Source organism: Silurus meridionalis, chromosome 22, assembly GCF_014805685.1.
Source record: "Silurus meridionalis isolate SWU-2019-XX chromosome 22, ASM1480568v1, whole genome shotgun sequence".
NCBI lineage: Eukaryota > Metazoa > Chordata > Actinopteri > Siluriformes > Siluridae > Silurus > Silurus meridionalis.
The window spans coordinates 3,138,860-3,209,990 of record NC_060905.1 but is presented as its reverse complement, the minus strand read 5'-3'; the positions used below and the strand labels follow the sequence as shown (position 1 = coordinate 3,209,990).

The following is a 71,131-nucleotide window of genomic DNA, read 5'->3' as shown; positions in this document are numbered from 1 at the left end:
AATATATCGATAGGACATTATGTTAGTGCGTAAACATGCTTAATTAATTATGTATTCAAATGACTCGTGTACGTTAGATAAAAAAGCCACTTCATTACGCCACTGTTCAACTCTACGTGCTACAAGTTCAACGTTGTGAGTAGCAACCGAAAGCCGTGCAACGTTACTGGAACAAACCATGTTCATGTTAGCTGACCCTTGAAATTATTTCTTGATTTTCTGAGCATGGCAAAAATTTGGTACACCCATGCAAAAAACTATTTCGGCAACAAGATCCATATCTGAACTATTGTAACTACCATTAAAGTAAAATAAATGACGATCCCAATCCTTAATAAACCCACAGAGAGCATCAGGACCCACTTTGCTGATGCTAGTGGTTCCCTTTAATGCCCCATCAAACCACTTGATTTACAAACAACATCCTGAAACATTCCATACCAAACTCATAGGTTTAGGCTGACTTTACAGGGTCACCTTAGTCCAAGTGCTCTGTTGACCGTTTCTCAAAACTAGGATTGATAAATGTGTTGAAAGAGCAAATGTAGGATAGACTTTACTACAGCATAATGAAATTTTTACATATCCTAGCTTGCTTGTAAACTGGGGTCAGAGCGCAGGGTCAGCCACGAAACGGTGCCCCTGAAGCACAGGGGGTTAAAGGCCTTGCTCAAAGGCCCAAGAGTGGCAGCTTGGTGGTACCAAGAGCCCTTCAGCAAGGACATTAGTCCAAATATGAACGAAAGAGCGAACCGCTCTATCACAAATAAAGAAAGAAGCCAAGTCAATTGTTTTCCTACATCTATACAGTCAGGCTCTTGATCAGTGGAACCCCACTGGTCCTTCACGCCTCCATGTGAAAATATATTTCCAACCACTGTTGGAACTTTCAAAAGAGTTCAAGAGTGTTTGTTTGAAATCCTCAGAACAGCATTTTTACATTTGTCTCAGTTGGTATAAGCACTGCAAGGAGTTAGTTCAGGTTTAAGGTGAACTCCAGACTACAAATATCAGTACTAACCTCCAGCACACACTCACAAACTAAAAAAAAAAAAACAAGAGCTGTAGTATGCAAGCTGATAGATTCACAGGTGTACACGTATGTGAGAATTGTTAAATATCTTTAAGCATTAGTTAGAGATTAGTCACAAGAACATTTCTACACCTTTCTATCTTTGTCTTTCTACCCAAGACTGTAGCCTTCTGATATGCAATATTCTGCACGTACCCCCTTGGGTGGTTCCTGTTTTTTGTGGCTTCTTCTAACATGACTCTATATGGAGTTATCACGCTCACCGGTTTCTTATGTTCCGCACGTACATCTGTCAGCCCTTCCCCTCTTATCATATAGTATATATTCATGTATGACACAATAAAGCTTTGGAAGAGATCGAGAGGAAAAACTGAATTCGAGTGAATCCTGTCTAGACGACAGAAGGGAATCCTGTCCAGGGGGCAGAGGATAAAACAATTCCTTACAATGTCGTTGGGGAATCCGATGAAGTCATCATGGTTGGTGTTGATGTATGACAGCTCGATGTCGATCAGCAACAGAACCTGAAAACAAGAGATTTGTAATGACGAGACAGCAGGGAGATTTTTCAATGAGGGGGTGGAGATTGGAATTCTTTTGGGATTTAGACTGTTAAGCATGTTGTGTGGAGGGACAGGTCTTTGTAGGGATTGGGTAGAGAAGACTTTGAGGAGAAAGTTCTTTGAGAAGAGAATTATTTAGGTAGTGTGTTCTTTGAAAGGGATCCTTTGGGGCGAGAGTTCTTTGCCGTGGCATCCTTTCGGTAAGAGTTCTTTAGGGAGAGAGTTCTTTAGGGGGATTCTTTGGTAAAAAAAAAGGTCTATGGAAGCCTTTGAAGGAGAAGATACCTTGATGAAGAGTTTTCTGAGAGTTCTTCAGGGAGAGAGCTTATTGGGAAGAGAGCTCATTAGGGAGCGTTTTTTTGAAGGCATTATCTGGGAAGAATGTTCTTTAGGGAGGGTTCTTTGGGAGAATGGGGTCTTTGGGGGAGAGAGGGGTCTTTGGGGGAGAGAGGTCTTTAAAGACATCATTTGGGAAAAAATTTCTTCAGGGAGAGAGTTCTTTGGAGGCAACCTGTGGGGTGAGAGTTCTTTCTGGGGCTCTTTTGGGTAAATCATTCTTTGGGTGGAAAATCATTGAGGGGGAGGGTTATTTGTGTAGGTTGAGTTATTTGTAGGGAAAAGAATCCTTTGAAGGAGAGGATACCTTGATGAGTTCTCTGAGAGTTCATTGGGGAGAGAGCTTATTGGGAAGAGAGCTCATTAGGGAGAGTTTTTGAAGGCATTATCTGGGAAGAAAGTTCTTTTGGCTAAAAGTTCTTTGGGGAGAGAGTTTTTTGAAGGTATCCTTTGGGGAGAGAGTTCTTCAGGGGGTTATTTATGGAGAGTTTGGATGATGGTGCTTTGGGGTTGTGATCAAGAAAACAGGCCGTATAGGGGACAGTAGTTTGTGCAAATTTAAACTTTCAAGAAGATTTAAGATAGAAGATTTTTTGGGACTGATCCTTTCTTTCAGAATAATTCTAAAGTTAAACTTATTAATACATTTTAGTTTCAAATATGTTACATGCTTTATTTTTTTAAATATTCTTATGTAAGAGAAAGTGTGTGTGTTACCTGGCTCTTTGTCTTGCCCTCTTGCTCTTTCACGTATGTAGTGACAATTCTCTCAGTCTCCTCCCTCAGCCGAGGGTACGAATTCAGCTGCAGACACAAACATCACAACACTGCAAAATACAGTGTTTACTGTATATTCACACACACACACACACACACACACACACACACACATACACACACACAGACACACAAAAGCGCCTGCAGCGACGAAGTGTTGAAGCTGCCCGCAACCAAAACCTACCACCAGCATTATCTAGATCATACAAATGAAAACTGCAAGCGGCAAACACACAAAACCAATCAGAACAAAGCTTTTACCATCAGCTGGGTATTTATATTCATTTATAAATCTTTATTAGAGCTGCACTAATCATCACATTTATTAATTTCTTTTACTTATTTAAACACAGTATGCAAAAGTCCAAAATAAATATTTAAATAAGCAAAAAAATATCAAATAAATACAGCCATATAATGTAGAAAACTGAGGAATAAACAATTCAGTTCAATGTAACCATTAAACCGTTCTGGGTTTTGCCCTCCCCAAAAACATGAAACTGCTTGTCGTTTAATTTAACGCAGTTTATTATTGTTAGCATTTGTGAATAACATTATATTTTTTAAACGATTTTAAATTAAATGGATGCTTGGTAAAATAATTGAGAAAAAAATATTTAGTAAAAATAAAATAAAATAAATAATTTATAAAATAAATTAATTAATGCTTTTTTTATCATATTGATTGCATTGAGTATTCAATTAAATTGGCAAAAATGAAATAGATTATATAAATGTAAATAACTGGAAAAATTAATTTGTTAGATTTGTGTGTGCATTTTTACAATAAATATTCAGTTTTCTAAAGATTTTACTTAAAAGGTTCTACTTTACTGTTCCACTTATTTCAGGACTTTATCAAATGTCTTCATTGCTTAACTATCTTACACTCTTACATTATATTACATTATATTACACTATACTGTGAGAGAAAGGAGCAGATGGAGAAGATCCTGGAGAGGTGAAGGTACACGCTGGAGAGAAGGGAAATGAAAATCAGTAGTAGTTAAACAGAGTACATGTGTGTGAATGAGAGGGAGGGCAGTGGAGTGGTGCAGGAGTTCAGGTACCTGGGGTCAACAGTGTAAAGTGATGGAGAGTGTGTTAGAGAAGTGAAGAAAAGAGTGCAGGCAGGGTGGAGTGGGTGGAGAAGAGTGATAGCAGGAGTGATTTGTGATAGAATAGTATCTGTGAGAGTGAAAGGGAAAGTTTATAGGACTGTGGTGAGACCTGAGATGTTGTATGGTTTAGAGACAGTGGCATTGAGTAAAAGACAGGAGGTGGAGCTGGAGGTAGCAGAGCTGAAGATGTTGAGGTTTTTCATTGGGAGTGAAGACGATGGACAGGATTAGAAATGAGTTCATTAGAGGGACAGCACATGTAGGACGTTTCGGAGACAAGGTGAGGGAGGTGAGATTGAGATGGTTTGGACATGTGCAGAGGAGGGACATGGGGTATATCAGTAGGAGAATGCTGAGGATGGAGACACCAGGAAGGAGGAAAAGAGGAAGACCAAGCAGGAGGTTTATGGATGTGGTGAGGGAAGACATGCAGGAAGTTGGTTTGAAAGAGGCAGAAATACAGGACAGGGGGGTATGGAGACGGATGAGCCGCGGTGGCACCCCCTAATGGGAGCAGCTGAAAGAAGAAGACTGCACTATATGACATATTACATTATTACATTATATTTGGTGGTCTAGTGGTTAGGATGTGGCGCTCTCACTGGTGCGGCCCGGGTTCGATCCCTGGTCAGGGAACCAACCCCAGCCATTAGGGTTACACAAGCCTTAGTGCCGGTCCCAAGCCTGGATAAATGTGGAGGGTTGCGTTAGGAAGGGCATCCAGCGTAAAAACATGTGCCAAATCAAACATGCGGATGATCCGCTGTGGCGCAGCCGCTGTGGCGCACGAACAGGAGGCAAAAAAAAAATGGTGCTCCCTAGAACTAAGCAGGAGTCATAGACCACATGATGGACAGATACAGTGTAAACATGGAGGACAGGGCGTGGGCAAGCGGGATGTGAAGGGCTGATCTCAGACAAACAGGTGCTGGATGGCTGACAGGGTGGAGGACCCAAGCGTGGAGGAACATCAACATGACCAGGAAGAACAGGATTAGGGAACAAGGAACCGAGGGATCGAGATCCTGTTCTGTTTTTATTTGTTGTTGTTTTGCTCCTTTTCCTGGTTTACCTTGTTGGAACACTTCCTGATGAGAGAGGTGACCTCTGTCACCACCATGTCCACGCATTTCAGACTCGGCGCTTTCAGTTTGAGGATCTGCTTTTTTTTTATGATGGCCTGAAAGGCCAGGTCAGGAGTGAACAGTCCCGATCTGAGAGCACGATCGGGAGGGGAAAAGAAGAGGTGTTTTGCGTAGTAGGGGTGAGAAGAAGTGGGGATAGGCAGAGAATAGAGCAGAATAAAAGAAAATTTCATTAGTTATTAAATCACTCATCTACAGCCAGACACTTAGACCAGTCCAAAAAGAGGCAGGCGGTGTGTAGGGGCCCGGCAGCAGCGAGGTACCTTGTTGGAGCACTGCCTGACTGTGTTGATGAGCTCCTGAATCACCAGATCGATACATTGGAGACAGGGCTTTTTCAGCTTTATGATCTGCTTTTTCACGATGACTTTGAACGCCGGGTCGGGGGAGAACAGGACAGATCTGAGAACATACAGGGGTGTTGGGGGGGGGGATCAGACAATCAGACAGACAGACAAACAAACAGCAGGACAGGTAACAGTACTGAAGTCATGTTTTTTTGTGGCATGTGGTTGTGTTTCCCGGAACTGCTGTCTGTCTACATGATTAGTGTGTGAGCGTGTGTGTTAAAAGGATTAGATGGTGTCCTGTCTGCAGGAGGTCCACTTGCCTGACTCCGTGGATGTTCTTTATGGCGTGACTGATCTCTCGCCGCAGCTCCTTCTCATCAAACACAATCTGACAAGCACACAAGTGAAACAGAAGAATCATCATGATACTGTGTAGGGACATGAGGAAGAATGTGTGTGTGTGTGTGTGTGTGTGTGTGTGTGTGTGTGTCACCTTGTTCAGCTCGAAAGGAAAGCGCTCGTGGAAGATGCGGTTGATCCTGGCACCACCGGACAGTGGTCCCTCGAAACACTTCTCGAAGTCCACACCAAACTGCTGCACCATCCTGATGACCACACACACACACACACACACACACACACACACACACACACACACACACACATAGATATACGAATTAAAACGAGAGTATTATACATATGGTGTGCAACACTTCCTGGACCTTTTAAAATCAGTAAGGGCATTTGTGAGAAATTACATACGAATTAAATACAAATTCTGGTGATGCCCGATACAAGAGGTGAGTTTCCACTAAGAGATGTTTGGAAAGGAGTTGAAGGGAAAGACGACTCACTGCAGCAGAGCCTTGGTCTTGTATGTTGGGTCGTCAGGACGGAAGTTCTTGTACTCCTCCAACTGTTTCTCCAGAGACAGGAGCTGTGACTGTAACTTACTGCGCAAACCAGGCAGCGTGTCCTGGATGTGGTTAGTCAATTGCTATGAGAGACAAGACACAGAAAGACATAAAATTATAAGCTGACTATGAACTAAGTAGATAAATGCTGATAAATAAATAAATATATATGTGTGTGTGTGTGTGTGTGTGTGTGTGTGTGTGTGTGTGTGTGTGTGTGTGTAGACAAAGGCTGGCATATATGTGAGTGTCTATGAGGACAAACATTGGTATAAAGTGTGCAAATGTCAGCGCGAGTGTCTATGAAGAAAGAGGCTGGTATAAAGTGTGCAAATGTCAGCGTCAGTGTCTGAGGACAGAGGCTGGTATAAAGTGCGAATGTCAGCGTCACGAATGTCTATGAAGAAAGAGGCTGGTATAAAGTGTGCGAATGTCAGCGTGCGAGTGTCTGAGGACAGAGGCTGGTATAAAGTGTGCGAATGTCAGCGTGCAAGTGTCTATAAAGACAGAGGCTGGTATTAAGTGTGCGAATGTCAGCGTGCAGTGTCTATGAAGACAGAGGCTGGTATAAAGTGTCTGCGAATGTCAGCGCAGTGTCTATGAGGACAGAGGCTGGAATAAATTGTGCGAATGTCAGCGTGAGTGTCTGAGGACAGAGGCTGGTATAAAGTGTGCGAATGTCAGTGTGCTAGTGTCTATGAGGACAGAGGCTGGTATGAAGTGTGCGAATGTCAGTGCGAGTGTCTATAAAGAGAGGCTGGTATAAAGTGCGAATGTCAGCGAGTGTCTATGAGGACAGAGGCTGGAATAAATTGTGCGAATGTCAGTGTGCGAGTGTCTGAGGACAGAGGCTGGTATAAATTGTGCGAATGTCAGCGTGCGAGTGTCTATGAGGACAGAGGCTGGAATAAATTGTGCGAATGTCAGTGTGCGAGTGTCTGAGGACAGAGGCTGGTATAAGTGTGCGAATGTCAGCGAGTGTCTATGAGGACAGAGGCTGGAATAAATTGTGCGAATGTCAGTGTGCGAGTGTCTGAGGACAGAGGCTGGTATAAATTGTGCGAATGTCAGCGTGCGAGTGTCTGAGGACAGAGGCTGGTATAAAGTGTGCGAATGTCAGCGTGCGAGTGTCTGAGGACAGAGGCTGGTATAAAGTGTGCGAATGTCAGCGCAGTGTCTGAGGACAGAGGCTGGTATAAAGTGTGCGAATGTCAGCGTGCGAGTGTCTATGAAGACAGAGGCTGGTATAAAGTGTGCGAATGTCAGCGTGCGAGTGTCTATGTGGACAGAGGCTGGTTTAAAGTGTGCGAATGTCAGCGCAAGTGTCTATGAAGACAGAGGCTGGTAATAAGTGTGCGAATGTCAGTGTGCGAGAGTCTATGAGGACAAACGTTGAAATAAAGTGTGCGAATGTCAGCGTGCAAGAGTCTATGAGGACAAACGTTGAAATAAAGTGTGCGAATGTCAGTGTGCAAGTGTCTATGAAGACAGAGGCTGGTATAAAGTGTGCGAATGTCAGCGTGCGAGTGTCTATGAAGACAGAGGCTGGTATAAAGTGTGCGAATGTCAGCGTGCGAGTGTCTATGAAGACAGAGGCTGGTATAAAGTGTGCGAATGTCAGCGTGCGAGTGTCTATGAAGACAGAGGCTGGTATAAAGTGTGCGAATGTCTATAAGGACAGAGGCTGGTATAAAGTGTTCGAACTTCAGTGTGCGAGTGTCTGAGGACAGAGACTGGTATAAAGTCTGCGAATGTCAGCGTGCGAGTGTCTATGAGGACAGAGGCTGGTATAAAGTGTGTGAATGTCTGCGTGTGGGTGTTTATGTTATGCCGGATCCGGGTTGTGTCTCCTAGTTCAGACACGTCCTATACAACTGTGTGTTTCAACTTTGTGCTAACAATTTGAGGAAGAACCAAAAATTACTGAAAAAATCAAGTGTCCCAATACTTTTGTCCTTATTGTGTATTTCTGGATGCATAATTAAGCCACATAATATATTTTAGTAGATTAGTATTGGAGTGGACAGGGTGTCTTCGGTGGGCGGAGTCTAAAAGGACGTAGTGAACCTGGTTGAGGGTCTTCTGCAGGTGCCGCGTTCCCATTTTCTCTGCCATGTGTCTGTAAGCGGGGTGAGACAAGAAGAACTTCCTCTCTGCAGCCAGAGTGACGCGGATGTCCTTCCTGCAATCAATGTCTTTCTGACAACAGTTCACTACACCGATGTAGCCTGAATCACACACACACACACACACACACACACACACACACACACACACACACGCTTTGTTAAACCACGGCTGTATTTTTAGGTGTAATTGATGGACACGTCCCCGAGCCCCACCCACCTCTGCGCAGTGGGAGCAGTTTGTTATCCAGAATGTCTTGTGCGTCCGTTTCTTCGTCCATCAGATCCAGCTTGGTGATCACACCAATGGTGCGGAGACCTGCAACAACAACAACACACACATACACACACTCATGGTCTGTATTATGACACTAGGTCATGGTTGATTGTGTTTTCTAGAAGGAAACCACGGAGTACCCTGAGGATCCACTTCCTTGGCTATCTTCAGAGTGTCCGAGTTGGCCAGGTCAGTGTTGGCCGGTGTGACTGCCAGGATCAGACAGCTGTCATTAGTGATGAACTGCAAAAGCATGTCTCGGATCTGGTGCTCGATGTCCACCAGCTGGTCGCCAACGGCAACCTTGGTCATCTCTGGTAGGTCGATGAGAGTCAGGTTCAACACTGAGGAACCAAAAGAGAGATTGATGTTTCCTACAACACAGAAGTTTTCTGTAAAGATTTTACAATTCTGTGTGTGTGTGTGTGTGTGTGTGTGTGTGTGTGTGTGTGTGTGTGTGTGTGTGTGTGTGTGTGTGTGTATGTGTGTGTGTGTGTGTGTGTGTGTGTGTGTGTGTGTGTGTGTGTGTGTGTGTGTGTGTGTGTATGTTTGTCTGTGTGCGCGATACCGTTAGGCGAGTAGACTCTCAGGTTGATGGGAATGGGGAGATTCCTTATTCGAACCCGTGATCCTGTCCGTCTCGGCCTCGATCTCTGTCCGGACTTCTTGAAGTCCACAAACTTCTTCCCTTTACAGTGCAAGAACTCAGCATACTCTAAACACAGACACAGAATCGTTAGACTCTGGGTTGTGTGTGTGTGTGTGTGTGTGTGTGTGTGTGTGTGTGTGTGTGTGTGTGTGTGTCTGTGTCTGTGTCTGTGTGAGTGTGTGTGTGTGTGAGTGGGTGTTTTATCCAAGGAAACGCACTCACCTGCTTTGTTGTTGATTAGCTGCAGAACCAGAGGCCTGCAGTGACGATCCCTGAGCCACGAGGGAGAAAATCCCTGCAGAGAACGAGAGAATTTCATTATGCAATAAAGCAATGATCAGATGAACTGGAAAAGGGAGAGGGCAGAGAAAAACAGATAGACAGGTCATCGACAGGCGAATAGACATATAGGTTAAAGCAGGTAAACTAACAAATAAGAAGACAGACAGGCCGAGACTGGAGAAGACAGAAAGAGAAAGACATACAGACAGACAGACAGGTGGACAGACAGACAGACTAGAACAGACAAACTAAATGACAAGAATATATATAGACAAAGAAGCAGAGACAGACAGACAGAAAGGAAAGAACAGGCAAACACAGAAACAGACAGATAGACAGAGAGGTTGAAGATGCTAAGACAAACAGGCAGACAGATAGTTAGACAGAGCGACTAAAACAGATAGATAGACAAAGAGGGTGAGACAGACAGTCAGTCAGACAGAGTGACCGAGACAGACAGAGAGGGTGAGACAGACAGCTCGATAGGGTGAGAGATAGACAAAGAGGGTGAGACAGACAGACAAAGACAGAGAGACACAGACAGTTAGAGAGGGTGAGATTGACAGACAAAAAGGATGAGGCAGACAGACAGACATAGACAGACAGACAGACAGACAGACAGACAGACAGACAGACAGACAGACTGATAGAAAGGCGGACACAGACAGAGCAGCTGAGACAGACAAAAGATAGAGAAACACAGAAAGAAATAGACAAGAAAGACACACACACACACACACACACACACACACACACACATACACACACTCATGGTCTGTATTATGACACTAGGTCATGGTTGATTGTGTTTTCTAGAAGGAAACCACGGAGTACCCTGAGGATCCACTTCCTTGGCTATCTTCAGAGTGTCCGAGTTGGCCAGGTCAGTGTTGGCCGGTGTGACTGCCAGGATCAGACAGCTGTCATTAGTGATGAACTGCAAAAGCATGTCTCGGATCTGGTGCTCGATGTCCACCAGCTGGTCGCCAACGGCAACCTTGGTCATCTCTGGTAGGTCGATGAGAGTCAGGTTCAACACTGAGGAACCAAAAGAGATTGATGTTTCCTACAACACAGAAGTTTTCTGTAAAGATTTTACAATTCTGTGTGTGTGTGTGTGTGTGTGTGTGTGTGTGTGTGTGTGTGTGTGTGTGTGTGCGTGTATGTGTGTGTGTGTGTGTGTGTGTGTGTGTGTGTGTGTGTGTGTGTGTGTATGTTTGTCTGTGTGCGCGATACCGTTAGGCGAGTAGACTCTCAGGTTGATGGGAATGGGGAGATTCCTTATTCGAACCCGTGATCCTGTCCGTCTCGGCCTCGATCTCTGTCCGGACTTCTTGAAGTCCACAAACTTCTTCCCTTTACAGTGCAAGAACTCAGCATACTCTAAACACAGACACAGAATCGTTAGACTCTGGGTTGTGTGTGTGTGTGTGTGTGTGTGTGTGTGTGTGTGTGTGTGTGTGTGTGTGTGTCTGTGTCTGTGTCTGTGTGAGTGTGTGTGTGTGTGAGTGGGTGTTTTATCCAAGGAAACGCACTCACCTGCTTTGTTGTTGATTAGCTGCAGAACCAGAGGCCTGCAGTGACGATCCCTGAGCCACGAGGGAGAAAATCCCTGCAGAGAACGAGAGAATTTCATTATGCAATAAAGCAATGATCAGATGAACTGGAAAAGGGAGAGGCAGAGAAAACAGATAGACAGGTCATCGACAGGCGAATAGACATATAGGTTAAAGCAGGTAAACTAACAAATAAGAAGACAGACAGGCCGAGACTGGAGAAGACAGAAAGAGAAAGACATACAGACAGACAGACAGGTGGACAGACAGACAGACTAGAACAGACAAACTAAATGACAAGAATATATATAGACAAAGAAGCAGAGACAGACAGACAGAAAGGAAAGAACAGGCAAACACAGAAACAGACAGATAGACAGAGAGGTTGAAGATGCTAAGACAAACAGGCAGACAGATAGTTAGACAGAGCGACTAAAACAGATAGATAGACAAAGAGGGTGAGACAGACAGTCAGTCAGACAGAGTGACCGAGACAGACAGAGAGGGTGAGACAGACAGCTCGATAGGGTGAGAGATAGACAAAGAGGGTGAGACAGACAGACAAAGACAGAGAGACACAGACAGTTAGAGAGGGTGAGATTGACAGACAAAAAGGATGAGGCAGACAGACAGACATAGACAGACAGACAGACAGACAGACAGACAGACAGACAGACAGACAGACTGATAGAAAGGCGGACACAGACAGAGCAGCTGAGACAGACAAAAAGATAGAGAAACACAGAAAGAAATAGACAAGAAAGACACACACACACACACACACACACACACACACACACACACAGAGACCCAAACACACACACACACACACACACACAGAAGGGGAAAAAGAAAGGGTGGGTTGGTGTTCATTATTGATGGTGTGTAAATAAGAGACGAGGCTGAGCCTTCAGCAGGTTGTTCATCTCATGTATTATGAACGCACAGACAGAAAAGCAGTGCAGGAACAGACGGGGAGACGGAGAGAGAGACGGACTGACGCTGAAAAACACGACGAGCACTCTATCGCTGCTTTCATCTTTCATCCACAAACCCGTGTCTCTGACACGCTCCAATACACAGATTATCTTTCACCATCACAGGGACACCTCTGTCCACTGTCCCACCCACTAGACCACACCCAGACCAGGCTGCAGAGTGAGATATGAAAATGAGACTGCAACTGTCTCAGGAACAATGACATCTTACTGGTCATAAAAACACAGACGGGTTTGTCTCACTTTGATCAGCAGAGCCAGAAGGTCATTAAGAAGTGGACCAGGGGACATTAACAACCTAAAGAGAAACCAACAGAGAGAGAGAGAGAGAGAGAGAGAGAGAGAGAGGGAACAGAAACACACAGAAACAGAAACACACAGGGACATTCACACAACAAAACAGACACAGAGTCACACACAGACAGAGAAAGAGACACACACACACACACACACACACACACACACAGAAAAGTCACATATGCACCCACAAATGCACACAGAAACAGAGACACAGAGACATTCACAAAAAAACAGACACAGACAGAGAGACACAGAGAGACATACACAACAGAGAGAAAATTACACACAAACAGATAGACGTCCAAACACAGAGACAATCACATACAGAGCCACAAACAAAAAGACACACACACAGAAAAAAAATAAAATTCTGAGCAGTTAAGGACATTTTCCTGTCAGACATCATGTGAAGTTGGTTGATCTTCACCAGCTGGTTAACGTTAGTGATAAAGATTATAAACTTTTATGAATGGGGAGAAAAATCCTCTTAAAAATCCTGTCAGATTTCATGCTAGCAGTAAAAAAAACTGGAACAGCTCTGAGCCTGCTTGTTTTTAGGGAAAAACTCATGCTAACCATTTCAAGACGTCTTCTACCATCATGTACCTTCGATTATGTGATAAGAACTTGAGGAAGAACCACGTAACGGGTGGAAAAGTCCAGTGTCCCAATACTTTTGGCTTGTTTTTTGGACGGTGATGGAAAAGGTAAAACTTGTGTTTGGTTCTACACTTCACCATCACCTAAACCAGCAGCACAGCGTGAGGAAAGTGAATGCTGTGTGTGTGTGTGTGTGTGTGTGTGTGTGTGTGTGTGTGTGTGTGTGTGTGTGTGTGTCTGTGTGTGTGTGTGTGTGTGTGTGTGTCAAGAGAGATCTTGTGAGTTTTCATGCTTGATAGTGAACTTCTTGGAAATCCTGCCATGATCGTTAATATTAGCCGGCAATAAAACTATTAATATTACGAGCAGTAATATACACATTTTGTGTGTGATTAACATGTACAATTATGAAGAAGATGTAGATCTCAGAAATGTTGTTAGTTAGCTGGAGAGAACTAGCAACAAAAAACAAAAACAAAAAAGGATTGGAAATCCTGTCAGAAATCCTGTCGTGTTAGCTAATAGTAGCTAGCAACATACCAAAATGATGTTGGCTAGTAAGATTATTAGCATTTATGGACATTTTCCTTTTAGAAATCCTGTCAAGATAGTTCATCTTAGCCTTGTGAAGGAAACAGGAGACTATTGCTGGGAAAAAAAAAAGAAAAGACAAAAAAAGAAAAGAAAAGAACCCTTTTGTAACCCTGCACCTTCAGGACCACTTCTCTAATTCATGTCTTTATCTTTATTTATCACATTATTCTATTATTTACCTACTTTTTATTTGCCTATATTTATAGCGGCAGCACACTATGACAAATTTTATGAAACTTGGCAATAAAAATGGTTCTGAGCTCTGATTGGTCCAAAGCCTTACAGCTCATTTAACAGAGCTTTTGTATTTGCAAAAGTATTGGGACACCTGCCTTTTCCACCCATATGAGGTTCCAAACTGTAACCACAAAGTTACTTTAAAGCATACTTTAAATGCATCAGCATGAAATTTTCCCTTCACCCGAACTACGAGATTAAAAACCTGTTCCTCCATGAAGATCTGCTTTCCATGGGTACAATGGAAGATCTCCTGCTATAGAGCTACAACCCTATTGTGATGAATTGTTCATGCCGAATCTACACAAAATTTTGTGGAACACCTCCCCAGAAGAGTGGAGCTGATTATAATAGCGAATTGGAAATAAATGTGGAATGAGAAGTTCAAATAGAAGCACACACTATTCCTATGGTCGGGTGTCCACAAACCTTTGGACATATATAGTATGATGAATGATGCACTTCATTCGTGAGAGGTTTGAGGATTTATTTATTTTTTATTGCCTATAATAATAAAAACGTATTTATCGAGGAATTTAGAAGGATAACAGCAAAGACCCCACATATAAAATGCATGACTGCTGAAGGGTTTCCATACATTTCACTCTTGCAGCTTCCTGCAAATCAAAAGCACACAGTTTAACTGACTCATAGGAGTCGACCCTTTTGCCTCAAAACATCTGCTAAATTGCATCTTTTTAGGAGTTGACTCTTTTTTGGTGTGCAAAATTTAAACCTTATATTCCAACAGAATTACCGTATTTTCCGGACTATAAGCCACTACTTTTTTCCCATGCTTTGAACCGCGGCTTAAACAACGAAGTGGCTAATTTACGGATTTTTTCTGGGTTTTTCCCGGTTTCAGAAACTTCAAACCAAAAAACTGAGCCCCATAACATTAGACCAATGATATTGCCAAACGGGTTCAGGTGAACCAATGAAACTCTTTATATTAAATTAGATGCGCTCCCACTGAATCGGGCCGCACCACATCATATATATGGATGAGGTTCCTTTGACCTTTGACCTGCCGTTCACTCGGACTGTCTACAGGAAATGCGAATCATTCGTCATGCTGAAAACAACACACTTCACCTGTGTTCTGAGCTGCACGGCATCAGGAGAAAATGGCAAGAAAAAAAACTCCAGAGAAAAATAGTTGTAAAAGGAAGAAGGAAGACAGTGAACAATGACTTTCTTGGTAGGCTACTGTTTAGATACAAGCTGTGTAACAGCGTTAAATCCTGTGTAAAGTTCATTAGTTTCAGTGTAGACACCTGCGGCTTATAGACAGGTGCGGCGTATTTATGTTCAAAATAAAAGTCTTTGTAAAATTCAGTAGGTGTGGCTTATATTTGAGTGTGCTTAATAATCCGGAAATTACGGTAATATAATATTTGGTATATTGGGATCTTAAAAAATAAATTTAACACTGGATTCTTTCGATTGTCATGGACTCCACCATGACAATCGAATGGCCTAAAAATCTCAATGTAACAAACTATTTGGGCAAAACAAAACAGAAAAACACACACGACTACGCGCACAGAAAACAAAAACGCACAAACACACACACCCCCCGGACATGAGAGACAGAACGAAACCGACCTGACGACTAAATTTTCCAGAACCGAGCTCTTTCCGGAGCTCTGTTCTCCCACCACGGCGATCTGCGGCAGATCAAAGGAGCAGCACCGCCCTGTGGAACTGAACACGTCTTGGAGTCTGTTAATCAGGGGGATCAATTCCTCCATTCCCAGGGTCCCCATGATTCTGGCTGGGTTTGGTTCGGCTAGGCTGGGCTCCATTTTGTTAGGAGGTTTTCCTATCTGGCTCGAAGGACCATATAAGGGAGATTCACTATCTAGTGTGCTCTGATCAGGGGCTTGTACTCGCTCCAGCGTCAGTGTCAGTAAAAACACGGAAGAGGATTCTGAACACTCAAACTTTACTGTGTATAGAATTGAATGTTTGTGATTCTTGCGGTCAATTGCTATGTGTTGCACGATGCCGAGTGATCACTGCTAAATAGATGATGAAAGGCCCTTTATACTCCTGATGGAGAACGGTGAACTGTGATGTCATAGATAACTTGTTATGATCGGTAAACTGTAAGTCTGCCTCTAGTGGTGAAGCGTGGAAATACAACTGAATGGGAATCCTCTCTAACACCATTACACATTTTTAATTAATTTCAGTTTTTGGTCTGTCAGTGAAAACACGTCGCTTTAAATGATTTAAATGGAAATGTAAAGTTGTAAGTAAGAAAATGTGAGGTTTAGTCGCAGTCAGTCGGCAGGAAGCTGCGACCATCCGGTCAGGCGACATTCGACTCTCACTGCCGGTTACTTGAAGCCCCGCCCCCTGTCAAAGATAACCTCCAAACACCAATAGTCTTTGAAATCTCTCCGAAACATTAAATACTAATAATATACATATATCAGAAACATGTTCCTGAAGGCGGCCCATTGCCATGCCCACACACTCCAGGAGCTCCGCCTGGAACCACACACCTAAAACCTTTCCCAATTTACAGAAGCCTAAAGGTCACGGACAGAACTACAGTTCTCTCCTCAGTGCGGAAGCAGTTCTCCACACGAATCGCTTGACCGCTCTATCCGACTGCGAGCTGTGGGTCACATCAGGTCACAGGTTCAGCTTCGGCCATCTACGTCTGTATGTGTGTGTGCGTTTGTGTGTGTGTGTATGGGGTGGGGCTTAAAAAACAAACAAAAAAATCTGCTGAACAGGCCGCTTTAGACTGCGCTTTACACAGTGTAGGACGAAGGGACACATCGGAGGTCACAGGGGTCAAAACCAGATTCTTGCGCGTATTCGGGTTACTTCCTATTTGATTCGGTTTCCTCAGCGTTATGCAAAACACTCGTGGTGTGTTTATTGCTGTATAGACATAAAGTACATATAAAGTAAAGAATATCTATATTATTAAGATTTCCAAAACCTGAACAAATGGCACGTGTTTTGTATGAATGTATATCGAGCAGAAGTCCAGGGGAACGTCAGGTACAAGACGTCCGCACACTAACGCATACGTCTTGACGCTGGAAATTGAATGCACACACATTTACCTTTGTGGCGTTTGGCAGACGCTTTTATTCTGACCAACTTTCATTTATCTCAGTTATAGTGCTTGGATTTGAACCCATGACCTTTGGATCAGAAGTGCAACATTTTATCCACTGAGCTACACACGATCATTATGGGGTCACGGCGTTCCTTTAGGGGTGGGACGTAAATCAATCTAGTGAGGGTTTCATTATCTTTAAAACAAGGACTAGTGTGTGATGAGGCATGGAATCAGTTCCATAAGGTTCCAGGTGCTGGATGGATGGATGGAAGGGAGGAAGAAAGGATGGATGGATGGATGGATGGATGGATGGATGGATGGATAGATAGATAGATAGATAGATAGATAGATAGATAGATAGATAGATAGATAGATAGATAGATAGATAGATAAGTTGGGGGGACAGATGAACAGACAGAAAACAAATTTATAGCGATAAATCCCGTAATTTCCGGACTATTAAACGCACCCAAATATAAGCCACTTAATTTGACACAGATTTTTATTTTGAACATAAATAAGCTGCACCTGTCTATAAGCCGTGTCTACACTGAAACTAATGAACTTTACACAGGATTTAACGAAAGACAGTGTCTGTTACACGGCTTGTATCTAAACAGTAGCCTACCAAGAAAGTCATTGTTCACTGTCTTCCTCCTTCCTTTCACAACTATTTCTCTCGAGAGTTTATCTTTTGGCATCGTCGTGTGTTTAAAAATCACCATCGGTGAATCTTTTCTCCTGATGCCGTGCAGCTCAGATTGTGCAGCTCAAATTGATTTAATATAAAGAGTTTCATTGGTTCACCTGGACCTGTTCTGCAATTTCATTGGTCTAATATTATGGGGCTCAGTTTTTGGATTAAAGCGTGTGACCCGGGAAAAACCCAGGAAAAATCCATAAATTAGCCGCTTTATTGTTCAAGCCGCGGGGTTCAAAGCATGGGGAAAAAAGTAGCGGCGTATAGTCTGGAAAATACGATACATAGAATTATGATGTTTGTCAATGTAGATCAAACTGAAAATTCTATCTGTAGAGCTACTGTTGAATAGTCAATAAGTGAGTCAAAGGTGTGTGTGTGTGTGTGTGTGTGTGTGTGTGTGTGTGTGTGTCCAAAGTGAAACCGATAATATTTTCCACACCCCCCAAGAAGCAGGTTGTTCGGATAGTTGGTCTCTATCAGGGGTGTCAGGATAAACATTTATTGAACACAGTAAAAGAATGTTTTTTGAACATAAATATGAATAAAAACAGACAGGAATATTATTCCAGAATAAATTAACTTAAACTTTAAATACCTTAAAATATTTTGCTCTCCATAAAAATCTCTCCTGTCAAAATGATACAAGTTAGAAATATAAACATGCTGCGAAAAGAACCCCTGAACAAATCAATAAAAATGGTGCTTTTAAGTAAACGTTAAAATAACAACAAATCAAAACAATCAGATTTCTTTGCTTTTATGTCATTTTATAAATAAAATAATCTTAAACTTAAAATAAATTAAAATATTTTGCTCTCCATAATAATATCTCCAGTCAAACACCAGACGTCTCACAGCTTCATCATGCAGCTCTTCAGAAACTCTCCCTCAGTAAATAACCGGCTGATGTGACTCTGATTTCTCCTCTGTTTTCACACCAGCTTCACTTTGTGATATTGCTCTGGTGAAAAACGTCTGCTGAAATGTCAGATTCTTCTTTAACTCTTCTACTTTCTGTATCTTCTGCTCTGCATTCAGCTTTTTCAGCTTCTCCTTCAGCTTCAATTCCTTAATTACAGCCATATTCGCTCGACTAATAAGACAAGCAAACATACTATAATACTTCATAGAAATACAATAGAGAACTATGGCCGGTGTTGTGCCTAATTCAGACGCCCGGTCTGGACATTATTATTATTATTATTTGTGTAGGTGTGTCACAGCAAGTTTGGTAACTCTTCATATGAAGGAAAAAGAAATAGAGCGGGGTGTTGGATCAGAATTCAGACAAGGGGTTTACATTCAGCTTACCTAAATAATACCCCCCTAAAAAATACAGCTGTCCATGTTGTTAGATTAAATGTAGTATTTTACACATACATTATTACTTGTGTATTTGTATCACAGCAAGTTTGGTAACTTTTTTTACTTGTGTATCTGAGTAATTTCAGTGAGTCTAGGTATTAACGCAAAATAAATACGCGGTTAGAATTCACGCAGGTGGTTTTAAAAGCAAATGATTACATTCCTGAGTTTATTCTGCCATGTACAGGAAGCTGTCTACGTTTTCTTCAAATTAATCTTTTGGCTTTAGGATCAGGAAAACATTTGACCCAACCTTCCGTGTTTTTAGTGCCACCTACAGGAAATACGACGGTACTGTCCGCGTGCACGTATTGTATTTCTATGGAGTATTATAGGATGTGTGTGTCTCCGTGTGCGTGCGTGCGTGCATGAGAGAGAGCGAGGGTGACCTTTGCTCAATGAGCTCTCAGAACTACAAAGAGTCTACATGGAGTAAACAAAACAAAGTAAGTGGATGTGTGTGTCACGGTGTGTAAAATAGTTAAATTAATTCATAAATGGGAACAGCGCCATCTGTCTGTTACGTGATGGCATTTAACACGTGAAATAGGGACCGCCCACAGCAGAGATAATGAGACTATGCTGTGGGTAAGTCGCACGTTTTCAGCAGCTGGAGAATTAAATGTTAAATTGATTAAAAACACAACTAACTGCTTTATTGCTGATTTATTCTGCAATTAAGTGTTTGTGGAAGTGTTGATATGTGTTTGGCGTCGAATGTGGTGTTTTATATTGAGTTATTTTTAGTTTGTGTTACGAGGCCTAATTATAATTGATTGTGCATTGTCTTTGTTTTATGTAGAAGTTTCTTTTAATTCTCCATGCGGGTTCCCTTATTTCCTGTTCTCCATTGTGCAGGTATGTTGTAAGATGTGTTGTATTAATGTGTTTAATGTTTTAGCTAATTGTTTAAATTGAACTGTGTTCGCCGCTAGGTGGGGCTGTTTATCCTCCAATCCAATTTAATTCAATTAAATTAAGTTTTTCCCTTATTTCCTGTTCTCCATTGTGCAGCTCAACAGAAAGGACGGGCTGGGAAAGACCATCACATATACACCTACTGCCTTTTGTTGATGAGAAGACACACTAAACATAAACAAGGTAAGTGGATTTAGACACTTGCATGCCATCCTGCTGGTAACAACGAAAAAGCGCAGCAAGCAACATGAGGAGAGCCGTCACTACTAAAGAGATTTTGGATGAAATTATGCAGCCTGACCCCAGCAAGCTGCAGGATTCATCTCCTTCAGACAGCAGATCCAGATTTTGCAGCAATTGTAAAGAGACAATCTGCACTTGCATTGCCTGTGGTGAATTTACTTGTAAAAATCACTAAGTGATTTGCTGTAAGGAATGCTGGCAAAACTACACACACACACGCAAACACACAGATACTAGAAAATTGCGATAGAAAACTGAAATAAGAGAAATTAATGGAAAATTCCATAGGGAGAGGCGGAAGCTAAGTTTTATATCCACGGCTCTATATTTCATGGTTTCTTGGTGCCACCTAGTGGACAACAGTAAAAAACGCACATGTAACCTCTTACCAACAGGGGACACTACTAACTTTCAAAAATGCATGCATTTAAAATGTCATTATAATAGAAGTCTGGGGAAAAATCATAAATAATTTAAACTGATGCTGCAAAAAAACTAACCATTAATACAAGTCAGTTTTTGACACATCCAAGCCTGTGACAAATTCCTGACAAAAATCCAGTCCACAATTACTTTTTATATCAAATTTCAGTAATTTTGTGGGGGGTTTTTCCCCCATATCTGTGACGTCACTAGTTAAATTGGCAATTAAAAATAAAAAATTCTGGATTAAAAAAATTTTTTTTTGTAGTTTTGGTAAACTTAGTGGACTTTAAAAGCTCGGACACATTAGGATGTAATTTTGTACAGAGAAAACTGCTGACTAAGCAAAATGTTTACAATAATTTTTTTAAAAAGATTTTAAAGTTTATTTGAAAACGTGAAGTTTTCGGCAAAAGAAATCATCAGGTGGCTGAAAATGGCACGAAGGACAAATAAGGTGTAGAATTCCTTGTGTAGAATTAATATATAACCCTGGTGTATAGACCGTTCTTTTGAGCTCCATCAGAGAGGAACCGCAAGAGGGGCAGGTGATCACCAAGATCAAACCATGTGGTTGAAATGTTTCTCCAGTGAAAGTCAACATGTCCCTTTAAACTGTCACTTGAGTAAAATTACAAAATGATTTGCCTGCAAATGTACTGAAGTATCCAAACTACTGATTTATTATAACTATAATGTTCCTATTATCATTTTTATCACAAGATGTGATCACCACAAAGCATGAAAACGGTTCACGTTTCAATACAGACGATCTGTTAGTAGACAGTAGTGTGTGTAGATATGTGATATGGCCAAAAGTATTGGGACACTGACTTCCCCACCCATATGTGCTTCTTCTCCAAACTGTTGCAGGCACATGATTGTGCAGGACGTCTTCAGATGCAGCAGCATGAAAGCTTTCATTCATTTGTACTGAGACCCAAACCTGTTCCAGCATGGCACAAAGAGCACAAAGCTCCAGCTCCATGTAGATCTGCTTCACATGGATCTCCTGCTGTAGAGCTCCAATCGTGTTAAAAAACTTTAAAAAACATGTTTCATGCTGATTGCACCCCAGGCCTCCTCACCTCACCTACATCAGTACCTGACTTTACTAAAACCCTGTGACTGAATGAATTTCACACAAAATCCAGAGGAACATCATCTCAGAAGACTGGATCTTATTATTACAGCTAATGGAGGATTTTGGATATTCAAAGAGAAGCTCATAGCAATCTTATAGTCAGGTGTCCATAAACTTTTGGCCAAATACTTAAAATTTAAGTAACAAGTTGAGAGTGAAATCATTATATACTTCATTTAATTGGAAATAAAATTCTTATTTATTCACCGGATTATTAAATCTATACAGCCGAGATTCCACCTGCTTGAAAAGAAGCGGTTGTGCTTCCTCTGTAAAAGGGCGGTGATCAGGCAGATATCCATCTTGCCATGTGTGTCTAAAATTCTGGAAAACCTTGTCAGTAAACAACTAATCAGTTATCTTAATGTGAACGGGATTATCTCCGGGGCACAGTCTGGCTTCCAACTGGATAAATGAATTCCAATTTCATCCTTTAAAAATATTACAGTGGAACCCGGTTATGTCGCCGGCCTAGGGGACACCAAAACGCGATAACCGATGATCGAGACAGACGAAAACCAATATGGCGGCAATATATTAACGTGCTTGAAATTTTTTTATGTACATGATACGCGTTATTAAATGAATGTGCATGCACGTGTTTTTGGAGTTTTTTTTACACAACAGCGTTGCCGCGATTTGTTTGCTTGGTCATGCGGATCGAGGTAACCTGTAATGCGGATAAGGAGGCGGAAGCCGAAGTAAACGCAAACAAAGTTTATTTAGAAACTCAGGAGATAATCCACCAATACTTGTAGCAAAGCAGTAATATTCAGTGGTGCGCTCCGGGAGCGTGGTCCACAAAGTTCTGTGAAAGCAGAGACAGTTGGTGTAGAGAATCCACGGATCCGCGCTATGGAAAGCGCAGCGCTGGGCAGCAACGGGTGAACATGGAAAACAGCAGGATCGGGGTAACGATCATGCACAAACAATAACGGACAGCGAGTGTGTGGAGGTGAGGGGCTTAAATAGGAGATGGGATGAGTGAGTGAATAAGAATCAGGTGTGTGTGATCAGCATGAGTGCCACAAGCGCCGTGCGGGCGGGGCAGGCACGAGAGAAGAAGCAGGGTGCTTCGGGGAATAACCGATTAAAAAATGTTAAGACAAAGTGAGAATTTGGCGGTTCTGCTTCAAAAACGTCGACTTAATAGGGTTGGCGAGTTCACCGAGGTCGAGATAAGTGGGTTCCACTGTATATCATATTTGTTTACTGATATATGCAGTTGCTTCTCTACATAATTTTATTTTAAAATGTATTTATGTAATTGTTAAAATGTATTTTAAATATTTTGTATTTATTAATTCCCTAAGTGGTTATTCCACTTGTCAGGCTGCCATTGTAAATAAGAACCTGTTTTTAATGACTTGCCTGTAAAAATAAAGGTTAAACAAACTGTGTTTCCCCTCCCATCCCTCTGCTCAGGTGATCCACAAAGGCTGGCTCACCATCAACATCAGCTTCATGAAGGGAGGATCCAAGGAGTACTGGTTCGTCCTGACAGCTGAGTCTCTGTCCTGGTACAAGGATGAAGAGGTGAGGCTTTAAACTGTTTCCATAACAAATTAATTAAATTTCTAGGCGATATGCAGACTTAATTGTAATAGAAAGAAATGATAATAATATTAATACATTTTATTAATAGGCGCCTTTTATACCACTCAAGGACACTGTACAATTGATCATAAAATCAACCCAAACAACAAACATCAGCTGTTTATTTAAAGAAAACGTTAAGAAAAAAACAGTGACTGGCGGAGACTAAACACACTTGCAGTCTAATTTTTATTCCATTCTTCATTATTATTATTGGAACAAAAAAAAATATTTATTATTAAATTAAAAAATTTAGACAGAGGAACGAGCATGTCATGATATGGTATCCTGGCTAGTTACCAGATTCTCCCTATAGGTCATGATATGGTATCCCAGCGGGTTGCCAGATTATTGCCAATATCATGTTGTAGTATACAAGATGGTTGCAGTGGTGGTGCTGTGAGATTCCAGAGGGACACTGTGGCATTGCTACATTCCATGTGGTTGCTAGGGTGTAACCCTAAACCTTAACAAGTTCCTCCTGGTTGCTCCTCAGGTGAAGGACTTCATCCACTCTAAGCTGCTGGCCAAACTGTACTCTTCAGGAGACCAGAACAGTCTGATGGAGGAGTCGGCCGATCAGGCTCAGAGAAAGGACGAGATGCTTCGCCTCTCCAGGCTCTTCTCCACCTGCTCAAGGAGGTGATGACCGTCCTGGTTGTTTTAGAAACGTGAAGGAGCAGAAATATTAAAGTGCCGCTGCATCGCTTTCCTCATAGACTGAGGGGAAAAAAATCTGTTGCCTTCACACCGGAACAGAGTCTGACTTTTCTTTGTGTACTTTCCTTTTCTCTTTGATCTCTCTCTTTCTTTGCTTTTTTTTTTTCTCTTGGTGGAATGCTCTCTGCTCATCCTTTCTCCATCTTCTCTCTCTCCAGCCGAAGACCTCCTGGTGCTCCCACCCGGCCCACCATAATTCGCCCTGCTGAGCCCTCCCTTCTAGACTAGACCTACACTACATTTACACACACACACACACACACAAATTTCCTTATTAGCTTGTGTGTGTGTAGGCCGAGGGAGATGACTGAGCTCCAGTAGACACCTTCTCCATGGACCCTCAGCTGGAGAGGCAGGTGACAACAACCCGTAACCTGGTGGACTCCTACATCAGCATCGTCAAGAAGACCATCAGAGACCTGATGCCCAAGACCATCATGCACATCATGATAAACAGTGTAAGTGTGTGTGTGCATGGGCGGTGAAAATACGGATTGTGCCACAACTAAACAAGCTTGTGGTCTAATTTTTATTATTTTATTATTATTTTCATTATTGTTATTGGAACAAAAAATATTTATTAATTAAACATGCTGATGATCCGCTGTGGCGACCCCTAATGGGAGATTAATTTTTTTTCATCCACTCTAAGCTGCTGGCCTACCTGTACTCTTCAGGAGACCAGAAAAGTCTAATGGAGGAGTCGGCCGATCAGGCTCAGAGAAGGGACGAGATGCTTTGCGTGTACCATGCCCTGAAGGAGGCGCTCACCATCATCGGTGACATCAGCACCACCACCATCTCCGTGCCTGTCCCTCCGCCTGTTAATGACACCTGGGTCCAGGAAGACAGGTCGTTGTCCTCGTCTTTATTTAACATCTGTTTTTACAGATTTTTCTTTTTTTCTTTTTCAGCCCATAGATCTGACACACATCTCTGTCTGTCATTCACCGCCCCACCCCTCAGTGAAGGCCGGCCACCACAGCCCCGCCCCCTTACAGACCTCCAGCGGTGAGAGGTCCCACTCTGGGGCTGACCCCTCTAAACCCCTGCCCTGCTTTTGGTGCTCTGCCCATCCCATCCAGACCGGGACAGCCCATGAACGCCTTCAGGAACAGCAGCCAGGACCCATTCAGTGCACCACCTCAAGTGCCTTCTCGCATGCATCCCTCCCGTGGTGCCCAGGTAAATACCTGTGTGGGGGGGTGGGGGGAATTTCATTCTTTCCTTAAATTTTTGGGGCTTTTTTCCTACTTTTTCACTCGCTCTGCTATGACTTGAGCTCCAGTCAGAAGGCATCATGAGTGGATTGAAACACGCAGCATTTGTAAGGTAACCTTGACAACCTGAGATTGAGTTTCTGTATTTCTATTGAAATGCAACATTTTTTAAATTTCTGATGTGAGAACGTTGCGTTTTTTTGTCCCATGGTGACACAGGGACAGTGTCGGTACTCAATCTGGAATCTGGAAAACTCGAGTGTTGCCGTGTTAAGCGTACTTTCACGTCAGCTACAGCAGCACATTTTATTAATAATCTTCCCGAAATTACGATATTAGATAGATCTCCGTCAGACCCCGCAGAGCTCGACTGGGCCACTGAACATCTAGAAACAACGTTACGTTACACTCAAGATGATGTAGCTCCCCTTAAGACCAAAATGATCAGGGAGAAAAAAATTAGCACTGTGGTATAATGATCATACGCGCACCTTAAAACAGACCACTCGAAAATTAGAACGTAAATGGCGTCAAACAAAATTAACAGTATTTCAAATAGCATGAAAGAGCCTCCTAAATTATAGAAAATCTCTTGTGCTGATTTTTATTCAGCACGGTAGCAAAATTAACAGGGAATAAAAACACTGCACTCACATGCAGACCATCAATAGGTAGTAATGATTTCATAAACTTTTATAATAATAAAGTTGAAAACATCAGGCAAGAAATCCAGACGGTTAACAGATATGTGTAAACAGATAAATCCAGAGGTAATTAAACCTGTTTTAAAAATAAACTCTTCCATTAGCACTGGTTATGTACCTAAATCCTTCAAACTTGCATTTATCCACCCCCTTATTAAGAAACCTGACCTTGACCCATGTCAGTTGTCCAACTGCAGACCAATATCAAATCTCCCACTTGGCTCAGGTCTTATTTGACTGATCACTATCAGTTTGTTGATGTAAATGGTGAGTTCTCCACACTCTACGAGGTAAAGTTTGGTGTTCCTCAAGGATCTGTCTTAGGCCCACTGCTTTTTATATATGCTGCCTTTTGATGAAATCATTCATAAACATGGGATTCGCTTCCATTGCTATGCTGATGACACACAGCTGTATATTTCAGCAAAGCCAGTTGAGAGAGAGAGATCAGCTTAACAATGTTGAGGAGTGTGTGAAGGACATTAGACAGTGGATGCTTAATAACTTTCTTCTGCCCAACTCAGAAATGACGGAAGTACTTTTACAAGGACCACATGCAGCTAGAAGTAAACTTTCCAAATAAGCTTCAGTTAGTTCAGAATGCAGCAGCAAGAGTCCTCACTAGATCTAGAAAATATGAGCAGATCACCCCTGTTTTAATCAGTCTACACTGCTCCCAATTAAATCTCGCATTGATTATAAAATATTACTACTGACCTGTAAAGCACTTAACAGTCTCGCACCGCAGTATCTGAGTGAACTTCTGTACCAGTATGATCCTCCACGCCTACTTGGATCAAAAGGTGCTGGCTATCTGTTGGTTCCTCAAATAATGAAGACTACAGCAGGGGGCAGATCTTTTTCTTAAAAACTTCATGGACTTCATAATCTATAACTCACTATAACATATTTTTTTGAGAAATATCAACTTCGAATAATGTACAGTAAAGTGTCTTCTTTTTAAAGATAGTTTTAAATTGTGTACGTAGTTCACTACTTTTTTTTTATTTTTTTTTTTATATATATTTTTGATAAGGTTTCTGCTCAGTGGATGTTTAGCTCCCAACAGGAGACTGTTTTGTGATGTTTTATAAAATATTGTTATAAGTAGACTTTTTAAAGTTAAAGCTTCTTTTTGGTCTTGGTGCACCATCAACTGCTCTACTGTACCTTATGGAATACTGAGACTACTGCAAAGTGAGGTTCTTCAATCTGTCTATCTGTTACTCCCTCACCTCCACTGTGTCTCAGCTCCTCACCTCTGTCTAGATATGGTTCCACTTGTTGTGTTTTGTTAAAATATCCAAAATGCAATGGCACTACAGGAGTGGAAACGATATCCAAAAAAGATCTAAAAGCTCTTGGCTCTACATCTCGTTTATGATTGCTACCCAACTTATATATGGCCACTCGTCTAATATTCTCCGAATGTCCTTCACAATCGAGACTCTACCCAACAAATCAAACTTCTTCTGTAGAGTAAAGACACGCACTCTCACATATGTCTTTGTATAAATTCTCTCTCCAAAAATGTATTTAGGGTAAAATTATTTTGTATTAATTTATTCCCCACAGTATGTTCTCTTCATTTCATAGCATTTCTTTTTTTCTGCACTGCTTCCAGTACGTGTATGTAGATGTCCAATCAGATTTCAGCCTCTATGTGCTGCCATGTGAATCTAATCTGCCCAGGGCCTTCAGAATCAGTAGTGCTGGCCGATGGACCTTCAACGTAGTGTATATTAGCAACGGGTCTGTTTCTCCTCACAGGGCAGCTAGCTGGAGCAGAAAAGTGGATAAACATTTATTAAACACACTAAAACAATGTTTTTTACACATAAATATAAATAATAATAACAAAGGAATAAATCAAATTAAACTTAAAATATTTTGCTCTCCATAAAAATCTCTCCTGTCAAAATGATACAAGTTAGAAATATAAACATGCTGCGAAAAGAACCCCTGAACAAATCAATAAAAATGGTGCTTTTAAGTAAACGTTAAAATAACAACAAATCAAAACAATCAGATTTCTTTGCTCTTATGCCATTTTATAAAAAATAATCTTTAAACTTTAAATAAATTAAAATATTTTGCTCTCCATAAAAATATCTCCTGTTAAACACCAGACGTCTCACAGCTTCATCATGCAGCTCTTCAGAAACTCTCCCTCAGTAAATAACCTGCTGATGTGACTCTGATTTCTCCTCTGTTTTCACACCAGCTTCACTTTGTGATTTTGCTCTGGTGAAAAACGTCTGCTGAAATGTCAGATTCTTCTTTAACTCTTCTACTTTCTGTATCTTCTGCTCTGCATTCAGGTTTTAGCTTCTCCTGATGTTTTGACTCGTAGTTCCATCTTAGATTCAATTCCTTAATTACAGCCACATTCGCTCCACAGATAAGAAACACGTGTTTACCGGCAGTGTCAGTAAACATCTACTCAGAATCACATTGGTTTTGAAAGGCTCTGTTTTCAGAATCAACTTTTCTCTTCACCACTGTGAGGCGCTGTTTTCACAATAACTGTACAATAGAGTTAAATACATTAACGGAAGCTCGACTTGATTGACGCTGGAATGTTCCCAGGTAGTCTAGAGTTCAGTAAGACAGCTGAAGCGCTGCATTATGGGATCTGTCAGCGCTTCATATCGCTGGGAGATTAATAACAATAATAATAGATCTACAAAAATCATCTCGCGGGCCGGATATAATTGTTCGTCGGGCCGGATTTGACACTGAGTTTGACCCCTGATCTATGTGAAGACACTGATCATGTTAATGCTTTCTCACAATAATTATCAACAATAATTTAACAAGGTATGAAACAGCTATTTTTAGAAAAGGCTCACAAGTGACTCATGTGGCCCTTGAGGGCGACCTGGTGCCGTCGGGCACCACGTTGGTGACCCCTGCATTAATGCATCCGAGTCTGACTTTTTTATGCCTACGATGGCTGACGGAGGAAAAGAAATTGATTTGGTCACAGACATAATTAAAAAGTCCATTTTGAAGAAAAGCTAGACATGGTGAGGAGGTCCAACCCCGAAGCTAGCTAGCTTGTCTCAGTCTGGGAAAGGGTTTGTTCACCACTTCCAGAACAGTGAATACGAGCAGTACCACTGGATTACAGCCTCTGGGGGGCGCTGCACATTATGAGTCTGCATCTCTGGTGATTAGGTTTATTTTATTTATATTTTTATGTTTTTGTCATGTTATTAGACAAATATTGTTTCTAGATTATACTTGTCTACTGTAAAAGTACTACTTGTTATACTTATACATTTATCATCACCCCTACAACTTCCCGCTTCATGTTCATCACTCTATCAGAAACTCTCTTCACCTCCACTACACTTTTACTGTACTCTTCCTTCAGAATCCCCCTACACCATTTCTCTTTTCATCCACACCATGATAGAACAGTTTAAACACCTCCAATGTTCCTGCTCTTACTCCCTTTCCACTTGGTCTCCTGAACACACAACATATCTACCTTTCTCCTCTCCATCATATCAGCTCCCTCTCTCCCTTTACCCGTCATAGTGAGGTGAACTGTCGTCAATTTGCTGCACGAGCATCACAATATTCTCCCCAATTTCACCGACCACCTCCATTGTTCAAATCAATCTCCAAAATCGTCTATTACTGGCATTTCCCCTGTTGGCTGTCGACTGTGAGTGACGTCGATTTCAAATACAGACACGCCCAATAATATAGTCCCACCCCTGACAGTTGATTGATAGATTTCCGTGCAAGGCTTCAAAAATGCACCTGCAAATCGAATTGTGATTCCATGTGAGTTTTGGCAGCTACACACGATGCAGAAAACATGAAAAAGCAGACGTGGTAATTAATATTGATATTTAAATATTACATGGTCGTAACTCGTAAGACTCATGAACTTGTAAGCAGTCACTGTAATGCAAATGCAAACGGTAATGCAAGATTTGTAATTGTGTTTGTATTATAACACAATACATGCGTCCACACAGGAAAAAACACAATTACAAATCCAAATACAATTTACAGTTCCTTTTAAAAATGTCCTGAAATATCCTTCATAACTAGATGTGTTATAGTAGTTAATTCTTCTTTCTTTCTTTCTTTCTTTCTTTCTTTCTTTCTCTATCTCTTTCTGTTTCTTTCTTTCTATTTCTTTCTTTCTTTCTGTTTCTTTCTTTCTGTTTCTCTTTCTTTCTTTCTTTCTTTCTTTCTTTCTCTATCTCTTTCTGTTTCTTTCTTTCTATCTCTTTCTGTTTCTTTCTTTTTTTCTTTCTTTCTGTTTCTTTCTTTCTTTCTTTCTTTCTTTCTTTCTTTCTTTCTTTCTCTTCTAATTATCTTCTCTTTTCTCTTCCATTTTCTTTCTTGTTTTTTTTCTGTTCAAAGCTACTATCATGGATAATGAACTACCTGAAATCCAAGTGATGAACCTGGAACGACCTGAAACCTGAGAGACGCCACTGGTAGATATTACATTAATCTCTGTGTAACTGTTACGTCTCAGAATGTTTCCACTGGGAGTTTAAGTTAATAAAAAACTAAACAGCCACATTTTCCTGACTGCAACAAGTAAACGAGTGAATGTGTCACATCTCAGACTAATGAACTTGATGGTTATGTTTTCCCTGTTGAGTTGGGCATTGGGCTTGGTGTCAGTTTATGAAGGAAAAGCTTTACTTCATAACTCTTACTGCTGTCTGATATGAACTGTTGTATGAGACGTGTCCTCTTCTCTTACAGAAGAAGTGTGGAGTTTGGTTCATGATTTTCTGTCATTTCTTTGAGAGATTTGCATTCAATGGAATAAAAGGTAATGAAAGAGCTCAAATATCCAGTGGTTTATACGAAGCCATGTTATTTGTTGGACAGTAACAAGTAAGTTTAACTTAATGTATCTGTACTTTTTCCTTTTTCTCACGTCTATTCATTTGGTTCCCTGATAATGTCCACTGTTAAAAATCACTATACAAAAAATATAATAGAAAATGTAAAAGTAAAATGAAAGTAATTAATACTTTTCCCCTTTTTCCAGCAATAATATTTAGAGTAGCATTTATTTGTCACATTTACAGTACAGTGAAATTCTTTTCTTCACATACTGTATCCCAACTTGTTCAGAGCACAGAGTCAGCCATCATATTATCACCCCTGGAGCACAGAGGGTTAAGGGCCTTGCTCAAGGGCCCAAGAGTGGCTGTTTGGCAATACCAGGGCTTGGAGCCACAGCCTTCCCATGAGTAACTCAGAGCCTTCACCACTGAGCAACATCTTTCCAGTAATATCTAAGCAGTTTGTTTGAACATTTTTACTTAAATACAAGAATGTGACCACCACTTCAACCGCCACTTCATCCAGCGCAGTATTTCAAGTTCAAGTTTATTTTATAGTGCTTTTTACAATGGACATTCCCTCAAAGCAACTTTACAGAACTTAAGAATTAATGACAATGATGTGTGTTTCTTCCCTGATGAGCAGGAAAAACTCCCTTAGATGGTTTGAGGAAGAAACCTTGAGAGGAACCAGACTCAATAGAGGAACCAGACTCAATAGGGGAACCCACCCTCATCCTCGTTTCACATTTATGTTGTGCACATTCCATCAAATATTTTGGGCAAAGTTAACATTGTTGTTTTCTTTTTTATAAAGTGGTGCTCCTACTGTTCTTCTTAAATTACTTCCACTGGAACTCAAATATGTCCACAACAGTGTACCACACATTTTCTGCCTTCTTCTTCGTTACTCCCATAGTCGGAGAAAGTCCCATTTAACTTGATAAGTGTTAAACTCAGATGTTTATCTGCTCTATTCATAGCACCATCATTACTTTGATGACCTGCTTGTTCGTGGGTCATGTGCTACTGCTTCTGGGTGCATTTCCACATATAGGGGGCAGCAGTGTACACATGTGAGGATTTAGTTTGTGTGCATTCAGTAATAATTGAGTTCTCCGTTACCACGTGTGAGCGGTGCCTTTAGCATGTTTCCGTATTGTGTTTTATTGCAGTGGTCTGTCCATGCTTGGCCTCATCCTCATCACTTTTGGGACTGGAGGAATCAAGCCTTGTTTAACAGCGTTTGTTGGCGACCAATTTGAGGAAGAGCATGTGAGATACTCATGACATGTTTTCACTACGCTCACAACCCATTTGTTAGTTCGGTGGTCTGGTATCATTCTTCTTTCCCAAATCATACTGCTTTAGTTAATGTAGTGCTGCATCTTTGTGTTTCTCAGCAGAAGGAGAGAAAACGCTACTTGTTATTTATCTTTGTGTTTGGGAAACTTGCCAGTTTGTGTTCGACCTTCATCACACCATTTATCAGAGGTTAGTCCTATAATGCTGCAGATTTCTGTTGTGTAAAAGCCTTAAAAACCACACTATTGGTTTTCACTCATAATGTGCAGTTACATCCTGAACTACCTAAATGCAGGTTTTATCTTTACCACACAGAATACGTTCAGTGTTTTGGAGGTGACTGCTACGCACTGGCATTTGGAGTTGCTGCAGCATTGATGGTCGTAGCTTTGGGTACGTTTATTTCAGGTTCAGACAAAACTCAAAAGAGTTCATTACTTATGAAGGATTTGCTATTGCATGTAGTTTCTGACAGAGAGGCACTGAGGTGGATAAACAGGTCAACACAAGAATCACATTGTTAAAGCTTGTTTTAGCAGTCTGTTAAATGTAGTAAAGCATATACAGTATGTAGCTCTGATATAGGGGTTAATGACTGTCACTTTTCTAATGCTGAGTGTCTGCTGTGTGCCTAGGGCTTTTCATTGGTGGCACTAAATTATATATAAGGTTACCACAAGAAGAAAATGATTTAAAGAACATCTGCAAGTGTACTGGGGTAAGAAATATCTTTCACACAACAATGTAGCAGATTGATAGTGAAATTTTGAGACAGACAGACAGACAGACAGACAGACAGACAGAAGAATAAATCATCCCAATGGGGAATGTACAGAATGGCTATACAAGTCAAGTTAATGACTATTGTGTTAATCAGACTGCCATAATCAGATGTCTTAAAAGCAAAAGGACAAGCCCAGGACGGAATCACTGGCTAGATTGGGCTGAGGAAGAATATCCAGTATGGATATTTATAGATTCTACTGTTCACTCTAAATATACAGTGTTGTAACTATTTTGTGTGTCATGTGCCAACAGAGAGATTCCAATCAGAAGGTAAAACATCTGCGCTGGATACTTCTTCTTTTCTTCCCACTACCCATGTTCTGGGCCGTCTTTGAACAGAAGGTAGAAGATAATCATCTTACAAACAAACATCCTGCTTGTTTATTTACTTTATTTCCAAACTTTTCTTTCCAAACTGGTTTATAGTTTACTTATCTAATGCTTTTAAGTGATAATGAAAAAAGATGCACAGAATATGTCTTAATTTAAAACGAGGAATCACAGTGGAGCTGATCTGAAAAGGTCTTGTTTTGCATCAGGGATCATGGTGGACTCTGCAGGCCTCTCAGATGAACAGGCATTTTGTAAGTTGTCTTTCCTTTCATTAAATATGTTTTCCAAGAAAGTCAGTAGGAGTAAGACAGAGAAGATGTTGAGGTTTTCGTTGGGAGTGACGACGATGGACAGGATTAGAAATGAGTTTATTAGAGGGACAGCACATGTAGGACGTTTTAGAGACAAGGTGAGGGAGGTGAGATTGAGATGGTTTTGACAACCTATAGAGGTATTGATAGTGATCTAATTCATCTAGGCATAGTAGGAAAATACAAAAGTTACAGCTTCTCACTGTCGATCCAATTATCAGCTAATAAGCTCAATTTTAATATTTCCATAAACATTTGTGACATTTTGTTCATTATTTGGATTTTGACTTTGGGGAATGGACTTTCAGGCAACTACACCACGCACAAAGCTTTATTTAAAATTTTGCTTAAAATTGTTAGGTGAATTGTAGTTCTATCCATTATAATTTTTATTATTATTATTATTCTTTTTAATGTTTTTACAGGGTGAAGGCTTTGTATTAAATCCTGAATACATGCAGGTATCCATATGCACAAATCTTTCTTTGGTTTCGAGCACTTAAAGCATAGCGATATGATGATGTTATTAAGAAACATCAAAGTTTAATTAATTCTTGACGGTTTTATCTGCCATATTTTTTGTATGATTTTCTGATTATAATGGTAATTGAGATCCATTCATGTATTGTTTTTTCCTTCCCTGTTGTTAAGCTACTGAATGCTATATTGGTTCTGCTATTCATTTTTATTCTCAAGATGGGAAAAAAATGCTTCCCCCGGCGTTGTCAGATCAAGTAAGTAAAAACTATATAATCATGTGAAATTTTTAGTCCCAATACAATTTTAACAGCATTCAAAGGACACTTAATCACGTGTTTTGTTTTCTTTTATCATCTACTAAATTGAGAAACAGCATCAGTGTCAGTGATTAAGTGCAGCATCCATTCTATGGTTCTTGCACAGCAAAACGCACGTTCTTGATCTTCGCATGCATGAGATTATTTATTTATTGTAATCACTGTTATTTGTTTTAGTACTTTTTGGTAATTTCCCCCACACATTTCTTGTCATTTAACATGGTGGTATTATAAGTTTAAAATGCACTCTAGCAGGACACAAGGTCTAAATTCTTTCACATTTTATTTTAGTTGAACTCCAGTACATTTAAGTTTTGCAGTGCCTCAGTTTCAAAAACTGTAAAATTAATAATAAAACGTTATACTTGGTGCATCTCTCTCCTGTGCTCAGGCCTCTATGGAAGCTGTTTGTGGGATTAATATTCGCTGTTTTGGCTTCTATCGCTGTAGCTGTAGTGGAAATCCTTGTCATTGTACGTTGTCAGACATACTTTACTTATATCACTGTGTTACATATTTTTATGTGTGTCATACAACTTGTCAGTACTGAATGTGTTGTACTTTGAGTTGTATTTTCTGCCAAAGAAATCAGTTATGGAACCTGCACATGACAAGGAATGTCTGCTACAAGTCCTTAACCTTGTTAAAGTAGAGCCCGTGTCTGTAGAGTTGACAGGACACAATATTTTTCCTGACCGATTCCAGTCATTTAAGGTGAGTACAACAGGAACATTAATTTCATCACGCATGCATTCTCAAATCAAAACAAATCAATTTTTATTTGTCACATACACAAAAATACAGAGTACGACATGCAGTGAAGTGCTTTATACGGCATGAGGGAATAGAATGGGGGAAAAAAAATAAAACAAGAATAAAGAATTCAGATAAATATAGAGTATAAACTATGTAAGATATAAAATATATAGATATATATGAGGAAAAAGTGTATATACAAGGTATGTTTGATAGTAAACAGTAATTACATAAGGTGGTTTAAGTGATTGTACTTAAAGTGCACTGTGTGCGGTGTGGTGTGGTATAAAGTGCACTGTGTGCGGTGTGGTGTGGTATAAAGTGCACTGATGTGTGGTGTGTTATAAAGTGCACTGTGTGCGGTGTGGTGTGGTATAAAGTGACCGTGTGCGGTGTGGTGTGGTATAAAGTGCACTGTGCTGTTCGAATCCACAGTTAAAGTGACAGTCCAGAGATTAAAGTGTCGTAGTGCGAAAAGAAAAATATTTGCAGAAAAGTGTGATGATGGAGAGAGTGGGCCAGTTTTTAGATCCTGGGTGTTTCCTGGTTTAAACTCCGAATGGCCTGCGGGAAGAAGCTCCTCCTCATTCTCTCTGTGCTCGCTTTCAGGGAGCGGAAGCATTTCCCTGAACGCAACAGAGAAAAGAGTCCATTATTGGGATGGCTGAGGTCCTCCATAATCCTTCTGGCTCTGGTCTGGCACCGCATGTTGTAGATGTCCTGCAGGTTAGGGAGCTCTGTGTGGATGGTACGTTCAGCTGAACGCACCACCCTCTGGTGGGCTCGTCTGTCCTGCATGGTGCTGTTCCTGAACCAGGAAGTGATGCTACCTGTCAGACTGCTCTCAGTTGTGTGTAAAAAGTCTTTAGCACCTAAAAGGGAAGTTTAAAGTCCCTTATGCGTCTCAGATGGCACAGACGCTGCCAGGCTTCTTCACCAGGGTGTTGATGTGACAGTACCAAGACAGGTCCTGTGTGATGTGAATGCCTAGGTACCAGAAACTGTCCACTCTCTCCACTGGAGTCCCGTTGATGTTTAGCGGTTGGTATGACCGCTCCTGCTTCGTGCTGAAGTCCACTATCAACTCCTTAGTCTTGCTGACGTTCAGGAGAAGGTTGTTCTCCTGGCACCATTTCTCCAGGTTTTTAACCTCCTGTAGGTAGGCCGTCTCATCATTGTTGGAGATCAGGCCCACCACAACAGTGTCATCAGCAAACTTGATGATGGTGGTGGAGTTGGAAGTGGCCACACAGTCATAGGTGTACAGTGAGTACAGCAAGGGGGCTCATAACACAACCCTGGGGAGCTCCAGTGCTGAGGGTGAGGGTGGATGAAGTGTGTTTTCCCACCCGTAAGCCTTGTGCTCTGTCTGTCAGGAAGTTAGAGATCCATTGACACAGCAGCTGGCTGAGACCCAGGACCTCCAACTTAGAGGTGAGTGTGGAGGGAATTATGGTGTCAAATGCTGAAGTGTAGTCCACAAACAGCATCTTTGTATAATTCCTATTTCTGTAGTCCAGGTGGCTGATTGTAGTGTGGAGGAGATGTGCAATGGTGTCCTCAGTAGAACGGTTCTGACGGTACGATAACTGTAGAGGATCCAGTGTGTCTGGTAGTGATGCAGTGATAAAGTCTCTGACCAGTCTTTTGGAGTTCTTGATCACTACTGAGATCAGGTCTACAGGACGATAATCGTTAAAGCAGGCGGGCTGAGGTTTCTTCAGGACAGAAACAATGGTGGACTGTTTGAAGCATGAGGGGACAACAGACTGTTCCAGTGAGAGGTTAAATATCTCAGTGAACACCGGTGCTAGCTGGTCAGCGCAGGCTTTCAAAACCTGACCTGTGATGCCATCTGGTCCTGCTGCCTTCCTGTTATTCACTCTCTTGAATGCCCTCCTCACTTCATGCTCCGAGATGGTGAACGTGTTTACCTCTCCGGCTCTCTCGGCCTGCACACTGGTTGTGCCTCTAGCGCCACTAGCATGGTTAGCTGCAGCCTCGAAACGAGCGTAAAAGATGTTTAGCTCGTCTGCCAGAGGAGCGTCCACATTCCCCATTCTTGAAGATGGTATTCTGTAGTCCGTGATTGTTCTTAGTCCCTGCCATGTTGGAACTCTGACTCTAGTCTCTCCTGTAGCGCCGCTTTGCATCCTTCACCACTCTGCGAACACTGTAAGACGCAGCCTTGTATTCATCTATGTCCCCGGTGGCGAGCTCCGTGTTGTAGGCAGTGGAGTGGGATCTCAGAGCGTCACGGATGGTTTTCCATCCACGGTTTCTGAGGAAGATGGCGGCATGGTCTGATTTCCCAAATGGTGGACGTGATTGTGCTTTGTAGCTGTTCTTGAATGGTGTGTAACAGTGGTCCAGTGTCCTTTCGCCCCTGGTGTGGCAGGTGATGTGCTGATGAAAGTTCTGGAGTGCGCGCTTGAAGTTGGCACTGTTGAAATCTCCTACTACAATGAGCGCAGCCTCCCGATGCAGTGTTTGTTGAAGTGTTATTGTCTCGTGTAAGTCCCATACTGCAGTGTCTGTGTCCGCTTGAGGTGGAATATAAACGGCACTGACTATGACCGAGCTGAATTCCCGAGGTAGATAAAAGAGCCGATATTTGATTTTCAGTAGTTCCAGATTTAGTGTGCAGAAGCGTGAAAGAGGAACAATGCTCGCACTGTCGCACCAGTGGTTGTTTACCATCAGACACACTCCACCTCCTCTTGACTTTCCTGACTCCAGTGTTCTGTCTATGCGGTAAAGCGAGAAAAACTCGACCGGCTAGATGGCGTGGTCGGGTACCGCTGGGGTCAGCCATGTCTCGATGAAGCAGAGAAGGTTGCAGTCCTGAATGTCCCTCTGGAACTTGACCCTTGCCCTGAGGTCGTCAAGCTTGTTCTCCAGTGACTAGACAGTGGCTAACAGGATGCTAGGTAAGGTAGCGCGGTGTGCGCATGCCCTCAGCCTGTTCCTGATGCCGGCTCGTTTCCCTCGCGGACGCCGGTACGAGTCGTGTCCTTTGTTCTTCCTCAGGATCTCGCTCTGCCAGCATGGGTCCGGGTTTAAAAATGGTGAAGCGGTGAGTGGATTGTACACCAATAAATATGAGTGGCTCTGTCATATCTAATGATGTCCATCTTGTGTAGATGGAACTGTAACTACTTAAATAAAAGTATAAAATAAACAAAAAAAGAGAAAACGTAGCCGGAGAAGTCGTGACGGCAGCTGACCTCACCGGCGCCATCTTGGAGCTAGTACTATCTGTCTGTCTATCTGACTGTCAATAAAATGTTTTAGATTAATTGTAAAATGCATTTTAGTAAACACTAAAGCAAATAATGACATTTTTGTTGTCAGGATCCGGTGGAATACACTCGACTTCCACTCGGCGATGCCCATCGAGTCTTGCCAGTCAGTGTCTCTCAATCTGGAGTGACTCACCAGTGCAAACTTAATGCCAGTGAGAGCACTGCCTATAGCCTGATCTTGTTCGGAAAGGACAGTGTTATCAAATGTAAACTGGTGAGTTTAAAAGTTTTCTCAAATTCTTTGACAAATAAGAACACATTTAACCTTCCTCTTGTCTTAGGGTCAGCACCGACCCGTTTTTAGGTTTAAGTGCACAGAAGTACCACGTAGATTTTTTTATTGCATCCATTTTTTATTTAAACAGTTTTTATTTTAACAAACAAACAAAAAATCTCTCTAACTAAATTATAAAATTCTCTGATTAAAATGATGACCTTTGTGTTGTTAGGGTCGGTTTCGACCCAGTTATAATATAACATTTTAAAACAATAATTAGTACCAAAACTGAAATCATAGACACACTGTCAGCTCACTGACACAGTCAGCCAACAGCTCACTGACAGCCAGCTCCTCTCCTATCACTGTAAGCTTTACTTAGGGGCTTCTCTCTTTGCCTGGTTCTCACCTTCCCAGAACAAACAAAACAAACAAACAAAAATGGACATGTCCAGACATGTAAAACAACAATTCAGTTTAGAGTTGGTGACTTGCAGAGTGCATATCTCCAGTTTGCAGCATGCAAAAAATGAGAAGATTTACAACAAGCCAAGCTCTCGAAAATGAGGCAGAGGACACAGAGCAGCATCGCGATACAGATGAGCAGGTTTCTGAACAGGAAAAAAAGGGAGATTATCAACCAGAAGACACAGACACATCTGATGAGTCTGATGAGGTCACCGTGCTAAAGCTGCTTCCACTCATTCTGAAACAATAAAATCCAAAAGTGGTAACATCTGATGGAGCTCAGTACCTCCTGAATTACATGGCAGGGTAACTGCTGCAAATGTCCTCAAAATGACCCCTGGGATCACTAGGTTTGCGGTGATGAGAGTAAGTGACATCAAGACATGTTTTGATCTAAAAAAAAAAAAAAAACAGCTATGCATGGAATCTACAGATTTACACAGGTAAACCTGTGAGTGGCATTCCTGAGAAAAAAACAAGGAAAATGTGTAGTCCTCAATATGACTACTGGACTAAGGGGTCACAATATCATGTGGGGCAATTTTTTTTTTTTACCAGCTATGACCTTGGACAAGAACTTCTCAGGAGGAAACTTACCATGGTGGGCACAATAAAAAACAATAAACCTGAGCTGCCCACTGAAACTTAGCAGGTAAAGGACAGGGCTCCACTTTCTTCAAAATTTGCTTTTACAGACAACACCACCGTTGTTTTATATTGTCCCAAAAAAAAAAAATTAAATTGGGTACTTATGTCCACTTTTCACAAAGATACAGCTGTGTCATCAGGAAGTGAGAAAAAGCCCATACTTATCCTGGACTATAATAAAAACAAAGGAGGAGTGGACAACCTGGGTAAGTTGACTGCCACCTACACATGCCAGCGAATGACCAGGAGATGGCCAATGGTTGTGTTTTATAACATCCTAGATGTGTCTGCATGCAATGCATTTGTGTTGTGGACCCACATCCACCTAGGGTGGAACTCGACCAAAAAAAACAACCGAAGAATGTTTCTCGATGAGCTAGGAAGTTCCCTAGTCAAGACACACATTGAGAGAAGCTGAGACCCAGCCTTGGTCAGACAGCTGCAGAGTTCACCTAGCACTCTATCCATACCATCAGCAACTCAAAGAGCATCAGCACCAGCATCCTCCTCAGCCAGCCCTGCCTCAACATCAACCAGCACAGCAACAGCCACAACCCCACTGAGGCCACCTGATTCTAAAAGAAAGAGGTGTCAGGTCTGCCCTAGCAATAAGGACAGAAAGACAAACATATTGTGCTTCTACTGGAAAAAATATCTCTGCAAATTTTTGCCACACATGCATCTAAACACACACATGTACATGTATGTTTTTGCAAACAAAGACATTTTTTGGAACTGGTACTTGATTTCCATTGGTTTGATTTGCTTGATTGGTTGTTGTTTGTTTGACTGCAAATCTATATAATGTTATTATTACTAGTTCTTTTTCAAAGGCTCTATTTAAAAACAAAACCAAAAAAACTTTTTTGCTTTTTTTTGGAGTAAAAATATATGGGTCAAAATTGACCCGAACACCATAGATGTTACTATAGTTAATAATTTTTTATTTTTACTTTGGAGATGTGTTCTAATACCGCTCAGTAATGGTCAGGCAACATAACAATCTTTTATTTATTTATATAATTCTCTTGAGGTTCATTTTACCCTTTTTTTATTAAAACGAGAGGAAGGAAGGTTAAACTAAAGAAAATATTTTAAGGTTATAGGAATATATTAGGTTCTGATAGTAGTGATACAGTGTAGTGATCTTACATTGTCACTTGTTTGTGTCACTGAAATGAAGGAGGAGGACCATATCATCAAATTGGAGAATGGAGAAGCCTTCATCAGGTACAGTAAAAGTTTGGTAAATCACAATGCAATGTTTGTTCCCATTAAGGAATTCGAGCTGTGTCGCAATGGCATTGGAAATGCTTCTGCGTTGTCCACGCTCTGAATTATGTGTGTAATCTGTCCACTGGAAAGCGTGGCATCACCTGCCGGATCATGAGACTGGATCCTTGGAGCTGTGCCCCCTCAGGGGCTATAGCCACAGCCTCCTCAACTCTGGGCAGGGGTATATTATTGCACCCCCTGCTTGAGAGAGTAGATCCGTCGTCAGAGGAATCTCCCAGGGAGGGTGCTCGAGGAGGGCTACCACTAGGAGGAGACGGACTCCATCCCAGCAAACTCTCTCCAGAACTCCCGGAAGCATCATGACGGGGGAAAGGCGTACAGGCTTATCCTAGGCCACGCCTGAGCCATTAAGCAGAAGCCCTTGTCCAGAGCAACGTACAAAAGTGCTTTAAATAAACACAGAGCGCTTTCTAAACAAACAGAAGCTGGCTTCACTCCATGTGCTTTTTATATCTTCCTGGTCGTGACATCATTCCGCCGGTGATGCCGCGCTTTCCATTAGACAGATCACACACATGATTCAGAGCGTGGACAACGCGGAAGCATTCCCAAAGCGTTGCGACGCAGCGTCTGGTTCCCTTAGGGAACTAGGGTTACGTACGTAACCTAGAGATGTTTCTGGTTAATCTTCATGAGAATGATCAAAGATTGCATTATGTAACTTACATTGTTGTTTGCAATTAACTATGACTGTGTTGGGTTTTTTCAGATTCATTAATTCCCATGCAAAGAATATCACCATTACTTTAGAAAGTACAAATCTCTTTGCAGCGGGCAATTATGGAATTTCTGAAACTGTAAAAGTTAAAGGAGGAAAGTAAGTAGTTTATCCTACCAGTCATTTTACTTAGTTACAATCATGCAGTATCTAGTAATCCATTATTTCTCCTTGTGTTCAACACCTTCTTTTTATGGACTTTTTATAGAGTATCATATGATCAAGGTTTTGACTGATGATGCCTGACACATCTCTGACACGTTTTCTTAAATCCCTGCAGATATGTGGAAGTGACCATCAGCCTAGAAACGACAACAGATTATGTTGGACTGGGGCTTCTCGACTTTGGTGCCACATATACATTTATTATTGACGGGGTAAAAATATGGTACTCTTAATGTGGTTAATGTTTAGTGTAGAGTTTTTACGAGATATAAAAAAAACAGTATTCAGTTTAAAATTGAAATGATGGCTCATGTTTCTTAAACATGATTGTATGTATTGTATTTTGTATGTGATGATAAGGGAAGAGGTCACCAGGCTAAAGCTTCAGCAGTTGCTTTTTCTTTGTACAGGATGCAGAAAAAGTAGTACTGCATAAGATGGAGGAGGTTCATGCCAGCAGAATACACGTTGCCTGGCAGGTCCGCAGTACATTTTCATCTCTGCAGGGGAGGTCCTGTTCTCCATCGCTGGAACAGAATTCTCTTATTCACATGTAAGTCAGTGAACGAGGTTTTCTTTTATATTCTATCAGTTTCAGGTTCTCATGCCAAAGCTTGTGCCTTCAGGCCCCAGATGGTATGAAGTCACTGGTGCAAGCACTTTGGCTCCTAAATACAGCTGTTGGAAATTTCATTGTGCTGGGCACAGAAAATATCAATTGGACCTGGAAGGTGAGCTCTGGATCTGTTGGTTTGTTTTAATGATACTTCATCTTAATAATTCTTCTTTAGTGCACTTGTGTGGTGGTCCAGGAAATAAAACTAAATGGACTGCATGGCAAGTGAAGCAGAATCATTTTTCAATCATATAAAATAATAATGATCATTATAATTATATTTTTTCTGCTTACAATATACTTTAATAAGTCACATTAGAGGAAAAATTGATCTATTTAACAAAAACAACATACAAATTATATTATTTCTTGAACTTTTTTAAGTCTCTGTTCACTTTTGGTGATAGACTTGTGGTTGAGATGCAAAAGTTGAGATGTTTTCACAACTGGATTTCACCACACTAAGTGTTTTCCTAGACCACCACACATTTATGTATGAGACTTTGCAGTGTTGATTTAATCACTGGTGTCATCTGCAGATGGGAAAGTTTGTGTTCATTGCTGCAGTGACGTCTGTAGCCTGCCTCGTCTTCTTTTTCATCGCCAAATATTGTCCCAATCCGAATGAGGTTTCTTCAAAATGCTGCTCTTCGATGCTTGAAGTAGGTTTTTGCTGCAGCTCAGATACCTTTAAGTGGAAGGGACTTCACAAAGGGGCGGTGTTTATGTGGTGAATAAAGATTGCAGGAAGTAGTGACAAATGCAGATTAACCTCTTAGCCTTCAGTGCCGCGCCGCGCCTGTGCAACCGATATCCCATTGTTCTCAGGAGTTTATGTTTAACAATAGATTAAATGAAAAGGGACAAGAGTAAAAATGACAAACTGTAAATCATTCTAAAGCTCTAAGCCTCAAGCTTCGATTTCAGATCACTGATTTTCAATGGAAAACGTATAACGAATGTATTTGCTGAATTTGTGTAAGCAGTACACACAAACAACATGCATAAAAAATGCAGCACTTAAACAATTATTGCAAAAACGCCATAAAAGCATCCACTGCTGCAAATCCCGGTTTATTAGGAAAGATAAGGATCCACTGAACATCATGACGTAAAGCATTTTGGCTCCAACCAAACAATAATGTTGTAATTTAGATGGTTATTCTTTCGTTTATGTCATAGAACTTCTATTGCTGTATTGTTTGTGTATCTTTCAGAATAACTTTCGCATAAAAAACGCCATTTTGATGGTAAAAAAAAAAATATGGCTGGTAGAATATAGTGTTAATTCACACAAAAAAAAAAACGGCAAAGAAAGGCGGAATCTCTGGCGTGAGCATCCACTATAGGCAGGTGCCATGACGTTTTGGTTTGCACCACCTATCATTTCAAACCTTTTATTTTCAGCCAGTAGCATTATGGAAACAAAATGATTGATCCAAAATGTAGCCAATGAGTGCAGGATTCTAACGATATATGGGAGGATTTTATTCCCCACGTGGGTGAAAAAGAAAAAAATGGACAGTCAAATAAGTACAGTGGAACCCGGTTATGTCGATGTCCTAGGGGGTCGCCAAAAAGCATCGAGGTAACCGATGATCGAGATAAACGAAAATCAAAATGGCGGCAATATATTAACGTGCTTGAAATTTCTTTATGTACATGATGTGCGTTAATAAATGAGAATATGCATGCACGTGTTTTTGGAGGGTTTTTTACACAACAGCGTTGCCGCGATTTGTTTGATGAAGGCATGCTATAAAATTTACATACGTTTGTTAACAACAAAAGGCATAAGTGCACCTACTAACAGCAGAGATTTACCAGTATACAATACAAACCACCGTCCATTCTCCATACAAACCTTTATTATATTCTCCAACATTATAAACACACAGATCGCTCAAAAAAAAAAAAAAAAACAGCATGTGGAAAAAAAGAAAAATAAACAGTAAGTTTCTGAAAACTTTTCTTATTACCATCAGGCTGAAGTAATCCGCACAAACACACAAAGCAAAGTGTCCGAAAAAACTTACGTCCGCGATGCGCCCGGCGGCACGGCGCGAAGCCGGAAAAAAACTCGGAAGATCCAAACCGAACCCGAAACCAAAAACGAGGGACAGAAAAGTCTCAAACGTGAGCGGCAAGGTGGCGTGGCAGGTGCTTTCGGCCGCTTTCTCTGAAGCTCGGCTCAACTCCTTACCGAGAGCCGTGCTCCTTACCCTGCTGGCCGGTAAGGAGCACGGCTCTCGGTAAGGAGCGACGCGCCGGTAAGGAGCACGGCTCTCGGTAAGGAGCACGGCTCTCGGTAAGGAGCGACGCGCCGGTAAGGAGCACGGCTCTCGGTAAGGAGCACGGCTCTCGGTAAGGAGCACGGCTCTCGGTAAGGAGCACGGCTCTCGGTAAGGAGCACGGCTCTCGGTAAGGAGCACGGCTCTCGGTAAGGAGCGACGCGCCGGTAAGGAGCACGGCTCTCGGTAAGGAGCACGGCTCTCGGTAAGGAGCACGGCTCTCGGTAAGGAGCACGGCTCTCGGTAAGGAGCACGGCTCTCGGTAAGGAGCGACGCCGCCGGTAAGGAGCACGGCTCTCGGTAAGGAGCACGGCTCTCGGTAAGGAGCACGGCTCTCGGTAAGGAGCACGGCTCTCGGTAAGGAGCACGGCTCTCGGTAAGGAGCACGGCTCTCGGTAAGGAGCACGGCTCTCGGTAAGGAGCACGGCTCTCGGTAAGGAGCGACGCGCCGGTAAGGAGCACGGCTCTCGGTAAGGAGCACGGCTCTCGGTAAGGAGCACGGCTCTCGGTAAGGAGCACGGCTCTCGGTAAGGAGCACGGCTCTCGGTAAGGAGCGACGCGCCGGTAAGGAGCACGGCTCTCGGTAAGGAGCACGGCTCTCGGTAAGGAGCGACGCCGCCGGTAAGGAGCACGGCTCTCGGTAAGGAGCACGGCTCTCGGTAAGGAGCACGGCTCTCGGTAAGGAGCACGGCTCTCGGTAAGGAGCACGGCTCTCGGTAAGGAGCACGGCTCTCGGTAAGGAGCACGGCTCTCGGTAAGGAGCACGGCTCTCGGTAAGGAGCACGGCTCTCGGTAAGGAGCACGGCTCTCGGTAAGGAGCACGGCTCTCGGTAAGGAGCACGGCTCTCGGTAAGGAGCACGGCTCTCGGTAAGGAGCACGGCTCTCGGTAAGGAGCGACGCGCCGGTAAGGAGCACGGCTCTCGGTAAGGAGCACGGCTCTCGGTAAGGAGCACGGCTCTCGGTAAGGAGCACGGCTCTCGGTAAGGAGCACGGCTCTCGGTAAGGAGCACGGCTCTCGGTAAGGAGCACGGCTCTCGGTAAGGAGCGACGCGCCGGTAAGGAGCACGGCTCTCGGTAAGGAGCACGGCTCTCGGTAAGGAGCACGGCTCTCGGTAAGGAGCACGGCTCTCGGTAAGGAGCACGGCTCTCGGTAAGGAGCGACGCCGCCGGTAAGGAGCACGGCTCTCGGTAAGGAGCACGGCTCTCGGTAAGGAGCACGGCTCTCGGTAAGGAGCACGGCTCTCGGTAAGGAGCACGGCTCTCGGTAAGGAGCACGGCTCTCGGTAAGGAGCACGGCTCTCGGTAAGGAGCGACGCGCCGGTAAGGAGCACGGCTCTCGGTAAGGAGCACGGCTCTCGGTAAGGAGCACGGCTCTCGGTAAGGAGCACGGCTCTCGGTAAGGAGCGACGCGCCGGTAAGGAGCACGGCTCTCGGTAAGGAGCACGGCTCTCGGTAAGGAGCACGGCTCTCGGTAAGGAGCGACGCGCCGGTAAGGAGCACGGCTCTCGGTAAGGAGCACGGCTCTCGGTAAGGAGCACGGCTCTCGGTAAGGAGCACGGCTCTCGGTAAGGAGCACGGCTCTCGGTAAGGAGCACGGCTCTCGGTAAGGAGCACGGCTCTCGGTAAGGAGCACGGCTCTCGGTAAGGAGCACGGCTCTCGGTAAGGAGCACGGCTCTCGGTAAGGAGCACGGCTCTCGGTAAGGAGCACGGCTCTCGGTAAGGAGCACGGCTCTCGGTAAGGAGCACGGCTCTCGGTAAGGAGCACGGCTCTCGGTAAGGAGCACGGCTCTCGGTAAGGAGCACGGCTCTCGGTAAGGAGCACGGCTCTCGGTAAGGAGCACGGCTCTCGGTAAGGAGCGACGCGCCGGTAAGGAGCACGGCTCTCGGTAAGGAGCACGGCTCTCGGTAAGGAGCACGGCTCTCGGTAAGGAGCACGGCTCTCGGTAAGGAGCACGGCTCTCGGTAAGGAGCACGGCTCTCGGTAAGGAGCACGGCTCTCGGTAAGGAGCACGGCTCTCGGTAAGGAGCACGGCTCTCGGTAAGGAGCGACGCTGCCGCCGGTAAGGAGTTGAAGCCGGAGCGCGCCCCGCTCATCGCATAACATTTAACAAAAAAATGCATATGTGCACTTACTAACAGCAGAGATTCACCAGTATACAACACAAACACCTGTAGTATCTGTAAGGTTTGATTTTTCCGCCACTTTCGCGAGTTCTTCTGCGGCTGCACAGCGCCGATCGACATTTTCTAATTAATTAATCATTTTAAAATTTCTAATTTTTCCCCCCTTGTGCTCGAGATATTAGGGTTCCGCGACATAAAAAAGGTCGACATAACCGATAGAAAATGCTTAGAAAAAGCGAGAATTTGGCGGTTCCACTTCAAAAACGTCGACTTAATAGGGTTGTCGAGATAACCGGGGGCGAGATAACCGGGTTCCACTGTAGTTTTATCTAAGATTTGCACAAAGCAGCGATGTGGAAAATATTTTTGGGGGCGGAGTAACAACAGAGACTTGGTGATCTGCATGGAGATGAACAATCTGAGCCTGAGTACATCTGTAAGTTACAATAAATCTTCCTTTACAGTTTTATACGTTTTATCTTTAGTTTGTTTTCTAAGAGAAGTGTGTGTGTGTGTGTGTGTGTGTGTGTGTGTGTGTGTGTGTGTGTATTGTTGAGATTGGACTTCCGGTCATCAATATGAATGCCAACTCAATATCAATATCCAAACATGTAGAACAAAAGTCTTTAATGGTCTTAGTTTAGCAGGTGGCTCTCAAACAGGAGGAGGAGAAAAGGATCAGACACAGTCTCTGATAAATGTTTGTAGGAAAATCTTCATTACATTTGAAATATAAACTCATGAGACATGTGACTTTTAACCCAGTACTTTTCCAGATTGCTCCGGAACTGATTTCATGTATTTATATATAAAATAAAAATAATGTTCAATAGAGAAAATGTATATCCAGGGCACTTCATCATCTATAACTTATAATCTTTTTGAGCAATATCAACTTTGAATAATGTACAGTAAAGCTCAAATTGTCTTTATTGTAAATATATTTAAATTGTTTATGAAGCCCACTTTTTTTCAGGAACTGTTAACATTTAATTAGAGGTCAGGCATTTTCACTGTGAGTCCCAAAAGCTGTGGTAAAGGCTAACAGGTTAAATGTTATTTTGTAATGAAAGTGAATAGTAACAGAAAAAGATTCTTCCTAATATGTTTAACAATTTAATCTTCTTCTTTCGGCTTCTACCATTAGGGGTCACCACAGCGGTTCATCTGTTTCCATACTACTCTGTCCTCTACATCTGTCTCTTTCACACCAACTACCTGCATGTCTTCCCTCACCACATCCATAAACCTCATCCTTGGTCTTCCTCTTTTCCTCCTTCCTGGTGGCTCCATCCTCAGCATTCTCCTACTGATATACCCCATGTCCCTCCACTGCACATGTCCAAACCATCTCAATCTCACCTCCCTCACCTTGTCTCTGAAACGTCCTACATGTGCTGTCCCTCTAATAAACTAATTTCTAATCCTGTCCATCGTCGTCACTCCCAACGAAAACCTCAACATCTTCAGCTCTGCTACCTCCAGCTCCACCTCCTGTCTTTTACTCAATGCCACTGTCTCTAAACCATACATCATCGCAGGTCTCACCACAGTCCTATAAACTTTCCCTTTCACTCTCACAGATACTCTTCTATCACAAATCACTCCTGCTATCACTTTTCTCCACCCACTCCACCCTGCCTGCACTCTTTTCTTCACTTCTCTAACACACTCTCCATTACTTTGCACTGTTGATCCCAGGTATCCCACCTGCTCCCTACTCTCACCACAAATCACAATATCATCCGCAAACATCATAGTCCACGGAGACCTCATCCGTTAACCTGTCCATCACCACTGCAAACAGTAAAGGGCCCAGAGACGATCCTTGATGCAATCAAGTCTCCACCTTAACCCATTCGTTCGTTCCTACTGCACACTTCACTGCTGTCACACTGTCCTCATACATGTCCTGCACCACCCTCACATACTTCTTTAACACTGTTAATTGGGCGTGTCCTTATATTCTAATAAGTACAGACACATTGGGTCAAAGTGGTAATTTTGTTGAAATTTTGCAAAAGGAAATGAGATGACTGCATGCTTTAAAAAATAGAAGGAGACAGGTTAACAGAGCAGGACGTCTTGGTGATCTTTTGCCATTTATAGTTGCAGCTGGCAGATTTTACCCCGGCATCTACTATATTAAATACAAATATCTCCCTGGAAGTTTAGCTGTTGCTAACACTAGCTATGACTGTATTTTTTACACAGACACTAAGTGACAATCACATCGTGAACACTTAAGTTGTGGATGCAGCATCATAGCGACAGTTTGTGGATATAAAAAAAAGCCTTGTGTTTATGGAGGCAGGGGCTTGTGTGTATTTTCCAGGATAAGCCCCAACATCTTTAAATTAATAGATTTTTTTTTAATTGGTAGATTAACTAGCTGCTCACTTTGTGTGTGTGTTTAACAGACTTGCCGCAGATGTCCTTCGACGTGCTGTACGATGAGGACAACTCGAAGTAGGACGGCTTCCACAAGTGGGAGTCGAAACCAGATCCAGCTAGACAGCATGGAAATTGCGCCGCCCTCAAATTAGTCACCGCCTTTTGATCGGGCAGCCAAGGCGGGATCAGATAATAGCTGAAAATAGACTTTCACAATTTGAGTTTCTTTTTTTAAACCATGATTCGAAACAAGATGCGTTTTGGGAATTGAGAACTTTTTGGATGTTTTTTTATTATGTTATCTTTTTTTTATGGTGTTATGCTGACAAATGTTCATTTTTGATGGAAAAAACAAGTTGATTTATAAAAAATGTAAAAATAAAGGCAATGATGTTCTGTTAGGGTTTCAGTAGTTCCTGACATCAGCTTGGTGTCGCTGGAACTCTCACACTTTTCTGTGAACTTTGACCTTTTTTCTGCTGCTGCTGAGGGGGTGACGTTACACTAAATCACCTTGAAGTTGTCTATTTTAACTTTTGTCCACTTGTTAAAATATGTTAATTGTTGTTATAGAAATGTTCAACAAAAACAATTAAAAAAACTCACACTGTTGAGGACTGTGGACGGTGTGAGGTTTTTTTATTGTTTGTGTTTAAATATGTAAATAATAAAATTTTGCTTACTTTAATAGTGACGGTTGTTTTTTTCTGGGGGGGTTTTTTCCACCTCTTTCAGACACTTTCTGTATTCCAAATTGTTTATTTTTAAGCATTTTGAAAACCTTTTACTTCGCATTATATTTATTTCAATCCATAATGTGGCGTTTTCACGTTGGAAACGTCAATTTATTTTTCCCTCTGATATGTTTGTGTGTTTAAAATTGTTCTGACCTAAATATCCAGGTTATGAAGCAAACACCTCCTGGAAACAGGTCTGAATCGGAGAAGAAAAGGACAGGACATGAGTGTTCAGGTGAGTGTTTATTTTTATTTTTGGATTGTCATTTTACAAAAATGTGAAGTTAGTTTTATTTAGAGCATCAAAAAGTCTGGATAGATTGGAAGTCACCGGTACAGTAAATGGTGTGTTTTTGATTAGACCAAATTGATTGACCGTCATTATTTTCTTCATAATCACTGGATGCATCAAGATGAAGTTCTACTTCTACTTTTAAAGCGACGTGTTTTCACTGACAGACCAAAGACTGACATTCATTAAAGGGTGTAAAGGTGTTAGAAAGGATTCCCATTCAGTTGTATTTCCACGCGTCACCACTAGAGGCAGACTTACAGTTTACCAATCATGACAAGTTACCTATGACATCACAGTCCACCATTTCCATCAGGAGTATAAAGCAGAGGTGGCAAAAGTACTCACATCCTTTACTTAAATAGAAGTACAGATACTCATGTTTTAAAATACTTGGGTAAAAGTTGAAGTACTGATAAAACTTTTTTGCTTAAGTGAAAGTAAAGAAGTCTTGGCTCTGACATGTACTTAAGTAAAAAGTAGTTATTACTTCTACCTGTTTTAGCTGTTAACTGGACCTCACATCATATTAAATTACATGGGTGAACTTTATGCACCCTATTATGCAAGATTAGTAAAGATGTCATGCGGTCTTTGTGTTTTCTCCGCATAGCCAAGGCGTTTAACCAAATAGGCAGCTCCATACATGACTTCTGACTGAATTTTGCACAGTGCATGATGCACCTGCACTCACCAACCAATTAAACCATATCTTTTCTACTATTTTTGCTGTTATTATTAATTTATATTATAGATTATTATATTTATATTTATCATTATATTATAAACCGAACTAGCTAAATTTCTCAACACTGGTGCTCCCACCCAGTCCACCATAATCCGCCCTGCTGAGCCCTCCCTTCTAGACTAGACCTCCACTAAATTTACACGTATATACACACACACACATCTGTAAATATGGGCCAACAAAGAGAAATCGAGTGAACTGGAGAGTGGGGGTAGGAGGCTGCCGGGTTAGAACACTGTGGATTCGTATCTGTAGCTCCACTCTGACCAATAAACCATTCAGCTGTTTAGTTGATTCAGACTGTTCTCTGATACTCGGATAGAAAACATAGCAAATAGCAAATTTTCTCCTGTTTGTTTGTCCAGAGCATGGAGGCGCTACCAGGAGACAGGCCAGTACATCAGGAGACGTGGAGGAGGCCGTAGGAGCAGCAGGACCACTACCTCCACCTTTGTGCAAGGAGGAACAGGAGGAGCACTGCCAGAGCCCTGCAAAATTACCTCCAGCAGGCCACAAATGTGCATGCGTCTGCTAAAACGGTCAGAAACAGACTCCATAAGGGTGGTATGAGGGCCCGACTTCCACAGGTGGGGGTTGTGACAGGAAAAAAGAGAAGAAAAACATGCTCCCTCTGGCCAACCTGAAGATCTGAGACGTGGAAAAAGGCTTCATGCCCAACAAACACTCATTCGCTATCTTCAACACGGAGCAAAGGTCTGAGTTAGTCCTTCATGCCTGTGTTTGACCCTGAGAAGTTTTGACAATGTTTCTTTTTAATGTTCCATTAGATTTCACTATATTTAGTGGGGGTGTGACATTTAGCTACAATAGTGTTAAAAGTCAGGTACTGGTGAGGAGGCCTGGGGTGCAGTCAGCATCAAAGGTTCATCTCAGAGGTGTTGTGGTTGGAGATCTACACTAGGAGATCTTCCACTCCAACCACAAAGTTGTTTAGTATGATGTTGTAGGTTGAATGTTTTTAAAAGGGGTTTATCGGGTCTTTTTTTTTTTTTACATACGAATACAATCCAAAAATATTTACAGATAAAATGCAAATTGGCGATATGACCAAATTGGAAAAAAATGGAAAAATTTCGCTTTTCCAAATGTAGCAGCGTTCATCCCTCCGCTCGCCTGCACCGGCTAATTCCATATAAACTCTATAGTTTATACATTACTGAAAATAGCTAAATTCTTTTCTGTAACGTGTTAAATTATCACTAAATGACAGTAAACTACTGAGCTCCATTCTTAAAGACCTCCTGGCTAGGCTTGGTCTTGTCTCCACTTACCATATTTTCAAGTTACGATGGGCTCATCAGAAAGCATCTCCATCGTAGTGATTTATTTGGCCGTTTGCATGATAAAACGTCCAAGAACACAGCTCAGCCACTGCAGCTCATCAGCTAGTTTAAATAGTATAGGGTGCCATTACTTTTGTGCTCAATGAATGGCAATTCTCAGTAATGCATTTCCTTATAAGCGCGTGTGTGTGTGTGTGTGTGTAGGCCAAGGGAGATGACTGAGCTCCAGTAGACACCTTCTCCATGGACCCTCAGCTGGAGAGGCAGGTGACAACGATCCGTAACCTGGTGGACTCCTACATCAGCATCATCAAGAAGACCATCAGAGACCTGATACCCAAGACTATCATGCACATGATCAACAGTGTCTGTAACCTGGTGGATTTCTACATCAGCATCGTCAAGAAGACCATCAGAGACCTGATACCAAAGACCATCATGCATATGATCAACAGTGTCCATAACCTGGTTGACTCCTACATTAGCATAGTCAAGAAGACCATCAGAGACCTGATACCCAAGACCATCATGCACATGATCAACAGTATAAGTGTGTGCGCATGCGTGTGCGGTGAAAAGACGGATTGTGCCACGACTAAACAAGCTTGCGGTCTAATTTTTATTCCATTCTTCATTATTATTATGACAATAAAAATATTTATTATTTCCCCTTCTAGACTAGACCTCCACTACATTAGTGGAACAGCCCAACACCGTGCAGGACGTTTGGCATTTGCCAGAGAACACCAAGATTGTCAAATTCGCCAATGGCGTGCTCTTGACAGATAAAAGCAGGTTCACACTGAGCACATGTGACAGGTATGCAGGTGTGATTGGCCCTGGGTTTCTCCTAATGCAAGACAATGCTAGTGTGTCAGCAGTTCCTGCAAGACGAAGGCATTGATGCTATAGACTGGTCCGCCCGTTCCCTAGACCTGAATCCAATTGAGCACATCTGGGACAATATGTTTCGCTTCATCCACCAACGAAAATTTGCAACACAGACTGTCCAGGAGATGGCGGATGCTTTAGTCCAGGTCTGGGAGGAGATCCCTCAGGAGACCATCCGCCACCTCATCAGGAGCAGGCCCAGGCGTTGTAGGGAGGTCATACAGGCACGTGGAAGCCACACACACTACTGAGCCTCATTTTGACTTGCATCAAAGTTGGATCAGCCTGTACTGTGTTTTTCCAGTTTAATTTTGAATGTGACTCCAAATCCAGACCTCCCTGGGATAATAAAATTAATTTTCATTGATAATTTTTGTGATTTTTGTGTTAGCACATTCAACTATGTAAAGAAAAAAGAATTTAATAGGAATATTTAATTCATTTAGATCTAGGATGTGATGTTTAAGTGTTCCCTTTATTTTTTGAGCAGTGTATATATACATATGCAATTTGATGTATTATCCTTTTTTAATTGGTTTATTTATTTATTTTGAGTATTATTTATAAACTGGGCATTTGTCGTTGATTTCTTTTTGTTTTCCAGATTGTCAGATTGCGCAGGGAGGTGATGCGTAATAGATGTAAATAAATAAAAATTATATGAAATAAATGAGCTACAGGAAATGAAACGCCCATGCGGGTTTTCCTCCTGTTTTCGGTGTTTTATTTAACGGGGCCGTGCGGTGTAAGTGCAAAAAATGTATGTCTTATTTTTTTTTTTGTTTGTTTTTTTATATGCATTTCCGGATGAGTTGGTCGCACAGGTGTAGGTTGGTATTTAGGTAACTGGTGCTTCTGTTTGAAGTGAGTGCATAGAGAAGAGGGGTGAGCTGGTGGGAATGCTTAATTTCTGTTGACCGCTTTAATACAGGTAGTCGTGGACTTACGACCACGATTGGGACCGACAGACCGGTCGTAACACGATTTGGTCGTAAGTAGAGTAGGCTATATGTACAGTACTGTGAAATTATGCCGGAAGCTGGTAAAAAAATACCGTACACCGCGGCTAGCGATTGTGGTCGTAAAGTCGAATGATCGTAAGTTGCATAGGTCGTAAAGTCGACGACTACCTGTAATTCTCAACAAGTCTACAATTTCAAGTGTTTTCTCTTACGGAGTTTATTCAACATATCAATAAATCTACATGGTTTTAAATGCTGAGAAACGAAACGCGTCACAGAGTTTGTCCTGCTGCTTAGCCTCTCAGCAGCTATAGGTTGCCGCTATATGTTAGTCAACAGAAAGACTGTTTGGAAATGATCTTGACGCAGTTTGTAACAGCTGTACCTGCACACCGCGTGTTGTCTCGGACGCGCATGATACTCGGCTCTCTAATGTACATCTACAAGCAAAAATGGATTCTGAAGATGAAATTCAACCAATTGACAGTGTTTCTGTGTTTCAAAAAAACTTTCTTTCTTTCGGCTTCTCCCATTAGGGGTCACCACAGGGGATCATCCACATGTTAAAGGATGCCCTTCCTAACGCAACCCTCCCTATTTATCCGGGCACCGGCGCTAAGGCTTGTGCAACCCTAATGGCTGGGGTTGGTTCCCTGACCGGGGATCGAACCCGGGCCGCAGCGGTAAGAACGCTGCATCCTAACCACTAGACCACCAGGGAATGGACAGTGTTTAAATATAAGCAGAAAAAGATCTGCTGAAGTGGCATCTCATGGATCGCGATCAGGCCGATCTTCCATTTCTTTCACTTGTCTTAAAGCTGAGGCAGAACTGGCTGCTTTCTTGGCCTCAAAAAATGTTGCAATAGAAACATAAATTAGAGCATATGTGAAAAACTCACGGCCCATGGGCCATATCTGGCCCACGAGATGATTTTTATAGATCTATGATTATTGTTATTAATGTCCCGGCGATATGAATCGCTGATAACACAAACTACAGATCCCATAATGCACCGCTTCAGCTGCCTTACCGAACGCTAGACTAACTTGGAACATTCCAGCGTCTATCAACTCGAGCTTCTGTTGATGTATTTAATCATATTGTAAAGTTATTGTGAAACAGCACCTCACAGTGGTGAAGAGAAAAGTTGATTCTGAAAACAGAGCCTTTCAAAGCCAATGGGATTCTGAGTAGATGTTTAAAACACGTGTGTCTTATTTGTGGAGCGAATGTGGCTGTAATTAAGGAATTAAATCTAAGGAGAAGCTGAAAAACCTGAGTGCAGAACAGAAGATACAGAAAGTAGAAAAGTTAATGAAGTATCTGACATTTCAGCAGACGTTTTTCACCAGAGCAAAATCACAAAGTGATGCATGATGAAAGTGTGTGACAAAATAGCATAAGAGCAAAGAAAACGGCTCCCCGTGTGTGGCTTCTGCGGTCTGTGAAAACAAAGTCCTATGAATTTTTTTTTTGGTAAGTGTTTAACATAACTATGAAGCTCCCATCGAAAAAATGAGCTTGACATTTAACTATAGCTGCTTTGGCTGGCAAAGTCATAGCATATAAGAGTTAAGCTATATGGGGACCATTTTTAGTTTAGCCCATGTTGGGCCAAACATGTCACAGACGCCATGTGCATATGCTGAATCTGTATATATTATGCATGTTTTCCCTTGTGCTACCTTACCAGGTGCTGTTAATGCTTTAATTTCTGCTAATTGGACAGAGCATGGCTGAGGCACTGATACTGAGGAGACAGCATAAAAGGAGTCCCCTTGTGATGTGACTATCGCGTACCCGGCTTTATTTCCGTCTACATGACAAAAACATGAACCATCTACAAACAGCACCAGGTCTGCATTTGGTAATGGTTGATTTTCGCTGTCGCGGCTAGGGCATGATAGCATGGTGGCGTTTCCTTTTCTATGTTATTAAGCGTGGTGCTAAAGTATGCAATGGGTTGTTTTCCCATTCCATGCTTTTGCTGCGTTAACACGGCGGAGACAATGCCTCGTCTGTTAGACACATACAGGTGAAATGGTTTCTTATAATCAGGACTAGCTAATGTTGGTGCCGAGGACAATGTCGTTGCTAACGCTTCTGATGTCCATTTAAGTGGAGCTTTGGGTTTAGTTTGGTCCGCTGCTTTTATCATGTCCCTCAGCGGTTGTACCTGCTGAGCAAAATCACATATCCAGGGCCTACTAAACCCCGCCATCCCTGGAAAAGACAGCATTTGACAAACTGTTTTTGGTTGTGGGGCCTATTGTATAGCCTCCACATGTGCAGGGAAATTTTCTTTGTATTTCCCTCCAGTAATCTCCCCAGATAGTCAACCTTTGCTTGACAGAATTGCATTTTCTCCTTATTCACCCTGTGACCATTTTTGGCTAGCATATTAAGTATGCTTAGTGAATTTTGTTGACATTGTTCTTTTGTTAGACTACAGATCAGTAGATCATCTGTATATTAGAGAACTGTGCTAGTCAAATCTAATGAAGCTAAGTATTTTGCCAACACTTGATTAAAGATGGAAGGACTTTTACAAAATCCTTGTGGTAGCCTAGTATAGGTATACTGCTGCCCTTCATAGATGCATGTAAATATTGGATGTGATTCAGGATGGAGAGGAACGCTGAAGAATGCAGAGCATAAATCAATGACAGTATACCATTTTGTTCCCTCAGGAATATTCGTGGATCTGGAACAGTAGGTATGTCTGCTATGACCAATTGATTTGTTGGCCTTGAATCATTGACTAATCCCCATTTGTCTGAGTTGGGCTTCCAATCAGAAACAATTGAGGTGTTGCAATTGCTTTTTGTCTGTATTAATACCCCTGCCTCTATTAGGCCTTCAATAGTTGGTCTCATCCCTTCTGTAGCCTGTACTGACAGTGGATACTGTTTCTGGTATGGTAGTTGAGCACCTGGCTTAACCTGTATTTTTACTAGTCCTGCAGATTTCTCTAATCCTACGTCAGTTGAGTGTCTTGACCACAAACCTTCTGGCACCGTTTTCAGTCATTTCTTTGTCTGCTCATCTATCTCAATCCCTGTCAATGCTAACTGTTTCACTTCCCCTTCTCCTATTTCTATCTCTGTGTGTGTAGCTACCGTCTGATCTACTGATACCTGTGAAATCCAAAAACTTTTATTGGGTGATACGTGTACCGTAATTTTTATTAAGATTTTATGTCTACACTGAAACAAATTAACTTTACACAGGCTTTAATGAAAGACACTAAATGCAATATGTTGCGCTTCTATTAGGAGCATAGCGGTATTTTGGGAATAGTGTGCCACTGCATTCTCCCGGTATTACTGCGTGTGTGGAGACCGAGAATTATGTTCTTATTATTTTCTGATGCTCATTTCTAAGTTTCTTTGACTAACCCATAACGCTGTTGCCAAGAAAAATAAAAAAGCACGAGTTTTGGAAACCTGTCTGTGCTTATATGATTTCTGTTGTAACTGGAGTTAGCGAGCTCTCCCTTCACCCAGACTCAACACGTTACAACGGCTTGTATCTAAACAGTAGCCGGCCAAGTAAGTCATTGTTCACTGTCTTCCTCCTTCCTTACACAACTAAAGTGGTACCTTGACCTACGAGTGCATTAATGTACGAGTTTTTTGAGGTACGAGCGGTCACTCGGTCGTTTTTTTTGCTTAGATACGTGAGCAAAAAATTGAAGTACGAGCTCGAAACACCGCTGCTAGATGGCAAAGAGAAGCCAGAAAGCGAAGATTGTGACAAAAATTAAGATAAGCAAAAAAGAAAAAGTAAAAATTTTAAAGTAAAACACTTTCAAAACACGAGTTTTCCCTCCACCTCCGCTTATCACCTCTACCCCCCTACACACACACACACACACACACACACACACACACACACACACACACCCTGCGTTTTTGTTAGCTCAAGTCGTCTCATCTCCAAGGAAAATACACTGAATAAAACCTTATTATATCTTTACATACTCTTTCTATTATGTTTTTATAAAAGATTTATTATTTAGAAATGTATTTTCCAATTTAATAAAAATGAAACATAAAAACGAGGTGTCATTTTGAGGGTTGGAACGGATTAATGCCATTTTAAGTATTTTCAATATGGAAAACTGACTTGATGTGCGAGCAAATTGAGATACGAGCTCGTCAACGGAACGAATTAAACTCCTAGGTCAAGGTACCACTGTATTTCTCTGGGGAGTTTATCTTTTGTCATCGTCGTGCGCCACCGGTGGAAGTTTTTCTCCTGATGCCCTGCAGCTCAGAACACAGGTGAAGTGTGTTTTTGTTTCCGTTCGGAAATTTAATTGGTCTAATGTTATGTCGCTCAGTTTTTTGGCTTGAAGTTTGTGAAACCGAGAAAAACCCAGGAAAAATCCATATCCGCAGGGTTCAAATCGTGGGAAAAAAGTAGCGGCTTATAGTCCGAAAAATACGGTATGTAAGCATTGTGTGTTGGCACCCACTCCCCAACCCCCTGTGCTTCCTCCATCATAGAACCTACATCTTCCCATTTAAAAATTTTCGCAACCATCAGGGAGACATGGGGCACTGCATTGTCCACTTGGTATCAGTTTTGAGCTTTCCTCCTCTTCCTCTTTCCCCAGTGAATGGTCTAGCATTTTGGTTGTGCTGGGGCCATTGCGGCCCACTGGCAAACACATATACTGGCCCTGCCGGTTGGATCATTGGCAGGGTTGCTTGTTGGGCCACTAGGGAGTTGGGCCCAACTATGTCTAAGTTGGGCCACTTAGACATAGCTGTTTGAACAATTACTGCAACTTGCTTTACTGCAATGTCTCTCTTCTTTTCTTTCTCTTCTTGTTTGTGCCGAGCAATCTCCCTCAGTTGGGCCTTGTGCAAATTGGTCACTAAAGCCTCACTCGCCTCTTTGTTCTCTTTCTTTTTTCGCCGTGTTGGTTTATAAAATGGATCATGTGAGCTTGGTAAGTTTTTCAAGGCATTGTGTTTATGCCTATTACTCCCTCCAGGAATCTCTGTACTTCAGAAGGAAGTGTGTATTTCAACACCATTCGAAACAAACCTTTGCTGGTATCAGAATCGTCCCAATCGTCTCCTCTCTCCAAGCATCTTGGAAGTTTTGGATAAACTTAGCTACATTTTCCTCTTCTCCCAATCTCATAGTTTCCAGTCTTCCTGGGTCCAGCTTTGTGGGGTATTGTTTTCTCATGGTACCCCAGATGTCATTTCGGAATGGGCCGAATGGAAAATGATCATGTCTGGAATCTTCTGCGTCATATCCTATTTTCGCTTTTTTTTTTTTTTTAAGAATTCCACTGTTTTTGCCCTTCCTATGGTTTGGGCCATGAATCGCTTTTCTATCTCCAAGTGCAAGCTGGTGTAACTGTTTTTTCTTCAAATTGTGTTATCCACCTTTGTACTCCTTCACACATGTCTGGCAGTTGTCCATGATCAGTCCCGCTACGTCCATGAATGACCATGGTACATATTGAACATATTTTTCTTTCACTGTTAGGGGTAGTTGGCGTACCTGATACTGCTGTGATGAGTACTCTTGACACTTGCCATAAACAGCTTTTTCTTCATCACTGGAAGTATCGTCATCACTGTTGTCACTTGGCCCGTCATTCCCTTCTGTATTTGAGTGTGGGCTCTGTTTATTTCTCTTCAACTTCCTTGTGTGCCTCTTTTCAGGCTTGGGACCATGGGTGTCATTTCTGTACTTGTTTTGTTGGGGTTCTCTTCCATTTGCTTCCCTGCTTGTGCCTCGTTAGTCCATTCACATGTTTGTTTCAAACTGCTTCAGGCTGGTGTTCGGTAATTCTGAGTGTTCCACTCGGAATAACAGCTCTGGGCAGAGCTTCCTGCGCGCAGTTGCCAGTGCTGCTATTTTCTCATTTTCTTCAAGCTTGTAGCATCCACTCAGAACTCTGCACTTTTGTCTCCAGTAGTCCATATATGATTTTTCAGTTCCGTCTTTGAATAAATTCCTGCTGGCTTTGGAAGACATGCATTATTGTAAGGTGGTGACCAACTGTGCCCATCATGCAGCCCTGAGAGTGGCGCTGTTCCCTTCTCTTTCTGCTTTTCAACATTCTGATCCCCCCTTCCTTTAACTACTTCACTTTTTTAATCCACTTTTCTGTCTCTTTGTTTATCCCCTCTGTTTTAAACAACCCCACTTTGTTTTTTTCCACTCTAATATACTTTGTCCCTTCCTTGCCATTTTGTGCTTCTCCCACTCATCTAATTTCTTTTTATCAGTCCACACAATAAAACATTAAATGTGGCTTCTTTTTGCCATTGCAACTCGCCATTTGTCCTGTTATGCCATTTCTTCATGTATTTTTCAATATCCTTTGTAAAAGGCTTATACTTTAATACTTTGTCATCAACAGGACGTTCCTATTTATGCATTGTCCACTTGGTATCAGTTTTGAGCTTTCCTCCTCTTCCTCTTTCCTCAGTGAAAGGTCTAGCATTTTGGTTGTGCTGGGGCCATTGCGGCCTGCTGGCAAACACATATCATATCCTATGTCATATCCTATTTTCGCTTTTTTTTTTTTTTTTTAAAGATTTTCACTGTTTTTGCCCTTCCTATGGTTTGGGCCAGAATCGCTTTGCTATCTCCAAGTGCAAGCTGGTGTAACATTGTTTTTTCTTCAAATTGTGTTATCCACCTTTGTACTCATTGACACACGTCTGGCAGACGTCCATGATCAGTCCCGCTACGTCCATAAAATGACCATGGGACATATTGAACATATTTTCCTTTCACTGTTAGGGGTAGTTGGTGCACCTGATACTGCTGTGATGAGTACTCATGACACTTGCCATAAACAGCTTTTTCTTCGTCACTATCTGTAGTATCCAAGTATCGTCATCACTGTTGTTCAGTAACTGGTGTTCAATAATTCTTGCACCAGCCCATAATTAGCAGCCACTTGTTCATGGCTTTTACGGGTCAGTTCTTCTATCTCCTTTACCTCTTTCTTGATTTTGTTCCGCCTGTTTCCTCTATCTTCTCCAGATCTTTTTCTTGGTCTAGTGAAGATTATTTTTACTTCTCTCTCCATTCTCACTAGTTTACTGATTACTTCCCCTTCGCTGGAGGCTTTGTCACTCTTCGGCGAACAGGACATGGCTCTTAGCTCCTCCCTTACCTCTAGGCAGGAGTTTGATCTCGGCGCCCTTGTGGGTGCTGTTCGTTCTCTGTGTTCTTGTTCCGGCTCGTCGTTCAATAGTTTTGTTTCATCCCATCTGTCTCACTCTCTTTCTGGCTCTCTGCTTTGTTGTGTTTACTTCCTCTTAGCCCATAGAGAGTGCTGCTTTCGATGTACTCGGCATAATATTGCTTAACTTTTTCATTAGCCTCGTCCACAGTTCTTTCGCACTGAGAGAAATTTTCTGTCTGTTCCACTCGAATAACAGCTCTTGGCAGAGCTTCCTGCGCGCAGTTGCCAGTGCTGCTATTTTCTCATTTTCTTCAAGCTTGTAGCATCCACTCAGAACTCTATGCATTTTTTTGTCTTCAGTAGTCCATCTATGACTTTTCCCTCTGTTTTAAACAACCCCACTTTGTTTTTGTCCACTCTAATTTACTTTGTCCCTTCCTTGCCATTTTGTGCTCCTCCCACTCATCTAATTTCTTTTTTATCAGTCCACACAATAAAACATTAAATGTGCCTTCTTTTGGCCATTGCAACTCCCCATTTGTCCTGTTATGCCATTTCTTTAGTATTTTTCAATATCCTTTTCAAAAGGTTTATACTTTAATACTATGTCATCAACAGGAAGTTCCTATTTATGCATTGTCCACTTGGTATCAGTTTTGAGCTTTCCTCCTCTTCCTCTTTCCCCAGTGAATGGTCTAGCATTTTGGTTGTGCTGGGGCCATTGCGGACCACTGGCAAACTTATATACTGGCCCTGCCGGTTGGATCATTGGCAGGGTTGCTTGTTGGGCCACTAATCCACATGGTTGCATCATTAGTTGTGTCCAATGTGCCCCTGCTTGCACTGGGGCCTGAGCTTCTTGCATTTGGTCCTGTGATTTAGACATAGCTGTTTGAACAATTACTGCAACTTGTGCTACTGCAATGTCTCTCTTCTTTTCTTTCTCTTTTTGTTTGTGTCGGGCAATCTCACTCAGTTGGGCCTTTTGCAAACCTGTTACTAAAGCCTCACTCGCTTCTTTGTTCTCTTTCTTTTTTTCGCCGTGTTGGTTTATAAAATGGATCATGTGAGCTTGGTAAGTTTTCAAGGCATTGTGTTTATGCCTATAACTCCCTCCAGGAATCTCTGTACTTCAGAAGGAAGTGTGTATTTCAACACCATTCGAAACAAACCTTTGCTGGTATCAGAATCACCCCAAGGAGCACTGGTCTCCTCTCTCCAAGCATCTTGGAAGGTTTAGATAAACTTAGCTACATTTTCTTCTTCTCCCAATCTCATAGTTTCCAGTCTTCCTGGGTCCAGCTTTGTGGGGTATTGTTTTCTCATGGTACCCCAGATGTCATTTCGGAATGGGCCGAATGGAAAATGATCATGTCTGGAATTTTCTGCATCATCTCCTATTTTTTTTTTTTTTAAGATTTCCACTGTTTTTGCCCTTCCTATGGTTTGGGCCAGAATCGCTTTACTATCTCCAAGTGCAAGATGGTGTAACATTGTTTTTTCTTCAAATTGTGTTATCCACCTTTTTACTCCTTCACACACGTATTGAACATATTTTTCTTTCACTGTTAGGGGTAGTTGGCGTACCTGATACTGCTGTGATGAGTACTCTTGACAATTGCCATAAACAGCTTTTTCTTCATCACTTGAAGTATCGTCATCACTGTTGTCACTTGGCCCGTCGTTCCCTTCTGTATTTGAGTGTGGGCTCTGTTTATTTCTCTTCAACTTCCTTGTGTGCTTTATTTCAGGTTTAGGACCATGGGTGTCATTTCTGTACTTGTTTCGTTGGGATTCCCTTCCATTTGCTTCCCTGCTTGGGCCTCGTTAGTCCATTCACATGTTTTTTTCAAACTGCTTCAGGCTGGTGTTCGGTAATTTACTTCCTTCTTGCACCAGCCAATAATTAGCGGCCACTTGTTCTTGGCTTTTACGGGTCAGTTCTCCTATCTACTAAAGATTATTCTTACTTCTCTCTCCATTCTCACTAGTTTTCTGATTACTTCCTCTTCGCTAAAGGCTTTGTCACTCTTTGGTGAACATGACGTGGCTCTTAGCGCCTCCCTTACCTCTAGGCATGAGTTTGATCTCGGCACCCTTGTGGGTGCTGTTCGTTCTCGGTGTTCTTGTTCCGGCTCGTCGTCGAATAGTTTCATTCCATCTGTCTCACTTTCTTTCTGGCTCTCTGCTTTGTTGTGTTTACTTCCTCTTAGCCCATAGAGAGTGCTGCTTTTGATGTACTCGGCATAATATTGCTTAACTTTTTCATTAGCCTCGTCCACAGTTCTTTCGCTCTGAGAGAAATTTTCTGTCTGTTCCACTCGGAATAACAGCTCTGGGCAGACCTTCCTGCGCGCAGTTACCAGTGCTGCTATTTTCTCATTTTCTTCAAGCTTGTAGCATCCACTCAGCACTTTTATGTCTCCACTAGTTTATCCATCACTTTTCAGTTCCATCTGTGAATAAATTCCTGCTGGCTTTGGAAGACATGCATTATTGTAAGGTGGTGACCAACTGTGCCCAAAATGCAGCCCTGAGAGTGGCGCTGTTCCCTTCTCTTTCTGCTTTTCTACATTCTGATCCCCCTTTCTTTAACTACTTCACTTTTTTTAAACCGCTTTTCTGTCTCTCTCTTTATCCCCTCTGTTTTAAACAACCTCACTGTTTTTTTCCACTCTAATTTACTTTGTCCCTTCCTTGCCATTTTGTGCTCCTCCCACTCACCTAATTTCTTTTTCATCAGTCCACACAATAAAACATTAAATGTGCCTTCTTTTGGCCATTGCAACTCCCCATTTGTCCTGTTATGCCATTTCTTCATGTATTTTTTTATATCCTTTTCAAAAGGTTTATACTTTAATACTATGTCATCGACAGGATGTTCCTATTTATGCATTATGTCAGCTTTACTTTTTCACCTCCTCTTTAATCAAGTGCTTGAGTTTCATATAAAGTTTCCCTATAAAGTTATTTCAAGAACATGACAGTCAGACCAGAATCAACCCAAAGTTCTTTATTGACAGAAATCTCAGCTTTACCTGATTGTTGTTAGTCTCACTGCTTCCTTACCACTGTGATCAGTGCCTCTGTTCTGCTCTGTTTGGATAACTTAGTTTCCTCACACAGCAGTCTGTCACAGGCTACAATGTTTTATAATAGTTTCATTTTATCCACATATTCATTTATTTATATTATATTATATTTTGATATAAGCTTGTATCTAGTGTAATGTTATACTTAACTTCCGGGCGTGCCCAACTTTTGCCGTAACCATACCACTTCCCCAAACACATACAAACGAACACCATTTAACATCAAAACGCAACCCTAACACAATACACACACTGGGTCCCACCCTGTCCTGGTGAAAGAGATTCACCAGCCCGAGCTCAGGTTTATCCCCACCATGCAGACCTATCATCACAGATAGCGTTATCTAGGGGAGGCCTCAAAACCTGCGTTGAGGAAATGCGCAATGGATCAAAAGGATCTATTTGACTCCAAGACACTTGATGTTTTTAATTATTTCTATGACTGTCTTGTTTCTGTACCTTCTGAATCCAAAGCTGTGCAGCTGTAAAAGGATCTCACTAATGTGTGATGGATGAGTAACAGCCGTGCTGTATTGGGTGTTTTACCTGAAAAGGATATGGTGTGGTATCCAATCTGCTGCTTCATAATGACCAAAAACTGGCAAATTCTACTCTTCTGGTAAGCAAGGCAAGAGTTACACCATTGAGACCCATTACAATCCCTCACTTGGAACTTACAGCTGCTACACTTGCTAGTCGGATGAAAGAACTCAAGATACCCTTTCAGGGTTCAATTTTTTTGACTGACAGCACTTCAGTACTCAAAAACCCTTAAAATAAAACATCAAGATTTTTGCGCTTTGTGGCTAATAGAGTGTCTGAAATTTTGAAGGCTTCTGACGTATCACAGTGGAGGTACGTGAATTCTTCAAACAATCCAGCAGATCTGGCTTCTAGAGTGGAAGTAGATTCAATCTTGGTAACATGGTAGAAGTCAAAGAAGAATCTGATTGTCTTCTTGGATTCGACTAAAGAAATCTGTAGCATGGATCCTTCGTCTAAAAAGAATCTTGATGGATCTTAGTAAGGAAGGGAAACGACTACAGACTAATCTTGTTCGCCCTGGTGCAGATCCAAATCAACAAAGGATGACTATTAATAAAGAAATGCAGAAGTTCAAATATGCTGTGTGTAAAGATTTGCTTTCTTTGGAAGAATTGGAAAAGGCTGAAATGGAAATCGTCCGATTTTCTCAAGGAAAGAAATCTTCTAAGGAACTGACAAGTCTACGAAAGAATGGAATAGTCAAGCGAAATACTGCGCTTTATAATTCTAATTTAATTTTGCAGTCTGAAAATATGAGTGTTTGTGGACGTTTTGATAAAGCATTGATTCCCAAAGACTATAAACACCCAATCATATTGGATAAAGACTTGATTCTGCAAAAAATTCATGAAGAAGTAGGACATAGTGGACGGAACTTCATGTTAGCCATTGCTCAACGAGGACAAGAGGCTGAAATACGTTCAGATAACTTTGTCGGGGCTGAGCGTGAATTACAGGAGGCGATACAAAATTCGAATTACAATCAGATTAACAATGTTCTTCTTCAAAAGAAAATAAAATGGACTTTCAATCATGGAGGGATCTGGGAAAGACTCATCAGATCAATAAAGAAAATACTGAATTCCATTCTTTCGATTCACATGGCAAGTTAAGATCAAAACTATGAGTGCCTGCTTGACCAGGCCAATTACCAAAATTTGTATTCTTGAAGCTGAGGAATTTAAAGACTAACTATAACAGTGACATTTGAGAGCTCACCACTGACCCTTTGACTTGACCTATGACTTTGAATTACTGACGATTGACTTTACTGACTTATACTAGACGTAGACAAACTTTACTCTGCTTCAAGGATGAACTAAATGAACATTTGAGTTTTATGGACACGCGCACACATTTAATATTTTCTTAAGTATATTGTTAAAAATAATTTAAAAAAAGGAAATAATGTACAACAACGAGTTATGAAATTTGCATAGTGTTTATATTGTATTTGGATTGTGTTGGTGATTATTACAGGTTTATTGTGTAATAATCAGGGGCTGGTATGTAAGTGCAGAAAAATGTATATGTATTTTTTTTATATGCATTTCCGGATAAGTTTTTCGCACAAGTGTAAATGGGTATTTAGGTAATTAGTGTTTCCTGTTTGAAGTGAGTGCATAGAGAGGGGGATGAGTTGATGGAAACGCTTACGTTCTGTTTACCGTTTTAATAATTTTCATAGGGTCTACAATTTAAGTGTTTTTTCTTACGGAGTTTATTCAACATAACATCAATAAATCTACATGGTTTTACAGAAACTAAACGCGTCACAGAGTTTGTCCTGCTGCTTAGCCTCTCAGCCGCTATAGTTTGCTGCTATATGCGATGTGTTGGAGTTGACCAGGACGGTGATTAATGATTTCTGGGTGTGGTTTTTTTGTGGTTGGGGGGGGGGGTCTTGATCACTTACAAAATGATATCGGCATTCAGGGGCAGGCATTAAACCTGAAAGTAGGTTGCTACCAGACTTGATCTGGACCAAACGGGATAGTAACACACACACACACACACACACACACACACACACACACACACACACACACAAGCACAGACATATCGAGGAAAAAAAAAAGAAAACAGAATCTCAATCTGGGTCTCCACCCTGCTCACTCTCCGTCTCTCTCGTTACACTTCTTCTCAAACAAACGTCCAGCTCCACGACGGAACCAGTGGTGACCCCGGACCCCCAGACCCCTCTGCGACTCAATGCATCATAGAACACGGATGCAGAAGTTGCTTTACACATTCTCTATTATTACTTTTTTTTTGGTCACGTTTGAGTTATTTTACTATTAAAATTTATTCCCAGATTAGTGATTTCTTACCCCTTCACCCAAAAAAATCAGAAATGACTCAAATGTTTTTGACGTCGTAATCTATTATAAAATATTTTGGTTTTCTACCTTAAAAAAAATAGTAATTTGATATTATATATATGTGTGTGTGTGTGTGTGTGTGTGTGTGTACAATTAACAGTCTAAAGCATCCGCATCTCACTACATTTTATTTATTTATTTATTTACTTAATTTTTTGTATTTATATAAATACCAAAAGCATTTTTTAAAAATACTGTAAATGAGTCTTTAGTTCATGGTGCATGAAACTGTTTCTTTGCAGCACGACGGCACTGTTCTGTACTTACCTCTCATTCTGAGAGAAGGTGGTACCAGTCGAGCAGTTCTGGAGGATCTCAGACAGCGTGGTGCAGTGTGAGATGTGAGAAGATGTGAGGAGATGTGAAGAGGTCACTGAGGTACTTCTCTAGACGATCTATTTTGAGATGAATTTTAACATATCATTAGCCTGATTAGCCGTTAAGCGCGGGAGTTTAACTGATTTAAAACTTTTCTGAGTATGGACACACAGCGCCATAAAAATATAACAAATAAACTTACCTTCAGCTCGAGCTAATGAACTTCTGTCGTTATCACTTCCAAACTCCGATGAAATGAAGATAATTTGGCTAATTGAGCTAATCGGCAGCACACTTCCCCTCAGCAGGTGGGAGGAGCTCAATAGCGCGCGCACTGAGTTTGACGGACATAAAAGCCAGCCAATCACTGACTAGGAGTCCGCCGCTCGACCAATGAAACGCGCGCAGGGACCGTTAAAATTTTGTATGAGGCCGCAGTAGCGCCAAAGTGCCGCTAGTGGGAGATCACACACGCTGTCTCTGGAGAAAGAGGTGGAGGAGTACAAGAACTTCCGTCCTGACGACCCCACAAACAAGACCATGAGTCGTCTTTCCCTTCACCTCCATTCCAAACATCTCTCAGTGAACACTCACCTCTTGTATCAGGCATCACCAGAATGTCAAAGGAACCAGATTTTTATTTTATTTATTTTTAGTTTCTTTTATAAATTATACACGTATGTGATTTCTCAGAAATGCCCTCTCTGTAAACATAGTAAATAAAAAAATACCATCTGGTTCTTAAAGACCAAAATTAGAAACAAAAAGAAAAGCTGACTAAATCTTACTGACCAGAACATGGAGAAATCTGGAGATATTTTGGCTGTACAAAGGTTTCTCAGCTAACGAAACAGTGCTACACCTAATACACTTATACCACACACACACACACAAACACACACACACACACACACACACACACACACACACACACACACATATATATATATATATATATATATATATATGTGTGTGTGTGTGTGTGTGTGTGTGTGTGTGTGTGGTATAAGTGTATTAGGTGTAGCACTGTTTCGTTAGCTGAGAAACCTTTGTACAGCCAATATATATATATATATATATGTGTGTGTGTGTGTGTGTGTGGTATAAGTGTATTAGGTGTAGCACTGTTTCGTTAGCTGAGAAACCTTTGTTGACCTAATACACTTATACCACACACACACACACACACACACACACACACACATAGATATATATATATATATATATATATATATATATATATATATATATAACTCGTACTGTGTCCCACATAAACTTCCTAAAAATCCATTAACTCAAGAACTTTGAGGATGGAATTGGACTGTAATTTATATCAACAGTCTGCTACAATGGTTCAGGACCTCAAGTTGAATGTTCTGTATTTAAGTTAAATGTTCCGCACCGGACACCTTCACAATGATGGAAGTGTAATGAGGATGGGGATGAGGATGGGTATTAAGTCCTCTCAAGTTTTCTTCCTCGTGCCATCTCATGTAGAGGGAGCTCAGTGGTTAAGATGACTTCTGATTAGAAGGTCATGAGTTCAAATCCCAGCCACACCAAGGTGACACTGCTCGGGGCCTGAGTAAAGCCCTTAACCCCCATAGCTGCTCGTTTGTATAAATGAGATACGCTCTGGATAAAGGAATCTGCCAAATGCTGCAAATATAATGCATGATGTAAATGTAGCTTAGTGGTTAAGATGTTGGACTGATCAGAAGGTTTTAATTTTAAATTCCTCGACCAACAAGACGCCCTGCTTGGCCCTTGAGCAAGACCCCTATCACTCAACTGCTCAGGTAACACATATACATTCAGATTTTATAAACTATTCATACCTGTAAAGCCGCTGACACATGACACAGCCTCTGCAGGCTCTGCAGGTCATAATTTGGATTTATGTGTGCATGTGTGCAAAAGCCGTGGCTACAAAATAAATTGGGGACTAAATGCCATAGCTGGTCTTACAAGAGTCTAAACCTGCACCTTAAACACGCCGGGCAACGTCTAAACCTTTATGAAACAATAAAGGAAATAATGCTTAGTTTTATTACCCTCCCTCTCTCTCTCTCTCTCTCTCTCTCCCCTCTCTCTCTGTGAAGGTAAATATTCTCCTGAGGTACCACTGAACAGTGTTTGTCCTTTTTCTTCTTCTCAGATCTGCCCGATTCATCCAGATGCTCTACCTCTGGTTGAAGTTCTGTTCAAGTGGAGGCCACTCTGTGTGAGGACTGTTCCCCATCAACAGCCTACAAATCCATGACGTTACAGAGCAACTCAAAAACTTTAAAGATGGATTTAATATCAATTATTAATATCAACAGTCTACTATTATTAGAGAGACACCGCATGTAGGACATTTTGGAGACAAGGTAAGGGAGGTGAGATTGAGATGGTTTGGACATGTGCAGGGGAGGGACATGGGGTATATCAGTAGGGGAATGCTGAGGATGGAGACACCAGGATAGAGGAAAGACCAAGAACGAAGTTTATGGATGTGGTGAGGGGAAGACATGCAGGTAGTTGGTGTTAGAGAGGCAGATGTAGAGGACAGGAGGGTATGGAGACGGATAAGCCGCTGTGGCGACCTCTAATAGAAAAAGTTGAAAGAAGTCGTCGTCTACTACAATCCCTCAGGATCATAGTTTTGCATTTAAGCACCTAAAAATCAACAGAACATCTCAATAACAATGGAACGGTCATTAAATGGACGTTTGGTGTCACCCAGCTGAGGATGAGGTTCCCTTTTAAATCTGGTTCCTCTCCTGGTTTCTTTCTCATGAAGTCTCAGGCACTTTTTCCTCTTCCATAGTCACCACTGGATCCCTCATTGGGAAAAAAACTTTTATACAATTATAAAAGTTACAAAATTTATTTTATTTTTTTATCAATGCATTATTTCTGTAGAGATGCTTTGAGACGATGTTTATTGATAATAAAAGCTTTACAAATATAAAGAAGATTTGAATAAATCCAAAACTGAAAAGATAAAAATGCAAATTTTATGTGTAAAATTTTTCTTAAAAAAAAAAAAAAAAGACAGAATATCAGTGTTTTTGTTCGTTTTATTTAAAAAAAAAATTAAAATAAAAACCAGATACAGTAGTAAAAATGAGTCATTGGTTAAAAACAGACCAATGAACATCTGTACAGATGTGGAAGTCTGGAAAGGAGAAGTCCATGAGCCCAAAAAAAACCCCCACTATTAAAAAAGAAGCATAAAAATTTGCATACAAGCATATTATATACACAAATATAAATATAAAGACATTTTATTCCAGAGTGATGTTGACTGATGCGAGGGCGTCCACGGCCCAGCCAGGATACGTCTCGCCGCTGGAGAACATCCTCCTCATGAAGTTCTGCACAAACTCGGGGAAGCGCTGCTCGATGATGCTCT

General features: G+C 41.7%; 4 protein-coding genes and 1 non-coding gene across 15 annotated transcripts in view; 2 read left to right on the top strand and 3 right to left on the bottom strand.

The window, feature by feature from the left end:
• Positions 1-15,807, bottom strand: part of LOC124376337 (dynamin-2-like) — a 24,758-nt gene extending 8,951 nt beyond the window's left edge. Inside the window, 15 exon segments of the mRNA XM_046835382.1 lie at positions 1,480-1,557; positions 2,650-2,736; positions 5,239-5,377; positions 5,586-5,653; positions 5,759-5,870; positions 6,120-6,262; positions 8,247-8,407; positions 8,526-8,624; positions 8,723-8,926; positions 9,151-9,195; positions 10,793-10,849; positions 10,852-10,896; positions 11,053-11,091; positions 11,094-11,125; positions 15,407-15,807. Coding sequence (XP_046691338.1) covers positions 1,480-1,557; positions 2,650-2,736; positions 5,239-5,377; positions 5,586-5,653; positions 5,759-5,870; positions 6,120-6,262; positions 8,247-8,407; positions 8,526-8,624; positions 8,723-8,926; positions 9,151-9,195; positions 10,793-10,849; positions 10,852-10,896; positions 11,053-11,091; positions 11,094-11,125; positions 15,407-15,606 — 1,509 coding nt within the window. The 5' untranslated portion in view covers positions 15,607-15,807.
• Positions 15,808-19,381: 3,574 nt separating this feature from the next.
• LOC124376094 (solute carrier family 15 member 2-like) lies at positions 19,382-49,974 on the top strand. 11 transcript variants are annotated; one of them, XM_046835007.1, is made up of 29 exons: positions 19,384-19,400; positions 19,757-19,812; positions 19,969-20,055; positions 23,108-23,218; positions 23,775-23,920; positions 24,157-24,456; positions 24,651-24,850; positions 24,965-25,183; positions 30,312-30,388; positions 30,666-30,735; positions 31,738-31,830; positions 31,930-32,029; positions 32,158-32,248; positions 32,375-32,452; positions 32,695-32,777; positions 33,098-33,187; positions 33,385-33,429; positions 33,915-33,950; positions 34,141-34,223; positions 34,678-34,759; positions 34,872-35,000; positions 38,397-38,561; positions 40,864-40,910; positions 41,686-41,793; positions 41,975-42,071; positions 42,270-42,410; positions 42,486-42,590; positions 43,015-43,137; positions 49,313-49,974. In XM_046835007.1, the coding sequence occupies exons 11-29, from the start codon at positions 31,754-31,756 to the stop codon at positions 49,436-49,438; spliced, it is 1,806 nt and encodes a 601-aa protein (XP_046690963.1). In that variant the 5' UTR covers positions 19,384-19,400; positions 19,757-19,812; positions 19,969-20,055; positions 23,108-23,218; positions 23,775-23,920; positions 24,157-24,456; positions 24,651-24,850; positions 24,965-25,183; positions 30,312-30,388; positions 30,666-30,735; positions 31,738-31,753; the 3' UTR covers positions 49,439-49,974. The 11 variants fall into 11 exon arrangements, 10 of the variants coding, with proteins under 10 accessions (XP_046690963.1, XP_046690958.1, XP_046690959.1 ...); XM_046835002.1 differs by having other exon boundaries at positions 24,292-24,456; positions 30,666-31,830; XM_046835003.1 differs by having other exon boundaries at positions 24,676-24,850; positions 30,666-31,830.
• An 87-nt stretch (positions 49,975-50,061) lies between these two features.
• Positions 50,062-53,628, top strand: LOC124376095 (dynamin-2-like). Its single transcript, XM_046835010.1, has 4 exons — positions 50,062-50,258; positions 51,429-51,777; positions 52,572-52,933; positions 53,045-53,628. Exons 3-4 carry the CDS (start codon positions 52,611-52,613, stop codon positions 53,154-53,156), a joined length of 435 nt encoding a protein of 144 aa, XP_046690966.1. The 5' UTR covers positions 50,062-50,258; positions 51,429-51,777; positions 52,572-52,610; the 3' UTR covers positions 53,157-53,628.
• Positions 53,629-54,869: 1,241 nt separating this feature from the next.
• On the bottom strand, positions 54,870-54,941 carry trnak-cuu. Its single transcript has one exon. It is a non-coding gene; the product is annotated as a tRNA-Lys (tRNA).
• A 16,041-nt stretch (positions 54,942-70,982) lies between these two features.
• The window catches only part of LOC124376236 (queuine tRNA-ribosyltransferase catalytic subunit 1-like), a 4,610-nt gene continuing 4,461 nt past the window's right edge, over positions 70,983-71,131 (bottom strand). The window contains exon 4 of the mRNA XM_046835236.1: positions 70,983-71,131. This exon is cut by the window's right edge and continues 25 nt beyond it. Within this exon, the coding sequence (XP_046691192.1) occupies positions 71,004-71,131 (128 nt within the window). The 3' untranslated portion in view covers positions 70,983-71,003.

Excerpts from the sequence above, each read along its gene's own strand:
- LOC124376094 (XM_046835002.1), top strand. The coding sequence starts at position 31,715 with ATGTTTATCTGCTCTATTCATAGCACCATCATTACTTTGATGACCTGC. Across the intron at positions 31,831-31,929 it reads GGGGGCAGCAGTGTACACAT|TGGTCTGTCCATGCTTGGCC; the intron begins GTGAGGATTTAG and ends GTTTTATTGCAG. Across the intron at positions 42,591-43,014 it reads ATATCAATTGGACCTGGAAG|ATGGGAAAGTTTGTGTTCAT; the intron begins GTGAGCTCTGGA and ends TGTCATCTGCAG.
- LOC124376095 (XM_046835010.1), top strand. The coding sequence starts at position 52,611 with ATGGACCCTCAGCTGGAGAGGCAGGTGACAACGATCCGTAACCTGGTG. Across the intron at positions 52,934-53,044 it reads ATAAGTGTGTGCGCATGCGT|ACTAGACCTCCACTACATTA; the intron begins GTGCGGTGAAAA and ends TTCCCCTTCTAG.